A 51,364-nucleotide genomic window follows, 5' to 3' on the forward strand; every position below is an offset into this window, starting at 1 on the left:
CTCTGAGACGCTCCGCTCTGAGATGCTCCGCTCTGAGACGCTCCGCTCTGCTCTGAGACGCTCCGCTCTGAGACGCTCTGCTCTGAGACGCTCCGCTCTGAGACTAGTCCGCTCTGAGACGCTCCGCTCTGAGACGCTCCGTTCTGCTCTCAGACAGCTCTGCTCTGAGACGCTCTGCTCTGCTCTGAGACTGCTCTGCTCTGAGAAGCTCTGCTCTGAGACGCTCTGCTCTGAGACGCTCTGCTCTGAGACTGCTCTGCTCTGAGACGCTCTTCTCTGAGACGCTCTTCTCTGAGACTGCTCTGCTCTGAGACGCTCTGCTCTGAGACTGCTCTGCTCTGAGACTAATCCGCTCTGAGACTAATCCGCTCTGAGACGCTCCGCTCTGAGACGCTCCGCTCTGAGACTGCTCTGCTCTGAGACTAGACTGCTCTGCTCTGAGACGTTCCGCTCTGAGACGCTCCGCTCTGCTCTGAGACTGCTCTGCTCTGAGACTGCTCTTCTCTGAGACTGCTCTGCTCTGAGACGCTCTGCTCTGAGACGCTCTGCTCTGAGACGCTCTGCTCTGAGACGCTCCGCTCTGCTCTGAGACGCTCTGCTCTGAGACTGCTCCGCTCTGAGACGCTCCGCTCTGAGACGCTCTGCTCTGAGACGCTCTGCTCGGAGACTGCTCCGCTCTGAGACGCTCCGCTCTGAGTTGCTCCGCTCTGCTCTGAGACTGCTCCGCTCTGAGACGCTCCGCTCTGAGACGCTCCGCTCTGCTCTGAGACGCTCTGCTCTGAGACGCTCTGCTCTGAGACGCTCCGCTCTGAGACTAGTCCGCTCTGAGACTAGTCCGCTCTGAGACGCTCCGCTCTGAGACGCTCCACTCTGAGACGCTCTGCTCTGAGACGCTCCGCTCTGCTCTGAGACGCTCCGCTCTGCTCTGAGACGCTCTGCTCTGAGACGCTCTGCTCTGAGACTGCTCTGCTCTGAGACGCTCTGCTCTGAGACTGCTCTTCTCTGAGACTGATCTGAGACGCTCTGAGACTGCTCTGAGACTGCTCCGCTCTGAGACGCTCTGCTCTGAGACGCTCCGCTCTGCTCTGAGACGCTCTGCTCTGAGACGCTCCGCTCTGAGACTGCTCCGCTCTGAGAGGCTCCGCTCTGAGACGCTCTGCTCTGAGACGCTCCGCTCTGCTCTGAGACGCTCTGCTCTGAGACGCTCCGCTCTGAGACTGCTCCGCTCTGAGAGGCTCCGCTCTGAGACACTCTGCTCTGAGACGCTCCGCTCTGCTCTGAGACGCTCTGCTCTGAGACGCTCTGCTCTGAGACGCTTTGCTCTGAGACTGCTCTTCTCTGAGACGCTCCGCTCTGAGACGCTCCGTTCTGCTCTCAGACAGCTCTGCTCTGAGACGCTCTGCTCTGCTCTGAGACTGCTCTGCTCTGAGAAGCTCTGCTCTGAGACGCTCTGCTCTGAGACGCTCTGCTCTGAGACTGCTCTGCTCTGAGACGCTCTTCTCTGAGACGCTCTTCTCTGAGACTGCTCTGCTCTGAGACGCTCTGCTCTGAGACTGCTCTGCTCTGAGACTAATCCGCTCTGAGACTAATCCGCTCTGAGACGCTCCGCTCTGAGACGCTCCGCTCTGAGACTGCTCTGCTCTGAGACTAGACTGCTCTGCTCTGAGACGTTCCGCTCTGAGACGCTCCGCTCTGCTCTGAGACTGCTCTGCTCTGAGACTGCTCTTCTCTGAGACTGCTCTGCTCTGATACGCTCTGCTCTGAGACGCTCTGCTCTGAGACGCTCTGCTCTGAGACGCTCCGCTCTGCTCTGAGACGCTCTGCTCTGAGACTGCTCCGCTCTGAGACGCTCCGCTCTGAGACGCTCTGCTCTGAGACGCTCCGCTCTTCTCTGAGACGCTCTGCTCTGAGACACTCTGCTCTGAGACACTCTGCTCTGAGACTGCTCCGCTCTGAGACGCTCTGCTCTGAGACGCTCCGCTCTGCTCTGAGACGCTCCGCTCTGAGACGCTCCGCTCTGAGACGCTCCGCTCTGAGACTGCTCCGCTCTGAGACGCTCCGCTCTGAGACGCTCCGCTCTGCTCTGAGACGCTCTGCTCTGAGACACTCTGCTCTGAGACTGCTCTGCTCTGAGACGCTCTGCTCTGAGACTGCTCCGCTCTGAGACGCTCCGCTCTGAGACGCTCTGCTCTGAGACGCTCCGCTCTGCTCTGAGACTGCTCTGCTCTGAGACGCTCTGCTCTGAGACGCTCTGCTCTGAGACGCTCTGCTCTGAGACGCTCCGCTCTGAGACGCTCCGCTCTGCTCTGAGACGCTCTGCTCTGAGACGCTCTGCTCTGAGACTGCTCTGCTCTGAGACGCTCTGCTCTGAGACTGCTCTGCTCTGAGACGCTCCGCTCTGAGACTGCTCCGCTCTGAGACGCTCCGCTCTGAGACGCTCCGCTCTGAGACGCTCTGCTCTGAGACGCTCCGCTCTGCTCTGAGACTGCTCTGCTCTGAGACGCTCTGCTCTGAGACGCTCTGCTCTGAGACGCTCTGCTCTGAGACGCTCCGCTCTGAGACGCTCCGCTCTGCTCTGAGACGCTCTGCTCTGAGACGCTCTGCTCTGAGACTGCTCTGCTCTGAGACGCTCTGCTCTGAGACTGCTCTGCTCTGAGACGCTCCGCTCTGAGACTGCTCCGCTCTGAGACGCTCCGCTCTGAGACGCTCCGCTCTGCTCTGAGACTGCTCTGCTCTGAGACGCTCTGCTCTGAGACGCTCTGCTCTGAGACGCTCTGCTCTGAGACGCTCTTCTCTGAGACGCTCTTCTCTGAGACTGCTCTGCTCTGAGACGCTCTGCTCTGAGACTGCTCTGCTCTGACACTGCTCCGCTCTGAGACTAATCCGCTCTGAGACGCTCCGCTCTGAGACGCTCCGCTCTGAGACTGCTCTGCTCTGAGACTAGACTGCTCTGCTCTGAGACGCTCCGCTCTGAGATGCTCCGCTCTGAGACGCTCCGCTCTGCTCTGAGACGCTCCGCTCTGAGACGCTCTGCTCTGAGACGCTCCGCTCTGAGACTAGTCCGCTCTGAGACGCTCCGCTCTGAGACGCTCCCTCCGCTCTGAGACGCTCCGCTCTGAGACGCTCTGCTCTGAGACGCTCCGCTCTGAGACGCTCCGCTCTGCTCTGAGACGCTCTGCTCTGAGACTGCTCCGCTCTGAGACGCTCCGCTCTGAGACGCTCTGCTCTGAGACGCTCCGCTCTTCTCTGAGACGCTCTGCTCTGAGACACTCTGCTCTGAGACGCTCTGCTCTGAGACGCTCTGCTCTGAGACGCTCCGCTCTGCTCTGAGACGCTCCGCTCTGAGACGCTCCGTTCTGAGACGCTCCGCTCTGAGACTGCTCCGCTCTGAGACGCTCCGCTCTGCTCTGAGACGCTCTGCTCTGAGACGCTCTGCTCTGAGACTGCTCTGCTCTGAGACGCTCTGCTCTGAGATTGCTCTGCTCTGAGACGCTCCGCTCTGAGACTGCTCCGCTCTGAGACGCTCCGCTCTGAGACGCTCCGCTCTGAGACGCTCTGCTCTGAGACGCTCCGCTCTGCTCTGAGACTGCTCTGCTCTGAGACGCTCTGCTCTGAGACGCTCTGCTCTGAGACGCTCTGCTCTGAAACGCTCCGCTCTGAGACGCTCCGCTCTGCTCTGAGACGCTCTGCTCTGAGACGCTCTGCTCTGAGACTGCTCTGCTCTGAGACGCTCTGCTCTGAGACTGCTCTGCTCTGAGACGCTCCGCTCTGAGACTGCTCCGCTCTGAGACGCTCCGCTCTGAGACGCTCCGCTCTGCTCTGAGACTGCTCTGCTCTGAGACGCTCTGCTCTGAGACGCTCTGCTCTGAGACGCTCTGCTCTGAGACGCTCTTCTCTGAGACGCTCTTCTCTGAGACTGCTCTGCTCTGAGACGCTCTGCTCTGAGACTGCTCTGCTCTGACACTGCTCCGCTCTGAGACTAATCCGCTCTGAGACGCTCCGCTCTGAGACGCTCCGCTCTGAGACTGCTCTGCTCTGAGACTAGACTGCTCTGCTCTGAGACGCTCCGCTCTGAGATGCTCCGCTCTGAGACGCTCCGCTCTGCTCTGAGACGCTCCGCTCTGAGACGCTCTGCTCTGAGACGCTCCGCTCTGAGACTAGTCCGCTCTGAGACGCTCCGCTCTGAGACGCTCCCTCCGCTCTGAGACGCTCCGCTCTGAGACGCTCTGCTCTGAGACGCTCCGCTCTGAGACGCTCCGCTCTGCTCTGAGACGCTCTGCTCTGAGACTGCTCCGCTCTGAGACGCTCCGCTCTGAGACGCTCTGCTCTGAGACGCTCCGCTCTTCTCTGAGACGCTCTGCTCTGAGACACTCTGCTCTGAGACGCTCTGCTCTGAGACGCTCTGCTCTGAGACGCTCCGCTCTGCTCTGAGACGCTCCGCTCTGAGACGCTCCGTTCTGAGACGCTCCGCTCTGAGACTGCTCCGCTCTGAGACGCTCCGCTCTGCTCTGAGACGCTCTGCTCTGAGACGCTCTGCTCTGAGACTGCTCTGCTCTGAGACGCTCTGCTCTGAGATTGCTCTGCTCTGAGACGCTCTGCTCTGAGACTGCTCCGCTCTGAGACGCTCCGCTCTGAGACGCTCCGCTCTGAGACGCTCTGCTCTGAGACGCTCCGCTCTGCTCTGAGACTGCTCTGCTCTGAGACGCTCTGCTCTGAGACGCTCTGCTCTGAGACGCTCTGCTCTGAGACTGCTCTTCTCTGAGACTGCTCTGCTCTGCTCTGAGACTGCTCTGCTCTGAGACGCTCAGAGCAGAGCAGTCTCAGAGCAGAGCGTCTCAGAGCAGAGCGTCTCAGAGCGGAGCTTCTCAGAGCGGAGCATCTCAGAGCGGAGACGCTCTGCTCTGAGACGCTCTTCTCTGAGACGCTCCGCTCTGAGACTGCTCTGCTCTGAGATGCTCTGCTCTGAGACGCTCTGCTCTGAGACGCTCTGCTCTGATCTGAGACGCTCTGCTCTGAGACGCTCCCCTCTGAGACGCTCAGCTCTGCTCTGAGACGCTCTGCTCTGAGACTGCTCCGCTCTGAGACGCTCCGCTCTGAGACGCTCTGCTCTGAGATGCTCCGCTCTGAGACTGCTCTGCTCTGAGATGCTCTGCTCTGAGACGCTCTGCTCTGAGACGCTCTGCTCTGAGACGCTCCGCTCTGAGACGCTCCGCTCTGCTCTGCTCCGCTCTGCTCTGAGACTGCTCCGCTCTGAGACGCTCTGCTCTGAGACGCTCCGCTCTTCTCTGAGACGCTCTGCTCTGAGACACTCTGCTCTGAGACACTCTGCTCTGAGACTGCTCCGCTCTGAGACGCTCTGCTCTGAGACGCTCCGCTCTGCTCTGAGACGCTCCGCTCTGAGACGCTCCGCTCTGCTCTGAGACGCTCCGCTCTGAGACGCTCCGCTCTGAGACTGCTCCGCTCTGAGACGCTCCGCTCTGAGACGCTCCGCTCTGAGACGCTCTGCTCTGAGATGCTCCGCTCTGAGACTGCTCTGCTCTGAGATGCTCTGCTCTGAGACGCTCTGCTCTGAGACGCTCTGCTCTGAGACGCTCTGCTCTGAGACGCTCCGCTCTGAGACGCTCCGCTCTGCTCTGAGACGCTCTGCTCTGAGACGCTCTGCTCTGAGACTGCTCTGCTCTGAGACGCTTTGCTCTGAGACTGCTCTGCTCTGAGACGCTCCGCTCTGAGACTGCTCCGCTCTGAGACGCTCCGCTCTGAGACGCTCCGCTCTGAGACGCTCCGCTCTGCTCTGAGACTGCTCTGCTCTGAGACTGCTCTTCTCTGAGACTGCTCTGCTCTGAGACGCTCTGCTCTGAGACGCTCTGCTCTGAGACGCTCTGCTCTGAGACGCTCCGCTCTGCTCTGAGACGCTCTGCTCTGAGACTGCTCCGCTCTGAGACGCTCCGCTCTGAGACGCTCTGCTCTGAGACGCTCTGCTCGGAGACTGCTCCGCTCTGAGACGCTCCGCTCTGAGTTGCTCCGCTCTGAGTTGCTCCGCTGTGCTCTGAGACTGCTCCGCTCTGAGACGCTCCGCTCTGAGACGCTCCGCTCTGCTCTGAGACGCTCTGCTCTGAGACGCTCTGCTCTGAGACGCTCCGCTCTGAGACTAGTCCGCTCTGAGACTAGTCCGCTCTACGACGCTCCGCTCTGAGACGCTCCACTCTGAGACGCTCTGCTCTGAGACGCTCCGCTCTGCTCTGAGACGCTCCGCTCTGCTCTGAGACGCTCTGCTCTGAGACGCTCTGCTCTGAGACTGCTCTGCTCTGAGACGCTCTGCTCTGAGACTGCTCTTCTCTGAGACTGATCTGAGACGCTCTGAGACTGCTCTGAGACTGCTCCGCTCTGAGACGCTCTGCTCTGAGACGCTCCGCTCTGCTCTGAGACGCTCTGCTCTGAGACGCTCCGCTCTGAGACTGCTCCGCTCTGAGAGGCTCCGCTCTGAGACGCTCTGCTCTGAGACGCTCCGCTCTGCTCTGAGACGCTCTGCTCTGAGACGCTCCGCTCTGAGACTGCTCCGCTCTGAGAGGCTCCGCTCTGAGACACTCTGCTCTGAGACGCTCCGCTCTGCTCTGAGACGCTCTGCTCTGAGACGCTCTGCTCTGAGACGCTTTGCTCTGAGACTGCTCTTCTCTGAGACGCTCCGCTCTGAGACGCTCCGTTCTGCTCTCAGACAGCTCTGCTCTGAGACGCTCTGCTCTGCTCTGAGACTGCTCTGCTCTGAGAAGCTCTGCTCTGAGACGCTCTGCTCTGAGACGCTCTGCTCTGAGACTGCTCTGCTCTGAGACGCTCTTCTCTGAGACGCTCTTCTCTGAGACTGCTCTGCTCTGAGACGCTCTGCTCTGAGACGCTTTGCTCTGAGACTGCTCTTCTCTGAGACGCTCCGCTCTGAGACGCTCCGTTCTGCTCTCAGACAGCTCTGCTCTGAGACGCTCTGCTCTGCTCTGAGACTGCTCTGCTCTGAGAAGCTCTGCTCTGAGACGCTCTGCTCTGAGACGCTCTGCTCTGAGACTGCTCTGCTCTGAGACGCTCTTCTCTGAGACGCTCTTCTCTGAGACTGCTCTGCTCTGAGACGCTCTGCTCTGAGACTGCTCTGCTCTGAGACTAATCCGCTCTGAGACTAATCCGCTCTGAGACGCTCCGCTCTGAGACGCTCCGCTCTGAGACTGCTCTGCTCTGAGACTAGACTGCTCTGCTCTGAGACGTTCCGCTCTGAGACGCTCCGCTCTGCTCTGAGACTGCTCTGCTCTGAGACTGCTCTTCTCTGAGACTGCTCTGCTCTGAGACGCTCTGCTCTGAGACGCTCTGCTCTGAGACGCTCTGCTCTGAGACGCTCCGCTCTGCTCTGAGACGCTCTGCTCTGAGACTGCTCCGCTCTGAGACGCTCCGCTCTGAGACGCTCTGCTCTGAGACGCTCCGCTCTTCTCTGAGACGCTCTGCTCTGAGACACTCTGCTCTGAGACTGCTCCGCTCTGAGACGCTCTGCTCTGAGACGCTCCGCTCTGCTCTGAGACGCTCCGCTCTGAGACGCTCCGCTCTGAGACGCTCCGCTCTGAGACTGCTCCGCTCTGAGACGCTCCGCTCTGAGACGCTCCGCTCTGCTCTGAGACGCTCTGCTCTGAGACACTCTGCTCTGAGACTGCTCTGCTCTGAGACGCTCTGCTCTGAGACTGCTCTGCTCTGAGACGCTCCGCTCTGAGACTGCTCCGCTCTGAGACGCTCCGCTCTGAGACGCTCCGCTCTGAGACGCTCTGCTCTGAGACGCTCCGCTCTGCTCTGAGACTGCTCTGCTCTGAGACTGCTCTGCTCTGAGACGCTCTGCTCTGAGACGCTCTGCTCTGAGACGCTCCGCTCTGAGACGCTCCGCTCTGCTCTGAGACGCTCTGCTCTGAGACGCTCTGCTCTGAGACTGCTCTGCTCTGAGACGCTCTGCTCTGAGACTGCTCTGCTCTGAGACGCTCCGCTCTGAGACTGCTCCGCTCTGAGACGCTCCGCTCTGAGACGCTCCGCTCTGCTCTGAGACTGCTCTGCTCTGAGACGCTCTGCTCTGAGACGCTCTGCTCTGAGACGCTCTGCTCTGAGACGCTCTGCTCTGCTCTGAGACTGCTCTGCTCTGAGAAGCTCTGCTCTGAGACGCTCTGCTCTGAGACGCTCTGCTCTGAGACTGCTCTGCTCTGAGACGCTCTTCTCTGAGACGCTCTTCTCTGAGACTGCTCTGCTCTGAGACGCTCTGCTCTGAGACTGCTCTGCTCTGAGACTAATCCGCTCTGAGACTAATCCGCTCTGAGACGCTCCGCTCTGAGACGCTCCGCTCTGAGACTGCTCTGCTCTGAGACTAGACTGCTCTGCTCTGAGACGTTCCGCTCTGAGACGCTCCGCTCTGCTCTGAGACTGCTCTGCTCTGAGACTGCTCTTCTCTGAGACTGCTCTGCTCTGAGACGCTCTGCTCTGAGACGCTCTGCTCTGAGACGCTCCGCTCTGCTCTGAGACGCTCTGCTCTGAGACTGCTCCGCTCTGAGACGCTCCACTCTGAGACGCTCTGCTCTGAGACGCTCCGCTCTTCTCTGAGACGCTCTGCTCTGAGACACTCTGCTCTGAGACACTCTGCTCTGAGACTGCTCCGCTCTGAGACGCTCTGCTCTGAGACGCTCCGCTCTGCTCTGAGACGCTCCGCTCTGAGACGCTCCGCTCTGAGACGCTCCGCTCTGAGACGCTCCGCTCTGAGACTGCTCCGCTCTGAGACGCTCCGCTCTGAGACGCTCCGCTCTGAGACGCTCTGCTCTGAGACGCTCCGCTCTGCTCTGAGACTGCTCTGCTCTGAGACTGCTCTGCTCTGAGACGCTCTGCTCTGAGACGCTCTGCTCTGAGACGCTCCGCTCTGAGACGCTCCGCTCTGCTCTGAGACGCTCTGCTCTGAGACGCTCTGCTCTGAGACTGCTCTGCTCTGAGACGCTCTGCTCTGAGACTGCTCTGCTCTGAGACGCTCCGCTCTGAGACTGCTCCGCTCTGAGACGCTCCGCTCTGAGACGCTCCGCTCTGCTCTGAGACTGCTCTGCTCTGAGACGCTCTGCTCTGAGACGCTCTGCTCTGAGACGCTCTGCTCTGCTCTGAGACTGCTCTGCTCTGAGAAGCTCTGCTCTGAGACGCTCTGCTCTGAGACGCTCTGCTCTGAGACTGCTCTGCTCTGAGACGCTCTTCTCTGAGACGCTCTTCTCTGAGACTGCTCTGCTCTGAGACGCTCTGCTCTGAGACTGCTCTGCTCTGAGACTAATCCGCTCTGAGACTAATCCGCTCTGAGACGCTCCGCTCTGAGACGCTCCGCTCTGAGACTGCTCTGCTCTGAGACTAGACTGCTCTGCTCTGAGACGTTCCGCTCTGAGACGCTCCGCTCTGCTCTGAGACTGCTCTGCTCTGAGACTGCTCTTCTCTGAGACTGCTCTGCTCTGAGACGCTCTGCTCTGAGACGCTCTGCTCTGAGACGCTCCGCTCTGCTCTGAGACGCTCTGCTCTGAGACTGCTCCGCTCTGAGACGCTCCGCTCTGAGACGCTCTGCTCTGAGACGCTCCGCTCTTCTCTGAGACGCTCTGCTCTGAGACACTCTGCTCTGAGACACTCTGCTCTGAGACTGCTCCGCTCTGAGACGCTCTGCTCTGAGACGCTCCGCTCTGCTCTGAGACGCTCCGCTCTGAGACGCTCCGCTCTGAGACGCTCCGCTCTGAGACTGCTCCGCTCTGAGACGCTCCGCTCTGAGACGCTCCGCTCTGCTCTGAGACGCTCTGCTCTGAGACACTCTGCTCTGAGACTGCTCTGCTCTGAGACGCTCTGCTCTGAGACTGCTCTGCTCTGAGACGCTCCGCTCTGAGACTGCTCCGCTCTGAGACGCTCCGCTCTGAGACGCTCCGCTCTGAGACGCTCCGCTCTGAGACGCTCCGCTCTGCTCTGAGACTGCTCTGCTCTGAGACGCTCTGCTCTGAGACGCTCTGCTCTGAGACGCTCCGCTCTGAGACGCTCCGCTCTGAGACGCTCCGCTCTGCTCTGAGACGCTCTGCTCTGAGACGCTCTGCTCTGAGACTGCTCTGCTCTGAGACGCTCTGCTCTGAGACTGCTCTGCTCTGAGACGCTCCGCTCTGAGACTGCTCCGCTCTGAGACGCTCCGCTCTGAGACGCTCCGCTCTGCTCTGAGACTGCTCTGCTCTGAGACGCTCTGCTCTGAGACGCTCTGCTCTGAGACGCTCTGCTCTGAGACGCTCTTCTCTGAGACGCTCTTCTCTGAGACTGCTCTGCTCTGAGACGCTCTGCTCTGAGACTGCTCTGCTCTGACACTGCTCCGCTCTGAGACTAATCCGCTCTGAGACGCTCCGCTCTGAGACGCTCCGCTCTGAGACTGCTCCGCTCTGAGAGGCTCCGCTCTGAGACACTCTGCTCTGAGACGCTCCGCTCTGCTCTGAGACGCTCTGCTCTGAGACGCTCTGCTCTGAGACGCTTTGCTCTGAGACTGCTCTTCTCTGAGACGCTCCGCTCTGAGACGCTCCGTTCTGCTCTCAGACAGCTCTGCTCTGAGACGCTCTGCTCTGCTCTGAGACTGCTCTGCTCTGAGAAGCTCTGCTCTGAGACGCTCTGCTCTGAGACGCTCTGCTCTGAGACTGCTCTGCTCTGAGACGCTCTTCTCTGAGACGCTCTTCTCTGAGACTGCTCTGCTCTGAGACGCTCTGCTCTGAGACTGCTCTGCTCTGAGACTAATCCGCTCTGAGACTAATCCGCTCTGAGACGCTCCGCTCTGAGACGCTCCGCTCTGAGACTGCTCTGCTCTGAGACTAGACTGCTCTGCTCTGAGACGTTCCGCTCTGAGACGCTCCGCTCTGCTCTGAGACTGCTCTGCTCTGAGACTGCTCTTCTCTGAGACTGCTCTGCTCTGAGACGCTCTGCTCTGAGACGCTCTGCTCTGAGACGCTCTGCTCTGAGACGCTCCGCTCTGCTCTGAGACGCTCTGCTCTGAGACTGCTCCGCTCTGAGACGCTCCGCTCTGAGACGCTCTGCTCTGAGACGCTCTGCTCGGAGACTGCTCCGCTCTGAGACGCTCCGCTCTGAGTTGCTCCGCTCTGCTCTGAGACTGCTCCGCTCTGAGACGCTCCGCTCTGAGACGCTCCGCTCTGCTCTGAGACGCTCTGCTCTGAGACGCTCTGCTCTGAGACGCTCCGCTCTGAGACTAGTCCGCTCTGAGACTAGTCCGCTCTGAGACGCTCCGCTCTGAGACGCTCCACTCTGAGACGCTCTGCTCTGAGACGCTCCGCTCTGCTCTGAGACGCTCCGCTCTGCTCTGAGACGCTCTGCTCTGAGACGCTCTGCTCTGAGACTGCTCTGCTCTGAGACGCTCTGCTCTGAGACTGCTCTTCTCTGAGACTGATCTGAGACGCTCTGAGACTGCTCTGAGACTGCTCCGCTCTGAGACGCTCTGCTCTGAGACGCTCCGCTCTGCTCTGAGACGCTCTGCTCTGAGACGCTCCGCTCTGAGACTGCTCCGCTCTGAGAGGCTCCGCTCTGAGACGCTCTGCTCTGAGACGCTCCGCTCTGCTCTGAGACGCTCTGCTCTGAGACGCTCCGCTCTGAGACTGCTCCGCTCTGAGAGGCTCCGCTCTGAGACACTCTGCTCTGAGACGCTCCGCTCTGCTCTGAGACGCTCTGCTCTGAGACGCTCTGCTCTGAGACGCTTTGCTCTGAGACTGCTCTTCTCTGAGACGCTCCGCTCTGAGACGCTCCGTTCTGCTCTCAGACAGCTCTGCTCTGAGACGCTCTGCTCTGCTCTGAGACTGCTCTGCTCTGAGAAGCTCTGCTCTGAGACGCTCTGCTCTGAGACGCTCTGCTCTGAGACTGCTCTGCTCTGAGACGCTCTTCTCTGAGACGCTCTTCTCTGAGACTGCTCTGCTCTGAGACGCTCTGCTCTGAGACTGCTCTGCTCTGAGACTAATCCGCTCTGAGACTAATCCGCTCTGAGACGCTCCGCTCTGAGACGCTCCGCTCTGAGACTGCTCTGCTCTGAGACTAGACTGCTCTGCTCTGAGACGTTCCGCTCTGAGACGCTCCGCTCTGCTCTGAGACTGCTCTGCTCTGAGACTGCTCTTCTCTGAGACTGCTCTGCTCTGATACGCTCTGCTCTGAGACGCTCTGCTCTGAGACGCTCTGCTCTGAGACGCTCCGCTCTGCTCTGAGACGCTCTGCTCTGAGACTGCTCCGCTCTGAGACGCTCCGCTCTGAGACGCTCTGCTCTGAGACGCTCCGCTCTTCTCTGAGACGCTCTGCTCTGAGACACTCTGCTCTGAGACACTCTGCTCTGAGACTGCTCCGCTCTGAGACGCTCTGCTCTGAGACGCTCCGCTCTGCTCTGAGACGCTCCGCTCTGAGACGCTCCGCTCTGAGACGCTCCGCTCTGAGACTGCTCCGCTCTGAGACGCTCCGCTCTGAGACGCTCCGCTCTGCTCTGAGACGCTCTGCTCTGAGACACTCTGCTCTGAGACTGCTCTGCTCTGAGACGCTCTGCTCTGAGACTGCTCCGCTCTGAGACGCTCCGCTCTGAGACGCTCTGCTCTGAGACGCTCCGCTCTGCTCTGAGACTGCTCTGCTCTGAGACGCTCTGCTCTGAGACGCTCTGCTCTGAGACGCTCTGCTCTGAGACGCTCCGCTCTGAGACGCTCCGCTCTGCTCTGAGACGCTCTGCTCTGAGACGCTCTGCTCTGAGACTGCTCTGCTCTGAGACGCTCTGCTCTGAGACTGCTCTGCTCTGAGACGCTCCGCTCTGAGACTGCTCCGCTCTGAGACGCTCCGCTCTGAGACGCTCCGCTCTGCTCTGAGACTGCTCTGCTCTGAGACGCTCTGCTCTGAGACGCTCTGCTCTGCTCTGAGACTGCTCTGCTCTGAGAAGCTCTGCTCTGAGACGCTCTGCTCTGAGACGCTCTGCTCTGAGACTGCTCTGCTCTGAGACGCTCTTCTCTGAGACGCTCTTCTCTGAGACTGCTCTGCTCTGAGACGCTCTGCTCTGAGACTGCTCTGCTCTGAGACTAATCCGCTCTGAGACTAATCCGCTCTGAGACGCTCCGCTCTGAGACGCTCCGCTCTGAGACTGCTCTGCTCTGAGACTAGACTGCTCTGCTCTGAGACGTTCCGCTCTGAGACGCTCCGCTCTGCTCTGAGACTGCTCTGCTCTGAGACTGCTCTTCTCTGAGACTGCTCTGCTCTGAGACGCTCTGCTCTGAGACGCTCTGCTCTGAGACGCTCTGCTCTGAGACGCTCCGCTCTGCTCTGAGACGCTCTGCTCTGAGACTGCTCCGCTCTGAGACGCTCCGCTCTGAGACGCTCTGCTCTGAGACGCTCCGCTCTTCTCTGAGACGCTCTGCTCTGAGACACTCTGCTCTGAGACACTCTGCTCTGAGACTGCTCCGCTCTGAGACGCTCTGCTCTGAGACGCTCCGCTCTGCTCTGAGACGCTCCGCTCTGAGACGCTCCGCTCTGAGACGCTCCGCTCTGAGACGCTCCGCTCTGAGACTGCTCCGCTCTGAGACGCTCCGCTCTGAGACGCTCCGCTCTGCTCTGAGACGCTCTGCTCTGAGACACTCTGCTCTGAGACTGCTCTGCTCTGAGACGCTCTGCTCTGAGACTGCTCTGCTCTGAGACGCTCCGCTCTGAGACTGCTCCGCTCTGAGACGCTCCGCTCTGAGACGCTCCGCTCTGAGACGCTCTGCTCTGAGACGCTCCGCTCTGCTCTGAGACTGCTCTGCTCTGAGACGCTCTGCTCTGAGACGCTCTGCTCTGAGACGCTCTGCTCTGAGACGCTCCGCTCTGAGACGCTCCGCTCTGCTCTGAGACGCTCTGCTCTGAGACGCTCTGCTCTGAGACTGCTCTGCTCTGAGACGCTCTGCTCTGAGACTGCTCTGCTCTGAGACGCTCCGCTCTGAGACTGCTCCGCTCTGAGACGCTCCGCTCTGAGACGCTCCGCTCTGCTCTGAGACTGCTCTGCTCTGAGACGCTCTGCTCTGAGACGCTCTGCTCTGAGACGCTCTGCTCTGAGACGCTCTTCTCTGAGACGCTCTTCTCTGAGACTGCTCTGCTCTGAGACGCTCTGCTCTGAGACTGCTCTGCTCTGACACTGCTCCGCTCTGAGACTAATCCGCTCTGAGACGCTCCGCTCTGAGACGCTCCGCTCTGAGACTGCTCTGCTCTGAGACTAGACTGCTCTGCTCTGAGACGCTCCGCTCTGAGATGCTCCGCTCTGAGACGCTCCGCTCTGCTCTGAGACGCTCCGCTCTGAGACGCTCTGCTCTGAGACGCTCCGCTCTGAGACTAGTCCGCTCTGAGACGCTCCGCTCTGAGACGCTCCCTCCGCTCTGAGACGCTCCGCTCTGAGACGCTCTGCTCTGAGACGCTCCGCTCTGAGACGCTCCGCTCTGCTCTGAGACGCTCTGCTCTGAGACTGCTCCGCTCTGAGACGCTCCGCTCTGAGACGCTCTGCTCTGAGACGCTCCGCTCTTCTCTGAGACGCTCTGCTCTGAGACACTCTGCTCTGAGACGCTCTGCTCTGAGACGCTCTGCTCTGAGACGCTCCGCTCTGCTCTGAGACGCTCCGCTCTGAGACGCTCCGTTCTGAGACGCTCCGCTCTGAGACTGCTCCGCTCTGAGACGCTCCGCTCTGCTCTGAGACGCTCTGCTCTGAGACGCTCTGCTCTGAGACTGCTCTGCTCTGAGACGCTCTGCTCTGAGATTGCTCTGCTCTGAGACGCTCCGCTCTGAGACTGCTCCGCTCTGAGACGCTCCGCTCTGAGACGCTCCGCTCTGAGACGCTCTGCTCTGAGACGCTCCGCTCTGCTCTGAGACTGCTCTGCTCTGAGACGCTCTGCTCTGAGACGCTCTGCTCTGAGACGCTCTGCTCTGAAACGCTCCGCTCTGAGACGCTCCGCTCTGCTCTGAGACGCTCTGCTCTGAGACGCTCTGCTCTGAGACTGCTCTGCTCTGAGACGCTCTGCTCTGAGACTGCTCTGCTCTGAGACGCTCCGCTCTGAGACTGCTCCGCTCTGAGACGCTCCGCTCTGAGACGCTCCGCTCTGCTCTGAGACTGCTCTGCTCTGAGACGCTCTGCTCTGAGACGCTCTGCTCTGAGACGCTCTGCTCTGAGACGCTCTTCTCTGAGACGCTCTTCTCTGAGACTGCTCTGCTCTGAGACGCTCTGCTCTGAGACTGCTCTGCTCTGACACTGCTCCGCTCTGAGACTAATCCGCTCTGAGACGCTCCGCTCTGAGACGCTCCGCTCTGAGACTGCTCTGCTCTGAGACTAGACTGCTCTGCTCTGAGACGCTCCGCTCTGAGATGCTCCGCTCTGAGACGCTCCGCTCTGCTCTGAGACACTCCGCTCTGAGACGCTCTGCTCTGAGACGCTCCGCTCTGAGACTAGTCCGCTCTGAGACGCTCCGCTCTGAGACGCTCCCTCCGCTCTGAGACGCTCCGCTCTGAGACGCTCTGCTCTGAGACGCTCCGCTCTGAGACGCTCCGCTCTGCTCTGAGACGCTCTGCTCTGAGACTGCTCCGCTCTGAGACGCTCCGCTCTGAGACGCTCTGCTCTGAGACGCTCCGCTCTTCTCTGAGACGCTCTGCTCTGAGACACTCTGCTCTGAGACGCTCTGCTCTGAGACGCTCTGCTCTGAGACGCTCCGCTCTGCTCTGAGACGCTCCGCTCTGAGACGCTCCGTTCTGAGACGCTCCGCTCTGAGACTGCTCCGCTCTGAGACGCTCCGCTCTGCTCTGAGACGCTCTGCTCTGAGACGCTCTGCTCTGAGACTGCTCTGCTCTGAGACGCTCTGCTCTGAGATTGCTCTGCTCTGAGACGCTCTGCTCTGAGACTGCTCCGCTCTGAGACGCTCCGCTCTGAGACGCTCCGCTCTGAGACGCTCTGCTCTGAGACGCTCCGCTCTGCTCTGAGACTGCTCTGCTCTGAGACGCTCTGCTCTGAGACGCTCTGCTCTGAGACGCTCTGCTCTGAGACTGCTCTTCTCTGAGACTGCTCTGCTCTGCTCTGAGACTGCTCTGCTCTGAGACGCTCAGAGCAGAGCAGTCTCAGAGCAGAGCGTCTCAGAGCAGAGCGTCTCAGAGCGGAGCTTCTCAGAGCGGAGCATCTCAGAGCGGAGACGCTCTGCTCTGAGACGCTCTTCTCTGAGACGCTCCGCTCTGAGACTGCTCTGCTCTGAGATGCTCTGCTCTGAGACGCTCTGCTCTGAGACGCTCTGCTCTGATCTGAGACGCTCTGCTCTGAGACGCTCCCCTCTGAGACGCTCAGCTCTGCTCTGAGACGCTCTGCTCTGAGACTGCTCCGCTCTGAGACGCTCCGCTCTGAGACGCTCTGCTCTGAGATGCTCCGCTCTGAGACTGCTCTGCTCTGAGATGCTCTGCTCTGAGACGCTCTGCTCTGAGACGCTCTGCTCTGAGACGCTCCGCTCTGAGACGCTCCGCTCTGCTCTGCTCCGCTCTGCTCTGAGACTGCTCCGCTCTGAGACGCTCTGCTCTGAGACGCTCCGCTCTTCTCTGAGACGCTCTGCTCTGAGACACTCTGCTCTGAGACACTCTGCTCTGAGACTGCTCCGCTCTGAGACGCTCTGCTCTGAGACGCTCCGCTCTGCTCTGAGACGCTCCGCTCTGAGACGCTCCGCTCTGCTCTGAGACGCTCCGCTCTGAGACGCTCCGCTCTGAGACTGCTCCGCTCTGAGACGCTCCGCTCTGAGACGCTCCGCTCTGAGACGCTCTGCTCTGAGATGCTCCGCTCTGAGACTGCTCTGCTCTGAGATGCTCTGCTCTGAGACGCTCTGCTCTGAGACGCTCTGCTCTGAGACGCTCTGCTCTGAGACGCTCCGCTCTGAGACGCTCCGCTCTGCTCTGAGACGCTCTGCTCTGAGACGCTCTGCTCTGAGACTGCTCTGCTCTGAGACGCTTTGCTCTGAGACTGCTCTGCTCTGAGACGCTCCGCTCTGAGACTGCTCCGCTCTGAGACGCTCCGCTCTGAGACGCTCCGCTCTGAGACGCTCCGCTCTGCTCTGAGACTGCTCTGCTCTGAGACGCTCTGCTCTGAGACGCTCTGCTCTGAGACTGCTCAGCTCTGAGACTGCTCCGCTCTGAGACGCTCTGCTCTGAGACGCTCCGCTCTTCTCTGCTCCGCTCTGAGACGCTCCGCTCTGAGACGCTCCGCTCTGCTCTGAGACGCTCTGCTCTGAGACGCTCTGCTCTGAGACTGCTCTGCTCTGAGACTGCTCTGCTCTGAGACGCTCCGCTCTGAGACTGCTCCGCTCTGAGACGCTCCGCTCTGCTCTGAGACGCTCTGCTCTGAGACGCTCTTCTCTGAGACTGCTCTGCTCTGAGACGCTCTGATCTGAGACGCTCTGCTCTGAGACGCTCCGCTCTGAGACTGCTCCGCTCTGAGACGCTCCGCTCTGAGACGCTCCGCTCTGCTCTGAGACGCTCCGCTCTGCTCTGAGACTGCTCTGCTCTGAGACGCTCTGCTCTGAGACGCTCTGCTCTGAGACGCTCTGCTCTGAGACTGCTCCGCTCTGAGACGCTCCGCTCTGAGACTGCTCCGCTCTGAGACGCTCCGCTCTGAGACGCTCCGCTCTGAGACGCTCCGCTCTGAGACTGCTCCGCTCTGAGACGCTCCGCTCTGAGACTGCTCCGCTCTGAGACGCTCCGCTCTGCTCTGAGACGCTCTGCTGAGACTGCTCTGCTCTGAGACGCTCTGAGACTGCTCCGCTCTGAGACGCTCCGCTCTGAGACGCTCCGCTCTGAGACTGCTCCGCTCTGAGACGCTCTGCTCTGAGACTGCTCCATGTTAGCCGTGACAATAATATTGCTCTCGCCGTAACGCGCAGAACCCCATAACTTATTGATGAGCTGCCTTGAAGACGACCGGCCACGCGGGCTGTGATTTGTTACACTAATAAACGTGAAGACACATCATTGTGCTGCCCTTACAAAGAATTATTATTCTGTAATATTTCAATAGTTTATTATTAATAATTGCTGCTGTAAAACATATTGATAATTCTCACAGCTTTACAAGAGACCATGGGGCACATTAATATATCGTTGTTGGGTGATAACTTTTTTTTTTTTTAATGTTATGATCTTTTGAAAAATGACATTGAAATGGATGGGGATTCTGTAATATTTCAATATTTTATTATTAATAATTGCTACTGTAAAACATATTGGTAATCATCACAGGTGTACAAGAGACCATGGGGCACATTAATATATAGTTGTTGGGTGATAACTATGTTTTTAGATTTTTTTAAGGATTTTCCAAAAAATTACATGAAATTGTATGGGATTCTGTAATATTACAATATTCTATTATTAATAATTTGTGCAGTAAAACATTTTGGTAATAATCACAGACGAGAACATTAGACACAAACAATATTTTAAGTTTGTTTTATTACATTTTTACATGTATATATTGAAGTAACTGGGATTTACGATTTCATTGAACGCACCATCAGTTCGCCTAACCGTAAAAAGCCACGTAGCTGCGGAATCATTTTTGAAGCACGGCTAGTGCGACTGACTCTCTCTGAAGAGCGGCCAGCGTGACCGCAGTATTTAAATGCATTGGCAGAATCCGCTCTGCCTCTGATAGGTAGAATAAAAGTGCGGTGTGGCCGTGCCCTAAACAGAGTATTTCTACATTGATGCTTTTACTTAAGTAAAACATGTGAGAACTTTTTCTACCACTGCAAGTAGGTCAACTAAATGTCCTCACTGTTAATTGGCCATTATCCGCGCTGCGGCGCCAGGAGAGCATTACCGGCTCTCCTCCGTGGGATGAGGAGAGGAGCAGCGTTGCCATATTATGTGAGACAAATAAGCAACGAGGTCTAGGAAAACAAGCCCAAAAGAAGCAACTTAGGCCACATGAGCACTTTTAATTTAAACCTATTTGCCTCGGCTATTTGAAAATAGCCAATCTACAATAACTGTGAGCTTGGTATTTTCAAAAACTCTTGCAATAAAATGTGGAATATTTGGAACATTTTTGAAAAATTCAAATTGAAAAACAACACAAATGCTGCCCTGTGGGCTGTGGCACATTTCATGGAAATAATTGAGTCTTGAGAACCTCTAGTTTAAATAATAATTACTAAATTTGGAAGCAAGCCTAGCAAGTACACGTTTAGAAACAAGCCAAAAAAAACGCAACTCGCAAATCACCAATATTTACAAGAAACTTTACAGAAACATTTGCCCAAAGTCGCTTATAATAAGCCGACATGGCAACACTGGTGAGGAGCGGAGGAAGGACCCCATCCATCCACACCCATTCTTCGCTCATCCTCGCATCAAGCTCCGTTCCGTCAGCAGAAATTGGACTTCCGGTTTTCGACCTAGCAGAAATAAGGGTTCCGGTTGCCTTCAAAATAAGATCGTGATTTTTTTATGTTTTTTAAAAGACACAAATCTAATTTAAAAATACATTTATGATGTATGCCTTTTAAATGGCTCATACTAAAACACTTCTAAGTGGCAAGTTTAAAAAAAAAGACACAATTGTATTTAAAAAATACATTTATGATGTACAGTATGTCTTTTTAAATGGTTGTTCCAGTTTGAAATTGGCTATTGACCCCCATTAAATGTGCACTTAGCACTGTTTTGCACTTTAACTGGATATTGATTTGTGTGTGTTATATATATATGTATTGTTTTTGTATTGTTTGTCCATTGTTGTAATAATGCTGACTCTAGGCCAGGTCACTCTTGGAAAATGATGATGATATAATATTGTTTATTGCAGAAGCAAATAAACAATGATAAAAGAGACCACAAAATATGCTACAAATAATAATAGTAGATAGTGCAGGTGAGATTTAAAAAAAAGAAGAATTTGGGGTTTATAAAGTTGATCTCACCTATTTAAAAACTAAAATACAATACAAATACAAATGTAAATATAGCTGCAAGCAGCGATAATACGGGGCCAGTGAATAGAGAGAGAGAGAGACATGGAAACGGAATAGATTGAAGAGAGAGAGAGAGTGACATGGAAACAATAGATTGATGAGAGAGAGAGATGGAAACATAATGGTTTGATTGGACATCTCAACCTACTGCCATTAACAGGATTCGAACTCTCAACCTTCAGACTAATAGGCTGCAACACTACCTATAGTGCTATAGCTTTGTCCAGGCTGATATTGTCTGTTGAAGATCATAAACTCTTGCCTTCTTTCATGAACCAAGCCCCTGTTTCACTAACACTAAGATCACTCGTTCACAAACCATTTACCAATGAAGAAATTGTACATCTCCTCAGAACCAAAACTAGTGAGAGTAGCCGATCTACAAGCTCACAAACCATGAAAAGTTGTGAGATTGTAGATCAGCTATTTTCAGAATGAAGTATGTCATACGTTGAAAAAACGTACTCTCAAATAAGCATTTCAGGTTATCTTTACCATTTGCACATGTATTCATTGATACAGTCATGTTGTTTGCAATTCAACTTAAATTAAGTCTGCATCAAGTGAGGCTTGAACTGGCGACCTTGAGATTGTGAGGCATTCATTTAAGGGAGACGCCATTGGCCCAACAGACAAGTAACTGTGAAAAAGGAGATCACACAGATGATACAGTTTCACGCAAATAGCTGAAAAATCCTGGGTTTAAGTGTTTTTCAAACTGCTCAAAATTGCGGACAATCTAAGGGCGGAGCTTAATGGTCAAATCGATACGTGTGTTCCTCATGAGTCAAGGCACATGTGTAAGCAAGTTTCACGACTTTCGGCCAAACGAGGCATGACTTATGCCTGTTTAAAGTCTGCATTTTCAAAAAATTGCTATAGCGCCCCCTTTTGGCCAATTGGAGTGAGATTAGTTTCAGTGATATTTGGAATGACCCTGTACATTTCGGCAAAGTTTCAAAGAAATGTGAGTCTGCATGTATGTTTTAGGCACAGATGAATAATTTTCATAAAACTGTAATAGTTAAAATCTATCTCCTCCTGGGATTTTTGAGCAATCTGCACGAAACGTTTAACACTTGAACATTGGACCTCTGCCTACAAAAATTTCCAACGGATTTTCCATAAGTGAAAAAATGCAGAAGTTAGGAGCCAATGACTGTTTTTCATATAATTCAAAATGGTGGGAGATCTAAAGGTCAGAGGTCAAAAGTCAGAGGGTGAAAGTTGTTCAGCATGAGGAGACGCATATGTGTATCCAAGTTTCATGGCTCTAGGTCAAACAGGGCATGAGTTGTACCTGTTCAAAGTTGCCATTTTCAATTGAGTGCTATAGCGCCACCTTTGGACGAAAGATTGCAAGAATTATTTCTTGATCGTTTTTCATGACCATCTACCATATGGCCGAGTTTCGTAAAAAGCGACAGCACAGTTAAGCCAGAACTAAGATTAGCCTTGAATTGAGAGGGAGCGAAAAACAATTTGTAATATAGCTGCAAGCAGCGATAATACGGGGCCAGGAGAGAGAAAGAAAATTCCTTTAACAGGTCAGTTCATGAAAGTCCTTGCGGTCTTGTTTCCAATGAGGGCCTGTGAGCAATTAGGGGTTAAGAGTCTTGCTCAGGGACAAATTTCATTGACACATTTGCTGACCTGGCCTGGAATCGTACCTGGGGCAACCAGAGCCTCTGGCTCCCTAGGCGGGCTCACTAACCACTCAGCTATGGCCGACCCTCTGAGAGAGAGAGAGAGAGAGAGAGAGAGAGAGAGAGAGAGAGAGAGAGAGAGAGAGAGAGAGAGAGAGAGAGAGAGAGAGAGAGAGAGAGAGAGAGAGAGAGAGAGAGAGAGAGAGAGAGAGAGAGAGAGAGAGATAGATAGATAGATAGATAGATAGATAGATAGATAGATAGATAGAAAACGGAATAGATTGAAGATAGAAACGGAATAGATTGAAGAGAGAGAGCCATGGAAACGGAATAGAAACGGAATAGATTGAGTCATGTTTTTTGCAATTCAACTTAAATGAGTCTGCATCAAGTGAGGCTTGAACCGGCAACCTTGCGGTCGTGAGGCACTCTTAGGTAGCTGCAACACCACCTATAGTGCTATAGCTTTGTCCAGGCTGATATTGTCTGTTGAGGATCACAAACTCTTGCCTTCTGTCATGACCCAAGCCCCTGTTTCACTAACACTAAGATCACTCGTTCACAAACCATTTACCATTGAAGAAATTGTAAATCTCCTCAGAACCAAAACTAGTGAAAGTAGCCGATCTACAAGCTCACAAACCATTAAAAGTTGTCAGATTGTACATCGGCTATTTTCACAATGAAGTATGTTATACATTGAAAAAAAAAAATACTCTCATTGCTATCTGAAAAGTTGTGAGATTGTAGATCAGCTATTTTCACAATGTAATATGTAAAAAACACTCAATTAAGTATTTCATGTTATCTTTAACAATTGCAAATGTATTCATTGATAGTCATGTTGTGTGAAATGCAACTTAGATGAAGTCTGCACCAAGTGAGGCTTGAACCTGTGACCTTGAGGTTGTGAGACATACACTTAAGCGGGACGCTATCGGACCAACAGACAAACCTCTGAAAAAAGAGATCACGCTGATCATACAGTTTCACGCAAATAGCTGAAAAATCCTGGGTTTAAGTGTTTTTCAAACTGCTCAAGATTGCGGACAATCTAAGGGCGGTGCTTACTGGTCAACGTGATAGATGTGTTCCTCATTAGTCAAGGCACATGTGTAAGCAGGTCTAATGGCTGTCGGCCAAACGAGGCATGACTTTTGCCTGTTTAAAGTTTCAATTTTCAAAAAATTGCTATAGCGCCCCCGTTTGACCAATTGGAGTAAGATTGGTTTCAGTGATATTTGGAATGGCCCTTTACATTTCTGCAAAGTTTCAAAGAATGGTAAGTCTGCATGTATGTGTTAGGGGCAGATGAATAATTGTCATAAAACTGCAATATTCATTGGCTCATTAAAGCTTCATTTTTTCACTTATGGAAGATATTTTGCAAACGTTTTTTGGTATAGGTCCAAAGTTCATGTGTAAAAAGTTTCGTGCAGATTACTCAAAAATCCCAGGAGGAGATAGGTTTTAACTGTTTTTCATATAATTCGAAATGGTGGGAGATCTAAGGGTCAGAGGTCAAAAGTCAGAGCGTGAAAGTTGTTCATCATGAGGAGACGCATGTGTGTATTGAAGTTTTATGGCTGTAGGTAAAACAGGGCATGAGTTGTACCTGTTCAAAGTTGGCATTTTCAACTGAGTGCTATAGCGCCACCTTTTGACGAAAGATTGTGAGATTTATTTTTTGATCGTTTTTCATGACCATCTATCATATGGCCGAGTTTCATAAAAAGCGTATGCACGGTTCAGCCAGAACTGGCAAAAACGGCAGAAGAAGAAGAAGAAATGGAATAATGCGAATAACAATACGGGTCCATGCTGGAAGCCTGGCCCCGTAATCAGAAAAAAATCATTAAAAATGTATATTATTTAACAACATATATACAACATGGAAACACAGCATAAAAAAGATAGAGGACAGAAATATTAGTAAATTTGTAGTTTGTGTGTGTGTGTGTGTGTGTGTGTGTGTGTGTGTGTGTGTGTGTGTGTGTGTGTGTGTGTGTGTGTGTGTGTGTGTGTGTGTGTGTGTGTGTGTGTGTGTGTGTGTGTGTGTGTGTGTACTTCTCCATAACTGAGCGCCCATAAACTTGATAGAAAATGGATACAGACCAGTACAGAATGCTGGTGAACATTTGAGAGATAATTTGTAAAAAAAGGAAAGTGGCAGGCCGCCCAGTGCGGCCTGAGGTAAGAAAAGTGCCATTTTCAGACAATACTGGACACTGGACAGGAGACGGCTGTTGGCGCTAGCACTTTTGACATACGCACACGTTCAGGGAGACCCCCTCTACAACGCCACACTCGGCGCTAAGCGGAAGAGGTGTATTTGGAAAAGTGGCGGGCCGTCCAGTGAGGTCAGGGGTCAGAAAAGGTCAATTTTCAGTGCATATAGACTTCACAAATTGGGCGCTGGACACGAGATAGCTATTTGCGGGGGCACGTGTGACATACGCACGCGTTCAGGGAGACCCCCTCTACAACGCCACACTCTCCGCTAAGCGGGAGAGGTGTAAAAAAAGTGTGGCGGGTCGTCCAGTGAGGTCAGAGGTCAGAAAAGTGCCCTTTTCTGCCATTTTCAGGCAATAGTGGACACTGGACCGGAGACGGCTGCCGATGCCAGCACTTGTGACATACACACGCGTTCGGGGAGACCCCCTCTACACTGCCACACTCTCCGCTAAGCGGGAGAGGTGTAAAAAAAAGTGTGGCGGGCCGTCCAGTGAGGTCAGAGGTCAGAAAAGTGCCCTTTTCTGCCATTTTCAGACAATAGTGGACACTGGACCGGAGACGGCTGCCGATGCCAGCACTTGTGACATACACACGCGTTCGGGGAGACCCCCTCTACACTGCCACACTGTCCGCTAAGCGGGAGAGGTGTAAAAAAAAGTGTGGCGGGCCGTCCAGTGAGGTCAGAGGTCAGAAAAGTGCCCTTTTCTGCCATTTTCAGACAATAGTGGACACTGGACCGGAGCAAAAGGATTTTGTATTATGAGATTGTAGTCAGTTCATCCACTTCGTCCGCTTCAACTCCTGTAGCATTTATGATCAGTGAACAACATACCCAAACTGCTGTAGAGGAGCTCCTCACGGAATTGAGGTGCAAAGAGAAGGAGATATTTGGTTCCAACACAACACCCATGCAGATTAATAGTGATAGGTCCATCGTGCTTTTGAAAGCCAGTATGCGTATCTTCAATGGAGATAGCATGAAAATGTACTTGTTACGCTGCTGGAGAATAGTGAATGGAAAGGCAGATAGCAAAGATTTGAATTTTTGTACCATAAGAGCATGTAAGAGTCATCTGATGAAACAGGCAAGTGACATTTGCAGACATGAGTACCCTAGAAGAGATTATAGGTTTAAATTGGCTATGTTCATCTTCAGCGCTTTAGTTAATGCCAAAACACTGAACCAAGCAGGTGATATAGTATCTGCTGCTTGTATTGTACTTGGTAGCAAAAGGAACTCCAGCGAGGTGGAAGCTAGTCTTGGCCACATTAAGTATGAAACACAGAAGCTGCCAGGAATTGCAGGAATTATTGATAAAGAGCATGATCGAAAAGACAATTCAGATGACACTTCGGTTGAGGATATATTTGACTTGACTGCTGATGTTTGTGAAAGTACAACTCCCTTCAAAGACTATTTTGAACAACTAAGGGCTACAGCCAATAATACAATTAAAACCAGCAAGGACACAGGTAAAAATCAATACCATGGAGAAACTATTTTAAACAAACTGTTCTCAAACTTCCTCCCAACTATTCCAATATGGTCAGATCTACTCTCAGGTGATTTGCAGCGATTCTCTAGAGCCTATGATGCGCAAATAAACCAGGGTAAGAAAAGCACAGCTATTAGTGAGGCCATGTTCAAAAACACAAAAGTGTTGCTTCTACGAAATGAGAAACACAGACTTGACGAATGTATACAGCACATACGCAAACAATACAAGCAGTCAGCCATAGATTTCACTGCCAAAGTAGGCTACAGGACATCACAGGCATCACGGCGTCCACGCCCACCACCTGTAGAACTGTGGAACAAAAGTAAAACTGTGCCGCCCCAGCTGAGATCCTCTTATCAACATAGGCCACCAGCAAATTCAAAGATTTTCTCACGCAATTACAGCTCAGCAAGTGTGCCAGACAAAACAAAGGCACATATCAGAGGCACAAATGAGGAAATATGCAATAGTATATGCAGGTTTGCAAATAAAGAAAATAATTGTTGGCTAAATGCAACCCTACAATCGATACTGCATCTGCAAGTGGTACAAGATAAATTGAAACAGTTGACACCTACTTATATGGTTGAGATTTCGTCAATGCCAGGGAATTTAGCAACTCTCATCCAAGCGTTTTTTCAAAATCCAGGGCACACATTTGATGCTAAAACAATCCAAGGTGTCACTCAAGAATTAGTCAAGAGCATCCCAGCGTTGTCCTTGTCAATGCACAATGACCCACTAGATTTGATACACCAATTATTAACCTGGTTGCATGAGTGTAGTGTCCAAACAACTGCTATGGCAAAACATACAGACATCTGTAAAAAATGTGCATCGAAAGTTGAAAGCAATTCATGCGCGTCTGCTGTTTTTGCATTACCGCTGACACAGAAATGTGAGTCCCTCAATTCTCTTTTCGAACACACAATCATGGAAGGTGAAGGTCAACAGAGATGTACAGCATGTGGTTCAGCAACGAAGAGACAAATATGTTGGATTGATGCTCCTGATGTCATTACTCTTTCTGTATCCCGTGTTGATAATGGTGGGTGGGTGCACCACACGCCTGTAGTCCCATCTGATATAATCAAAATTCCCATTCGTGACAGCAGTAAAATTAAGTATAAGTCGGGCTCAATCATTTGTCATAGAGGCTCTGTGGCCAAAGCCGGACACTTCTGGGCACATTTGCTTTATGACAATGTTGTTATTAGAGCAGATGATAAAAATATAAAAACCCTCCAACCAGCAAATGCATTGAAATTGGCAAAACCACATGGGTACATTTATTTCTATGTGAAATGTAGTGATGCATCACTTAATGCTGGCATCACAATAGAGGACAATTTGGAAGATATTGGCCATGGTGTGGATGTGATTGTTTGCAATGAAAGACCAAATCACAATATGCGTGAAGCCATACCATTACCAATACTAACATTTCTAAAACAGACATCTGCTTTCCAAAAATGTCACACACGGCTTGCAGCAGCAGCAGCGCAGTCCCCGCAGTTTAACAAAGCGCTTGAGAATGTTGCCAACACAATGGTGTCATTCGTCTCTCAGCAATTTTCTATGACAGACGTGCACCAAATATTAAACAGCTTTGTGGCTGACACACTTGGGGCTCCTTTCCTTGGAAATGACCTGCTTTGCCTTAAAAGTCTTGGTTGCTATATTTGTACTCAATGTGGTGACCAGGCCGTACCATCTAGAAAGAACATGTCAGAACTCATAGTGCAGCCACTTGAAGTGTCACAAAAAGGCATCTTGGACGCAGTTGCAAAAACATTTCCTGCTCAACATGACCAATGTGAAACATGTAAGCAGGACTTAAGCTTATCAACCTATAAAGTAATTCACAGCCCACAGACTTTACTTCTCCTGCTAAGATCTGGTGCAGAAATTCCCAAAACGTTCACTCTCTCCTGTCTGTACCACCAAAATGATTATGCTGTATCCAGTATTTGTGCATTTTTTGACAAGTCACCATATGTGTCATTGTACACCTGTAAAGACCAGCAATGGCATATCATGAAAAATGCATCCAATGACACAGCAGGCTATACCTATACCTTTGAGCTGATGCAAAAAATACTGACCACAGCTAGTTTCTTTGTCGTGTCATACGAGAAAACTAATAGTGTGAAACTAATCAACTTTCAGCAGGTCGAACAAAAACATAAATGCACAGACAGATGCAAACAACACAAGCAGACAAGGGCTAGAAAAGTGAGATCCATTCCAAAGGCAGCTGTGAAGAATAACGAGTGGCTGAGTGATAAGATGATCGATGAGTACCATAAGCTCTTGCTTTCGAGTGTTAAAAAAAACCCATATATTTGTCCCAGCACTTTTGTAAGCCAACAGTTACAGAGTTTTTGGTGTGATGACATCAGTGTCCTCCCAGATGTACCACAAGCATCAGACAATTGGTGGAACTATGAGTTGGTGATATTGCCCGTCAACGCAAATAAGTCCCATTGGGGAGCCATCGTGGTAGATTTCACCAAAAAGACAGTGAAGAAGGGTAATGTAATAGTATTAGATGTTGTGATAATGGATTCACTACGTGTGTATGAGCAAGACCTGGTTAAGGTATTTTTTCCACTGCAAAAGTACTTAGCCTTACAGTACTTTGCATTGTATGGCAGAGGTATGAGTATCACATTTAGATATGAGTGTTATCACAGTTGTCCCAATTTCATAGCACAAAAAGACGGCAGCAGCTGTGGTATTTTCCGCCACACTTTTTTTTTACACCTGTGCCGCTTAGCGGAGAGTGTGGCGTTGTAGAGGGGGTCTCCCCGAACGCGTGAGTATGTCACAAGTGTTGGCACACGTGTCCGTCTCCGGTCCAGTGTCCAATTTGTATAGGCTACGCACTGTAAACGGCACTTTTCTGACCTCTGACCTCACTGGACGGTCCGCCACACTTTTTTTTACACCTGTGCCGCTTAGCGGAGAGTTTGGCGGTGTAGAGGGGGTCTCCCCGAACGCGTCAGTATGTCACAAGTGTTGGCACACGTGTCCGTCTCCGGTCCAGTGTCCAATTGGTATAGGCTACGCACTGTAAACGGCACTTTTCTGACCTCTGACCTCACTGGACGGTCCGCCACACTTTTTTTTACACCTGTGCCGCTTAGCGGAGAGTGTGGCGTTGTAGAGGGGGTCTCCCCGAACGCGTGAGTATGTCACAAGTGTTGGCACACGTGTCCGTCTCCGGTCCAGTGTCCAATTTGTATAGGCTACGCACTGTAAACGGCACTTTTCTGACCTCTGACCTCACTGGACGGTCCGCCACACTTTTTTTTACACCTGTGCCGCTTAGCGGAGAGTTTGGCGGTGTAGAGGGGGTCTCCCCGAACGCGTCAGTATGTCACAAGTGTTGGCACACGTGTCCGTCTCCGGTCCAGTGTCCAATTGGTATAGGCTACGCACTGTAAACGGCACTTTTCTGACCTCTGACCTCACTGGACGGTCCGCCACACTTTTTTTTACACCTGTGCCGCTTAGCGGAGAGTGTGGCGTTGTAGAGGGGGTCTCCCCGAACGCGTGAGTATGTCACAAGTGTTGGCACACGTGTCCGTCTCCGGTCCAGTGTCCAATTTGTATAGGCTACGCACTGTAAACGGCACTTTTCTGACCTCTGACCTCACTGGACGGTCCGCCACACTTTTTTTTACACCTGTGCCGCTTAGCGGAGAGTTTGGCGGTGTAGAGGGGGTCTCCCCGAACGCGTGTGTATGTCACAAGTGTTGGCACACGTGTCCGTCTCCGGTCCAGTGTCCAATTGGTATAGGCTACGCACTGTAAACGGCACTTTTCTGACCTCTGACCTCACTGGACGGTCCGCCACACTTTTTTTTACACCTGTGCCGCTTAGCGGAGAGTGTGGCGTTGTAGAGGGGGTCTCCCCGAACGCGTGAGTATGTCACAAGTGTTGGCACACGTGTCCGTCTCCGGTCCAGTGTCCAATTGGTATAGGCTACGCACTGTAAACGGCACTTTTCTGACCTCTGACCTCACTGGACGGTCCGCCACACTTTTTTTTACACCTGTGCCGCTTAGCGGAGCGTTTGGCGTTGTAGAGGGGGTCTCCCCGAACGCGTCAGTATGTCACAAGTGTTGGCACACGTGTCCGTCTCCGGTCCAGTGTCCAATTGGTATAGGCTACGCACTGTAAACGGCACTTTTCTGACCTCTGACCTCACTGGACGGTCCGCCACACTTTTTTTTACACCTGTGCCGCTTAGCGGAGAGTGTAGCGTTGTAGAGGGGGTCTCCCCGAACGCGTGAGTATGTCACAAGTGTTGGCACACGTGTCCGTCTCCGGTCCAGTGTCCAATTGGTATAGGCTACGCACTGTAAACGGCACTTTTCTGACCTCTGACCTCACTGGACGGTCCGCCACACTTTTTTTTACACCTGTGCCGCTTAGCGGAGAGTGTGCCGTTGTAGAGGGGGTCTCCCCGAACGCGTGAGTATGTCACAAGTGTTGGCACACGTGTCCGTCTCCGGTCCAGTGTCCAATTGGTATAGGCTACGCACTGTAAACGGCACTTTTCTGACCTCTGACCTCACTGGACGGTCCGCCACACTTTTTTTTACACCTGTGCCGCTTAGCGGAGAGTGTGGCGTTGTAGAGGGGGTCTCCCCGAACGCGTGAGTATGTCACAAGTGTTGGCACACGTGTCCGTCTCCGGTCCAGTGTCCAATTGGTATAGGCTACGCACTGTAAACGGCACTTTTCTGACCTCTGACCTCACTGGACGGTCCGCCACACTTTTTTTACACCTGTGCCGCTTAGCGGAGAGTTTGGCGTTGTAGAGGGGGTCTCCCCGAACGCGTGAGTATGTCACAAGTGTTGGCACACGTGTCCGTCTCCGGTCCAGTGTCCAATTGGTATAGGCTACGCACTGTAAACGGCACTTTTCTGACCTCTGACCTCACTGGACGGTCCGCCACACTTTTTTTTACACCTGTGCCGCTTAGCGGAGAGTGTGGCGTTGTAGAGGGGGTCTCCCCGAACGCGTGAGTATGTCACAAGTGTTGGCACACATGTCCGTCTCCGGTCCAGTGTCCAATTTGTATAGGCTATGTACTGTAAAAGGCACTTTTCTGACCTCTGACCTCACTGGACGGTCCGCCACACTTTTTTTTACACCTGTGCCGCTTAGCGGAGAGTTTGGCGTTGTAGAGGGGGTCTCCCCGAACGCGTCAGTATGTCACAAGTGTTGGCACACGTGTCCGTCTCCGGTCCAGTGTCCAATTTCTATAGGCTATGCACTCCATTGAACAACATTTATCCATTTAGATACATTTTTTATCTTTTAAAAAACGTTTTTGTTACACAGAAACATAATATGTGTTGTATAGCTTCGTTTAAATGCTTAATTTATAGTTTTAATGTGCAAATGAACCGTTTTTCAATGGTTTTCAATGGTTTCTTTTTACTCTAGAGGGTACTCTTATTCTGAAGGGATCGTCAACCGGAAGTCTTATTTCTGCTCCGTTATTTCTGCTGACGGAACACAGCTCTCGCATCACATCTCTCTCCCGGTGCGGTGCCGCTCTGTGCAGATCAGATCAGCTCGGCCATGGTGGATCAGGATGCGAACGCGACCAAGAAGACGTTCTCTGTGCCGGAGATCAAACCGCTGGATCAGTATGATTTCAACCGAGCCAAGATCTGCTCCAGCGTCCGATGGCTTCTGGGCAAATCTTACGGATCGGCAGGTAATGGGCGCCTCCTCTGAGCCTTAATACCGGTTATCTCTACGAGGAGACATAGCACTCTATAACGCACATAAAGGCAGAAGAAGTAGACGACTGCTTGGGCGGGGCACTTAATAATTGATCATAGCAGAGAATAAATGGCTCTCAGAGTTAAATTAGCCTTGGTCGTTGTTCTGTTTGGTGTGGGATGGGATGCTCCATCCAGCTGAGCATCCTGCTGCTGCCATGGGAAACCTACTGACAGTCTCAGACCATCATCCCTTCTTGATAATCCAGTGGCATAATTATTCCCAATGTAGAATTATTAAGAAGTTCATGATCATCACGTGCCAAAAAATAGGGGATTTTATGATGTCATATTTCAATGTAGCAAGCCACAGAACAGCCAATTGGAGGAAGTCATCCCTGCCTAGTGCCTTGCAGTTGCAACAAAGCCCTTTGTCAGTGTGGTTGGCTATCTGGCCTGTATTTTGATTTATGTTGAAACAACTGGCTAAACAATAGGCTTATAGGCTATAGCCATAGGAAACAATGTTGTGATGTAATGAAGTAGCCTATGTAGTAGAGACTATGTCAATGTGAAAAGGCTACAGCAGTGTCTTTGCAAAGTGGGCTGGGTGAAAATGGGCCAATAAACCGCATAAAATTTGTGTCAGTGTTACACACACACACACACACACACACACACACACACACACACACACACGCACCTTATCGCAGTCGCATGCTACTGTAACTGTACTAACGCATGTCTGTGTGAATATGACAGGACAGGATGTCAATACAATAGGTTTACATTGTCTTAGTCTTAATCAAATACAAGATGAGTCTATTATGGGCTTTGGAGAACTGGATGTAGGCTACTGCTGGGTCAATGATGAACATTTAGGCTTTGCTACGTTAAGGATGCAGTCATACCATAGTAACGTGATTGTTGTGGATTTATTCTTTCTTTATGTGCCAGCATCTCTTCTGTCTGGCCTCGCCTATACCTGTCAATGGATATGGGAGGAGGTGTGTGTGTGTGTGTGTGTGTGTGTGTGTGTGTGTGTGTGTGTGTGTGTGTGTGTGTGTGTGTGTGTGTGTGTGTGTGTGTGTGTGTGTGTGTGTGTGTGTGTGTGTGTGTGTGTGTGTGTGCGCTTGGGGAGGGGGGCTCATTTTTGGCTGTCAACTGGGAAGGGGGGGTCTCATTGTTGGCTGTCAACTGGGAAGGGCCCACCAGGTTGCCTACCCTATTGAATTTTAATGAAGATTGGTGCCGGAGGCCCACAGACAAATAATTGGCTTTGCAGACCCTGTTTTAGCTGAGGTTTGGTTTTATTTCACCTGAGATTAAAATAGATAGATAGATTGTGTGTGTGTGTGTGTGTGTGTGTGTGTGTGTGTGTGTGTGTGTGTGTGTGTGTGTGTGTGTGTGTGTGTGTGTGTGTGTGTGTGTGTGTGTGTGTGTGTGTGTGTGTGTGTGTGTGTGTGCGCGTGCGCGCGCGAGAGTTTGAGAGAGAGATAGATCGAGAGAGAGTGTGTGAGTGTGTGTTTTTTATTGTCTCTCCCTTCAGATTTCGTTAGCCACTCTGTATTCAAATTCTGTCTCCTCTTACTGAATAGTGTAAGCTCCTAAGCAGCATGTATTCTGTCACTGTGTGTGTGTGTGTGTGTGTGTGTGTGTGTGTGTGTGTGTGTGTGTGTGTGTGTGTGTGTGTGTGTGTGTGTGTGTGTGTGTGTGTGTGTGTGTGTGTGCGTGCGTGCGTGCGTGCGTGCGTGCGTGCGTGCGTGCGTGCGTGCGTGCGTGCGTGCGTGAGTGTGAGAGAGTGCGTGTGGGTGGGTGAGTGAGTGAGCGAGTGAGTGAGTGTGTGTTTATGTGGGTGGTGTATGACAAGGCAGTTACTTGGCATGTTCCATAGTGTCAATACATAACCTGCTTTTTCTTGTCATTGTGTCATTCTGTACTGCCATTCATTCTAATGTTACTGCTGCTTATTATGTAGTACCTGAGTTAAGGTGAACATAATGTCAAGTCTGCACAGACAATGTTACAACACCCCACCAACAGTCTCTGGCATTGTTTGTTACTGAACTACAGGCATTGTTTAGGCCTTGTTTCTGCCGTATTAGATTAGCATTAAGCTAACTGGGTTAGCTGGCCCTTACTCTGCAGTCCAGTCCCACAGCCTCTTCATTTACTGGGGCAAAATGACCACTTCTCTTCCACCGTTTCCATAGTGATGGCAGCTCTATTGCTCCTCCAGCGCTGTGGAGTGTGAAAGGACAGGGAAGAACACAGCTCTATTTGTGTGTCACTGCATCACTTTACATAACTTGATGCATGCTCCATAATTTCTACATCCCATAGTTACAGGATGACTTGATTTGAAGAAAAGGTATCACATTAACAGTTCTCACACAATAAGTGATGATCACATGCCCATTTCCTCTCCTCTCCTCCACTATACTCATCTCTCCTCTTTCTGAACGGCAAAATAGTGTGAAACAAAGCTACATAAGGAGGGGAGATAGCTAAGAACAACAGCATTACATTTGCTTCCTTACTGTGAGTTAGTGTGAAGAGGATGAATGGAGGAGGAGTGAAGTGCTGTGGGGAGAAAGAAACAGAGTGCAGGAAGAGAGATTGTAGATAAGAGCAGTGTTTCTCAAACATTTTCAAGTCAAGGATCCCCAAATTAATATATTTTTGGCTGCGGACCCCATCACAAAATATGTTGTGCCAGGGACCCCCCTTCAAGACTTGTGTTGTTAAAATGTTTAAAACATATTCAACATTTGTCAAATTTGTTCAAGGTTTTATGAAAAAAGCTGATCTGCAAGCTCACAATGCATCGCGTCGCATTGTGAGCTTGTAGATTCAGGCTATTTTCAAATAGCCAATGTATATGGGTTTAAAGTAGTTAAACTGATTGTGAAGCTATATTAACTCTTTTTGCTGGGGACCTCGTGGAACCCCCTCAAGGACACCTGAGGGTCCCCAGACTCCACTTTGAGAACCACTGGATTAGAGAGGAGAGAAGAGGAATCTTTCCCCTCGGTCCCTGTGGGAATGGAAGAGTCCGTTCCAATCTTAAAGATTATCCTGACTCCTTGAGCAGCCATTCACTGAGTCCAAATATGGGTCAGCAAAGATGAGGGGTGTGTGTGTGTGTGTGTGTGTGTGTGTGTGTGTGTGTGTGTGTGTGTGTGTGTGTGTGTGTGTGTGTGTGTGTGTGTGTGTGTGTGTGTGTGTGTGTGTGTGTGTGTGTGTGTGTGTGTGTGTGTGTGTGTGTGTGTGTGTGTGGGTGGGTGGGATGCAACTGACCTGTTCAAGGAGAGTCTTTGGTATTTGAATGTGAACGGTCTAAGCTACAGTACATGAACACACGTACGCACGCACGCACGCACGCACGCACGCACGCACGCACGCACGCACGCACGCACGCACGCACGCACGCACGCACGCACGCACGCGCACACACACACACACACACACACACACACACACACACACACACAGTTTCTTGGTTAAACTAGCTGAGCTGCTCATGCAGATGATTACATTATCTGTGGAGCAGTTCGTTCATCGTATCCCCCTGCAGAGGCTGTCATTTATTGTCACCCAGTTTCCGTTATGGAAAAACTTCCCTTGTTTTCAGTCCAGCAGAGTTGTCCCTCATTTCTCTGCAGAGCAGAGATTACAAAGATGCAGGAAGCTGTTTGCAGGTCTGAAGGTCCCATATGAGACACGGTTTGCTAATGCTATGCAGTTGACTCAGAGTTAATAGGAATGCTGACTCTGCTGTTCTGTGGTTGCCTGGTATTGCATGCACAGTAAGATCCTGAGTGTTAATTTTACTCTGAGAGTGCACAAATGTATCCAAATTGATACGTAAAGGTTCGTGTTAAGGGTCCATTTTGTTACATTTGTACACTCTCAGGGTTACAAATGGATAAATCCACACTGAGGATTTTACTGTGTAGTGTTTGCATCTCTCATCCTCTCAAGACTCAATCTACCCTTTACATATATTTCTCCTTTCACAAACCACATGTGGTGCACAGAATGTCATCTTGCAGTCGTGTCAGTGTGTCCCCCTGTGGACAACATTCCATGGGACCGAGTCAGTTTGTATTTATCGGCAATTTCCTTAGGCTCAGTGTGTCCCGCCTTATTAGAAAAATGTCATGATATCCTCCCGTCTCTGCCCATACAGAGAATGTTCCGGTAGAGCTGCGTGAGCCACTTTATAAGGACCAGTATGACCAGGAGCATCTCAAGCCCGGCGTCGCCAAGCTGCTTCTCTCCCCAGAGTTCTACTGTCGAGTGCAGGCCTTGCTAGCCCACGGGGTCTCCCAGCAAGCATCGCAGGATTCCCCTACCAGCAACTCATCCCTGCTGCAGCTCCTCACCAAGAAGGGTTTCACCCCCAAAGACCAGAATGTTGACATCACAGAGGAAGACCTCTGTCATGTCCCCATCAGGACGGTGCGTGTGCATGTTTGTTTGTGTCTCTGTGCACGTGTGTTTAAGCATATAGCTGTGCTTTTAGCCTCGCCAGTGGCAGGGCTCTAAGGATGGCAGTGTCGCTTCGTCTGTCCATTCGTCCGTCCTCAAAACAAGATATCTGGAAGACTACTGGCTGAATTGCCATGGCATTTGCTGTGCACCTTTATGATGTGATGTTGGTGCCTCAATGGCTTTTCCTGTAGTGCCACCTTAAAACCAAAATGTCTCGTTAAGCAAGATATCTCAAAATGTAATGGAGGATTCATGTGGGACCTGGAATTTGTGGTCATGGCCCCTAAAGAATGAACCGTACTGATTTGTTAGGGGGGCTTTTATACTCTAGATGCCTTAATATCGTTACTTGTGGATTCTGGCTTTTTTTTTACAGGAGTTTTCATATAAGAAATTGGTGTTACTGTACATTGGATATCTAAGGTGTCACTACTGCCTGCCTCTTCATACTCCATATTTGACTGAGAGTTGTATTTCATTTCCACCTCCTACCATTGGTGCAGAGGGCACACCTGGCCCTGATTGATGCCTTGATGTTGCTGGCTGCCAAGGAGACGGTGGAAAAGGTGAAGATGGCTGAGGAGGCGGAGCAGATGGGCGCTGGTGCTCCGTGGGAGAACGCCCTACTTTTCTGGGTCAACAGGGTGAGTAAAATAATCTACACCACTGTTATACTAAAACACTGCAACAGCCTTTCATCATTGAGGAATATAGATCCTGTATAGTGATCGTATATGTCTGAGCCAAGTACTGAGCTAAGTGGCTGAGCCAAACAAATATTGTTTTAGGGTCATGGTGTGGCTCAAAACAAACCTAAACAAAGCAGTCAAGTAATACAAACAGTGGATAAGATACAACGGTATAACAATATTAACATAATGTGGCAGCTCCAGATCTAATACTTGAGTAGAGTAGAAGAGGATACAAAGTTAAATGGTGGTTGTGTATGCACGCAGCTGAACCAGACATTGAGAGAGAGCACAGAGGATGAAGAGCTTCCCCAATCACAGACATGTACAGACCTGCAATCAGCTCAGGATTCGGTGAATACACACACACACACACACACACACACACACACACACACACACACACACACACACACACACACACACACACACACACTTTGAAACAAAATGTCTCACTACAGACTAGATCGTACTGTGTTTCACTAAAGCATCTAACATCTACCTTGCTCTGCTCTTCCTCTGTGTTCTGTGTTTTTTCATTCCTTGCTTCTGTGTGCCAGTGTGCCTCCACCCGCTGGTACTGGAAACTAGTCCCAGTAAGTGTCCTATTGTATCTCTCTCTTCTCTCTTATTTCTCTCTCTATCTCTCTGTCTGTCTCTTTCCCTCTCTCTCTCTCTGTCTCTGTCTCTGTCTGTCTCTCTCTCTCTCTCTCTCTCTCTCTCTCTCTCTCTCTCTCTCTCTCTCTCTCTCTCTCTCTCTCTCTCTCTCTCTCTCTCTCTCTCTCTCTCTCTCTCTCTCTCTCTCTCTCTCTCTCTCTCTCTCTCTCTCTCTCTCTGTCTTCCATGGCTGAAATGACCCCCTCCCTCAGAAATGCCAGTACATGTCTCTTGCCTGTCCCATTCTATAGAGCCGTGGCTTATGACGACAACAATGTGGGAACGTGGTTCTTCTCCACTTTTTACAAAGTAGAGATGTACCGACCAATGAGATGTTGCTGGTGTGTAGCGGGCCGGCATGTTGTTAACACAGATGTAGTTTATGAGACTCCGTTCCTTTACCATGGGCCATTATTGCATTCAGCTAACTACCCGGTTATTAGAGCTGACGGCTTCCTTCCTGAGCAGTTTCTTTATGTCATGTCTCACGACTCTGGTGTGGCAGTTCCCGTGATGTCATTTACGCTTGTCTCCCTCTCTCTACCCCCTCCATCCAGCATGCTATCGCTTTTTGTTTGAAGGAGTCGGGAAATAAGCCTCCTGTGGTAAAGTATAACACGCCACTCTACTCTCACCCTCCTCCTCGTCCTGCATAGTAGTATACTTGACTGACTGACTTGACTGATGGGCAGACAAACTAATAGCCACTCCAACCTCGTCGTTGGATGGTCCTGTATGACTAACCTAAATCCTAATTTATACTCATAGAACATAATAGATTTTCAAGAGAAAAAATCAACAACACTGAACTTCAGATCTTTCACTTAAAAAACTGTTATTTTCTACGACACCGTCATATGAGGAAGTATGCATTTGGCTTTAATTTGAGAACACTTTCATGTTGACTTTTCTTTAAGATATGTGTGTTATCAAGCCATATTGTGGGAGGCATCGTACAGCTGAACATTACTCTTCAATATAGATTTGGTTGTTGTAATCACCCATACCTTGATCCCTCCTGCAATAGGGTTTCGTAACATGTTGCAGTATCACGTTCCAGCTCATGCACACGGACATGCAGCAGTTGTTGTGTCGAATGTATTATGGCACTTGTTTTGTTGATCGTGAACAGGGAACACAACGTCAAAGTATTCTTGACCCGATAGAATTCACTTGCTCTGTGTATGGGCTGGTGGGCCACCTTTATGTGAAGCAAAAACGTATTTTTGCTTCATAGTTTTGCTTCACATGATTATTCTCAATATTTGGGGTCACCAAAGTGCCTTTAATGCCAGAGTCTGCTGCATGGACACCACAGAGCAATGTCCCTCATTTCTTTATGAAACACGTTTTCACGTTTTCATGTCTTTTCTGCAATGCCTTTTTAATGTATGTTTTTCTGTTTGTATGAATGTCTGAGTGTGTGTGTATGTGTGTGTGTGTGTGTGTGTGTGTGTGTGTGTGTGTGTGTGTGTGTGTGTGTGTGTGTGTGTGTGTGTGTGTGTGTGTGTGTGTGTGTGCGTGTGCGTGCGTGTGCGGGCACCGTTAATCTTGTGCTTGTTTTCTGTGCATTTTATTCACTCTGTAACTTTATGGGATGTTGGATGGCTTCACAGTTTGTGTGGATCGTCCCATGTTTTTGCTCTGTAGTTCTGTCTGCTAGAAGGACGATCCTACCTCATTTGATCTTTCATTTGCCGCCTGTCGACCACCTGCTTTAGCTCAGTGTTCTGTTTTCATTAATACATTTTTTCTTCATCTTTTGTTTTTGTCTGTGCTCCCCCTCAGTGTCTCTGCTCTCTACTGCTTCTTGCACCCCAATACTACTTTATAGTTCTTCTTCTTCTTCTTCTTCCTCTTTCCCCTGTTCTCTCACCCTCAGATCCGCTATAGGAAGGACAAGGTGCAGTCAAAGTTGACACCAACTTTTCCTCTGGTTTCTGGGGTCAAAGATCTGTCGAATGGCTGCGCTATAGCCGCTGTATTCCACTACTACTGCCCCAGCTTGCTGCCACTTGAGGGTACACACACACACACACACACACACACACACACTTGCACACTCACGCACGCACGCACGCACGCACGCACGCACGCACGCACGCACGCACGCACGCACGCACGCACGCACGCACGCACGCACACACACACACACACACACACACACACACACACACACACACACTGCAGACACCACCCCTGTCCACCCTAACCCTATCCCTACTCCTCTGCCTCCCCAGATGTGTGTCTGAAAGACACAATGTCCGTGGCTGACAGCCTGTACAACCTGCAGTTGATCAAAGAATTCTGTGAGAACAGCCTACAGAGCTGCTGCCATCTGGCTGTGGAGGACCTGCTCTATGCCCCACCAGCTCTGCACGTAAGACCCACCACACTTCCGCCCTTTGTCAATCAATCAATCAATCAATCAAACTTTATTTAAATAGCACACGTCATACATCAGATGCAACTCCCAAGTGGAAATAAATGCAGGTCCAGAATGTAAAAATACAATACAATACAAAGCTAATAATAAAGTAAGAAATGAGTGCACAACCATACACATAAAAGCCAGGCTTTATTAAAACCCTCACATCACAGACACACTCTGGTAATATATTTTAAGTGGTGAAACAAGAGACAATAATGACATCTACGTTTTTAGTGTAGGTACTGTGACTTGTGACTTGTGACTTGACCTGTCACTTTCTCCCTCTGCACCTCTGCCTACAATAATGGATACTGTACCTCTGTTTTGTCCTGCTTGAGCCAAAGGAAGTAATGACTAAAATACACATCAGTAGGACTTATCATCAGGAGACACAGCAGTATTTAGAGTTGGGTGTCATCAGCATAACTGTGGAAATTGATGCTTTGTCTCCTGATGACACTGCACTATAATTCTCAGAAGAGTGTTCATCAAGGGTCTCTCTACCTTTGAGTGTGTGAGGTAAGACTTGAACCAGTTAAGGACAGTTCCAGACTTTAGTGAGTCTGGTGTATGGGTGAGGAGAGAGAGAGAGAGAGAGAGAGAGAGAGAGAGAGAGAGAGAGAGACGAATGGAAAGAGAATCTCTATACACACTAATGACAGAATGAGAGATGACTCTGATCTTTTAGAAATACCAGTATTATTGGTCATCGTCGTCTCCTAAGTCTGCTGATAGGAAACACATTGAGAGGAGGATAACAAGAGAACTGTGTGCGTGCGTGTGAAAAAAGATGGTGTGTGTGTGTGTGTGTGTGTGTGTGTGTGTGTGTGTGTGTGTGTGTGTGTGTGTGTGTGTGTGTGTGTGTGTGTGTGTGTGTGTGTGTGTGTGTGTGTGTGTGTGTATTGTGCAGTTCATTAACCCACTGGATGGAGGCTACAAGGCCAAAGGCCAATGTGCACAAATTCAATGCAATTAACATTTTGCAATTTAAGCATTTATCCAGCTCTTATCCAGAGCGACATACAAATGTGAAATCGGAATAAGCAGAGTAATGATCTCTAGGCAATAAAGGTAAATAGTCACATAAATAGATTGAGAGACTGTCTAAACATCTAAATCCCATTCTTAACATTTGTGTTCAAGAAAAACAAATCTAAGGTGCAAATCGTGAGAGCAAGTAACCAAAATATATCCGCATAGTAAACTTGCATCAGGAAGGCATTCGAGGACAGGTAAATGCTAGGGGGTGAAGTGGAGTCTGAAGAGGTGAATCGAGAGTTCAGACTCTGGTGGAAAACTGAGTCTGTAGTTCTGACTGTAATGGGGAGTTTATGCCACTGTTAGGGTTACAGTTAGGGAGCCAGGAGGAAAAATAGTCTAGGACAAATTAATGTACTGAATGCCTGTAGGCAGACTACATTACAAGGCTTACAAATGTCACAGAGCAGCCCTGCGTGAAGCCCAGGAGCCTACAGTAATTACCCTCTTGGCTGAGGGGGATTCTTTTGACAGAATGGTAGATGTTTGGATTCCCACGTGGGAGACCATGGTTCGAATACATGTGCTTACAGCGACAATACATTTTAGTATATACGGTGGAACATAAACTTATCATCACCAAGATAAATACCTGCACAGTTATTGTACTTGGAAACTGTTCTTTTCCTCAGGTGAATATCATGAGCTTCATGGCTGAGCTGCTGGAGTGCTTTGAGGTTCAGAAGCCGGACTTTGTCCAGCCCATACAGCCAGTCGACCTCACAGGTCTCTAGCTTCCATTGCATCCAATGTTTTGGTACCAATACACGCAATATGTTGAGTGATTGATCCTTCACCTTGATGACCTGACAGTGAAATGACTGTGATTTTGTCTGTTTTAGATGCCACAGGGTTGCTGGACTGCACCAGTCCAGTCAGTGGGAATAGCAACAGGTATCATATCACCACCACCACCATCACCATAATGCCAAATTTCAGTAACTTACCACTTACCAGCAAATGTGTTGCGGGTGTCCATGGTATAACTGTGTTGTCTTTTTACAGCGGTTCGCCTGCCTTCATCTTCAAGCAGCCCTTTGTGCCCATCTCCTCCCCTATGTCACCTGGTAAGAAACGAGTGGGATCTTGGGAAATAAGTCTTATTTCTGGCTTGGCATTTTCAGATACTTTCAGATATTGTTCTTTTATTTGTCATTTCAGAGAACAAAATATGGACCAAGAAGCAAATCAGGTACACTTTAGAGTTTGACACTAGTTTTTGTAGGGGATGTTTTATTACTTTTATATTATAGCTGTATTTAACAAACACATTCTCTCTCTCTCTCTCTCTCCTCTCCCTCTTCTCATTTACTTGTTTCCCATTCATCTATCCTCCTCTCTCCAGTCGTCCTCTCTCGGCTGTGACTTTCAGCATTCCCTTTGGCCTGGACAGTGATGTCGACATCGTCATGGGCAACCCCATAAACACTGTCCTACGCTCGGGCAGCACTGACAGCTTGACCACGGGTGTCCCCGCTATGACATCCCCTGTGAAATCATCGGGGATGACCTGCATCCCCTACTGTCCCCCAGAGGACCTCAGTCACTTGTTCAGCGCCTCTGCCCCTTCGCATCGCTCCTCACGGGGAGCGCACACACCTCCCCTGGGAGAGCTCCCCACCATCGAGGAGGGACCGCAGATTATCCACACGTCTGGGAAGGGGGGGAAGGACGGAGGAAAGGGAAAGCCAGAAGTGAATGTCGAAAGAGGGGGAAGAGGAGGGGTGGGGGGAAGGCCAGAGCCCAGGTTACGTCCAGAGGGAGCCCCTGCTGGATTCTTTCTCCACTGCCCTGAAGAGAACTCGGCCCAGCTCAGTAGCTCCGCCCCCAGCCGCTCCGGAATGTTCTACCGACCCGTAGGTGGAGAGGTGGGGGACACAGGAAGGCGAGGGAGGAGGGAGAGGCCCAACCGATCCTCTGATATGTCACGTGATGATGACTCTGTGCTACGGGATGGCAGCATAGACTCTTCCGAAGCATCAGACGACCTCCCAAGAAGCGCCCCAGGCAACATTCGCCCCAGTAATGGCCACAGCAACGGCAACAACCTGCGAATGACCAGCTTTGCAGAGCGGCGGGACAGTAGAAGGAGACAACCGGCTGCTCCAGGGGAGGAGTCAGTCTCCACCCCGACTACACCAGGGACCCCACATACACCCTCCACCCCAGCAGGGGGTCCTGGCCATCAGGACAGCCCAGGCCACAGAGGCCCCGAGCCAGGCTCTGAGGCCTGGGAGCTGGGGGCCCGACTGGAGGAGAAACGCAGGAGCATCGAAGCCCAGAAGAGACGGATTGAGGCCATCTTTGCCAAGCACAGGCAGAGACTGGGGAAAACGGCATTCCTTCAGCTGAAGAGAGAGCAAGGAGAGGGGGGAGGGGAGGCAGCAGAGGCGGACAACCTCACCCTGGAGGAGCACCTTACTCACATGGAGGAGCACCTGAATAAGGAGGAAGAGAAGGAGACAGAAGAAAAGGAGAAAGAGAAAGGAAAGGAGAGACCCGTTGAGGGAAATAGCCAACCTCCGCCTCGCCTGGAGAAGCAAGTCACGTTCTCTGTGGAAACGAGGAAGGAGAATGAAAAAGAGAAGGGAGGAGAAAAAGTAAAGGGACCAGAGAAAGTAGGGGAGTCTGCCATAGCAGCAGATTACAATGAAGTGGTGCACAAATTGACTGAAGCTCTGCAGTCACTGCAGAAGGACATGCAGAAACTGACGGAACAACAGCAGCAGCTTATGGGTAAACCGAGAACTACAGGCAAAAACAACCCAAGATCAGCCCCTAATAACAACCTCGGGACACCACCGAAAACCCCTCCCCGCACCCCAACCAAAACTCCACCTCGCACCCCGACTAAGATTACACCTAGGGTGTCCAGTAAGGCTTGGCTCATCCCTGCTGGTCATAGCCCTTCCTCTGTCTCATCGCCCTCTCGGCGTTCTCATCTCTCCTCAGCTTCCCCCAACATCCCCTTGTCGTCTTCCTGCCCTGCCCCCCGCACTAAGATCCACTCATCCTCTACCCCTCGCAGCCCAAAGCACCAACCACGCCCGCGTCCCTCTGAGCTAAAGTTCCCCCCGCTCGCCCGTGTCTTAACACCCCCACAGAACGTGGATACCCTCCCGCACCTGCGACGTGTGTCCCCGAGCAAGTGTAAGGTTCAGACCTCCTCTTCTTTCCGCATCGGAGGACCCCGCACACCGCAGGAGCCTCCCCAGGCCACCCGGGAGCCACAGCAGCCTGAGGAGAGCGCCTCGGAAACGGGGAGCTCCAGCGAGACGCCCACCCAGTTCAGCTTGGAGCTGGAGGAGGGGGAGGCGGCAGCTGCGGGGGGGAGCCTGGCAGCTCTTCCCCAGATCAGGAGAGCAGGCGGAAGCATCGGCGGAAGCATTGCCGGAAGCATCGCCGGAAGCATGGGCGGAGGCAGCAGCTCTGGCGCTCCCTCTGAGTGTTCATTTGAGAGTGAGACTCTTTCGATCTCTGTTGCGTACAGTGCAGGCGGCGAGGTGGGAGGAGGGAGAGGAGTAACAGCGGGGAAGCAATGCAGCATCATGGAGGTGTCGCTGTCGTCCCCGGGAGAGCCAGGGGGCGGCAGCGACGAGCCCACAGATGAGGGGCAGGAGTTTTCATCAGATTCTATGAGCGACCATGCGGAATCCACCGCAGAATCCACTGCGGAATCCACCACGGAACCAACCGGTGAACGGGCTGTGGAACCTACAGGTTCCACAGAGGAAGGGCCCGTGGCAATGGAATCTATGCGGGCGTCAGAACAGCAAACAGAAGTGGAAGGACAACAGACAAGACAGATGGATGCTTTGGAACTGAGTGAATCAGCAACACGAGGAGGAATAGGTCTTTTCTTTAGGGTGAGTGTGTGCATTTGAGGAGGAAAGGGAAAGAAGAGCTTCATTTTTGCAGCTTGTTGTGACAGTAATACAAAAATAAGAAGCTGCCCACCACCACGGAGGTTGTGGGTTTCATATCCACCGTGGTGTATCCGGCGTCTACACACAAACACAATTGGCTCGTGTTCGGGGGAGGGAAGCCAGGCAGGGCGGGTGATAATTGGCACTGCACGTAATCCTACGGGCTGGGGCAGCACCTGTCAGCGGGTAGTGTTGGGCGGGAGGACGAACACTCTACGTTCTCCTGGTGGGGGCAGCAGTGACAACACAGAAATGTGTGTGGGGAGAAGAATTACTAAATTGGGGAGAAAAATGTGGTAATTTTTTTTTTTTTAAATACAAAAATAAGAACACTATACACACACACACTAACACTATAATAACCATTTTAAAATTGATATGTATGATATGACATGACATATACTGTAGGTGATACATATATACAGTGGTGAGCTGTGGATTTTTGAACTATGGGTACTCTATTTTATGACGTCACGTGCGCGCGCACGTGCACGCGCGCGGGCACGTGCGTGCGCAAGCATGTGCACATAGCCACTCAGCTCAGTGCTAGTTGAAATACTGTATTCAACATGTGATTATTAATGTATTTATATTTCTTATTATTTTGTTGCATTGTTAATTTGTTGTTTTTATTTTTGTTTCAATTAATTCATTATTTTATTTTCCTTTTGTTTTATATAAAAGCCCTTTACATAGATTCACCCACACATAAGTACTTAAAATAATCAGTCAACTTGTCTTTACTTTAATTACTTTTTTTAAGACTTACATTGCTTTCAAAACAGTGTTTTTTAAAAACACAAGTAAAAAAAAAAAATACCCTTTTGCTACTCACCAAAACAAAGACGGTTTTATGGAGTTCAAAGCCTACTTTACTAAATGGGAACACTGTGAGGCCCCACGGTGGGGGCTCACAGTGTTCCCATTTAGTAAAGTAGGCTAGGCCCCACCTCATGTCTAAAATACACTTTTTGGCCAGAAAAGAAAATATTTCACCGGAATTAAAACCTGTTTTTGGTTGCTCCACGTGCCCTCTACAGATCTGGTCAATGGAATTTTCCTACTGACCAGATTCTTCCTTCAGGTGAAATATTTTCTTTTCTGGCCAAAAAGTGTATTTTATACGTGAGGTGGGGGCTCAGAGTGTTCCCACTTAATAGAATAGGCTTTCAACTCCATTAAACCGTCTTTGTTTTGGTGAGTACCAAAAGCGTTTTTATTTTATTTTACTACAGACGAGAGGCTGCGCTACCGCGGTGCGAGGGGAAAGAATCTAAAGTACCATAGCGTTAAGGAGAACTCCTTCTAACGCTATGGACCAGAGCTAGATAAGGATACCTTTGTGAGTGTCTGGTAGGCTACCAGCTCTTGTTATGCAAAGCAGCCAGGTCGTTGAGTCCATTGTTTAAGGTGTTAAAAACGGCTCGCCCCTGAAGGTGCGTTGTTGTATTAATGATTGACTTCTCGCGGGCGGCTGACGTGTGTGCTCGCGAGTGCATGTGGAGATGCTCGTGCATGTGCACGCGCGAGTCCCCAGCCCCCACAGTGTCAGAACTAAGGGTACGCCGTACCCCCCCGTACCCCCTACAGCTCAACCCTGGATATATATGATGTTTTGTGTGTAGGGGGAGGCGCATAGTGAGGATGAGATGGCCCAGCGTAGAGCGTTGCTGTTGGAGAGACAGCAGAGGAGAGCTGAGGAGATGAAGAGTAGGAGACAGCTGTATGAACAAGAAAGGGAAAACAGGTAACACACAAGTGTATAAAAACACACACACACGCACGCACGCACGCACGCACGCACGCACGCACGCACGCACGCACGCACGCACGCACACACCCACCCACCCACACACACACACACACACACACACACACACACACACACACATACACACACATACACTCACATGCACATCAGATAAGGGCTTGAATCTGACATACCCAGGCTTGAATTTGTATGTCTGTTAATATAAACGTCAGAATATAAAGTGAGCTTAATAATGTACACCAAAGAGCATCAAATCAAAAAAAGGTTTCCCGATTTCCAGACCGGTCTCCTCGGAGGAGAAGAGGGGGTCTCCATGCCCTACCCCTCCTGCTGGCACCTCCCCCTCCCCCACCCCCCCAGCCACACCGGCTCGCTGGGGCGATTTCACGCGGAAGGAGTACGCACACCGTCAGCAGCTCAGGATCATGTCTGACCTGGACAAAGTGCTGAAACAAAAACCAGCCTCTCAAGGACGGGCTGCCATGAAGAAGGCTCGCTCACGGCCCCGCAGCATGACCAGAGAGGGGAGCCAGTTGTCTCGGAGCCCAGCCAAGGGGACTCCGGGTAATGTAGACCAGTGCTACTCAAACGTTTTCATGTCAAGGACCCCCAAAATGATATGTATTTGGTCGCGGGACCCCCAGAAGAGAAGATTTATGTTAAAATAATTCTAAATTCTAAATTTAGTTCCTAACATTTTCAATATATTTCAAAAATTGACTTGCTGTGAGCTTGTAGATCTGCTGTTTTTGAATAGCCAACTTATAAATGGATTAGGTGGTTAATGATTGTGATGCTATATTAACTACTTTTGCTGGGGACCTCCTCGTACCCCCCCAAGGACCCCTGGGGGTCCCCGGACCCCACTTTGAGAACCAATGATGTAGACTATGGACCAGTTCATACTCTACTGTAGATCATAGTGTTTGGTATCAAAAGATTACACTCCCTTTAATCTCTCTCCCTTCCTCTCTTTCTTTCTCTTTCTCTCTCTCCAGTCTCTAAGTTGACTAAGGTGTACTCTCACTCTTCCCTCAACCTGGCAGCCACGTCTGATGAGCCTGACAACAATACTAGTGACCCCACTAAGAAACCCTCCAGGTAGACAACATAACATGTACAACACTTGACCTTGTCTCAACCCTGTGGGATTCTCATCATTCTGTTAGTCTGTAAATCGCTCTACTTGTCTTATGTCTCATATTGAATGTCTCCTATTGTCAGCTAGTTTTTTTTCTGTCCCGCCATTTGCAATCTATTGTCTAATTGAATTTGATCACATATGCTTCACTTATTAGCCATGGTAAAATTGTGTTCTAGTTCAACTCACAAATGATTAAATTAAGCTATCATTTTACAGACCTGTCTGATTCTTTACCTCTTTCCCAACAGCCGTCCTGCTTCGCCTGCACGATGTATGTCACCAAGCCAGCTGACCAATCGGAATGGAGACAAGGACTGGGAGACTGGGTCCGAGCCTGGCACCTCACCTGCTCCTGAGTACACTGGTAGGACACATATCTGTCAGTTTGTGTGTACTAGTTTGCTTTTGCATGCATAAATAATGTCTTTGCCAAAATGTATTTGTGACTGGGTGTGTGTGCATTTTTATTTGCAGGACCAAAGCTGTTCAAAGAGCCAAGCTTCAAGTCCAACAAATTCATCATTCACAGTGCTCTCTCTCGCTGCTGTCTGGCTGGCAAAGTCAACGAGACACAGAAAAACAAGATAGTTGAGGTATAGATTTACAGTTCTGCATACCCTTCCTGTATACTACCAGCTACTTTGATCATTTGTATTATGTTCATGATATTGGTCAAACCATGTAATGGTTAATGTAGTGCTTTATTGAGCATTGAGCTATAGTTACCCTTCAACATGACCACGATACAAGCAATCGCATATCAAACTCTATTATTTTACTTTCTCTGACTCTCTTATTCTCTATTCTTCTATTCCATCCTCAGGAGATGGAGAAGAGTCCTGCGAACCACTTCCTCGTCCTGTTCCGTGATGCCAGCTGCCAGTTCCGCGGCGTGTACACTTCAAACCCTGAAACGGAGGAGCTGGTACGACTGACCGGCGTGGGTCCGCGGATGATAAGCTCCTCCCAGGTGGAGTCCATGTACAAGTACAGCTCAGACAGGAAGCAGTTCAGCACCATCCCTTCCAAGACCTTGGGCATGAGTGTGGACGGTTTCACTATCCCAGGTCACCTGTGGCACGGAGGAGGAGGCGGAGGAACCAGGAGAGCAAGCGTTACTAAGAAGGCTGCCGTGTCCAAATGAGCACATGACAAAACACAACATACAGTAGAGATACATATCAAATGTATCAACATGCGTCTAGCTATTTTTACACACACAAAGATGTATGCAAATTCAGTCATACACAGACACACACACGCGCGCGTGCGCGCACACACGCACGCATGCAAGCACACGTGCACACACAACATACACACATCCTTAACTCCTCTCTTTGCTCCTGAATTTGATTTAAAGTGCTTAATATAGGATATTTCTGTGCATGAAAAAAGTCCACCTTCCTCCTTAACGAAGAGCCCAGAGACTCACCCCCCCTATAAAGAAGAATTGTTGTTTCATATGTTTCATAATATTAAAAGAAAGACAAACAAAACAGCCAAAAATGTATACTTTGGACCTTCGTGAATGGGATGAAAAATATATGTGAACATGTATTTTTCAAATACATTTATTGTCATACATATTTTGGCTGATTATCACGCATCATTTTGAAACACATGAAAATATATTATTTTCTATAGGTCCGTAGGAGATCTTTTTTTTTCCTTCTTTGTTTTGAGCATTTAACGGTTATCATACCCATGGCAAATCCTTTTATTTATACAATTATTTATAATTTCATTGTTTGAAATATATAATGAAACAATGTCATTTTTCTTTCAGTAGAAAAGAAAGATTTCCACCATAAATTGTGTTTATTTAGAAACACTGACTCTTACAAAGGTGGAAGAATACTGTGTGATCTTCACTTGGCAAGAGTGGACTGTAGTCTTTTGTTGGATACCAGGGTATCTGTTTTCTATTGACTTTTAGCCAAACAACAGACACAACAAACTTTTAAACACATTATTGTGTCAGAGGGACTTGCAGGACTTTTTATTTTGTACAGTTTCTAAGTTTGATTTGTCATTGCAAGGATCAAAGCACATTTTCTTTTAATTTCTTTTGTAAAACAAGGGCGAGCCATAACTGATATGAAGCAGTGTATTCTAAAGAATACTAGAATGGACCTTGTTAGCAGTAAGGCAAATATCTGTAAATATATCTGTGGTTGTCAGGGGAGAATGACTATTAAGGGTTATATTGTAAAACCTTATACAGTATCATGATGATAGCACATTGAAAGAAAATTGGTTTAAGGTCAATATGGACAAGCCTATCTATTAGCATCAGATGCCAATTAAGTGGCTTGAAATAGTGAAATGGGGAGGTATGTAATGGTAAATATAAAAGTGTCATACATTGCTGCTAATGTTGCGAGGTTACACTTGGGTTGTGGCCCTTATGATATGATAGGCTTAATAAAACAATTGTGTCTCACACATGGCTGGTTGTGTGTTCATGCATATGCCCACTACCACTGGTGGTACTGTATATCAAAGGTTCAGAATTGCTCAATCACCAGTGTATTCTCAGTCTGCAATGATTCTCAATGCACAATAAATTGATACAGAATTAAAAGCTGCCATCCGTAACTTATTTTAATGAATAAACATGTTAGTATGTTAATACAGTCTACAGTAACTAGCACATCTGCAGAGGTTGAAGAGGTGGTCTATACTCTTCCACTGAGAAATGTAGAACCTGGTGTCGAGTAGAACACCTACTAATTGACAAGTAGTACTGCATCAAGCTCATAAGCACAATATCACCCCATGCCAAGCAGGGATTCTGTCTCGAATGAGCGGTAGATGTTTGGTCGTACTGGGTTTTAATCTCAGGTAGGACATGAAATGTAGGCCTACGGATTGTAGTTTGAAATGTGTGTTAAGGACAAAAAGGTCACAAGAGGCTTACAGTACTTACATGGTGATTGCATCTGTATTACAAGTCGACATTCAGTCTGCAGACCTTCTTTAAGCCACATTATGAAGAGGATTGAATACGAGCGGGATATTTTATCACGATTACTTGAACTTGCACAAATGATCTAATTATAGCAGGGAAGGACACACTTCAATTACAGATATTATTATTTTAATTAAAGATACCTTTATACCTTATATTTATGGTACTGATTGTACCGGTGTCATTTCAGATAATTTGTATTTGGCCTGACGTTCACTCTTCTACCCTGGAGGTTAAATAATCACATTCCTTTTAATATACACTTTGCTCAGTTTATTTCCCTCCAAATAGACTGTTAATCTGTTGTTAGCATCGACACTGTTAGGTACCCACAGCACTCTCTGGGTATCATAAAGCCTGAGAGGACAGGTTAAAGCTTACTCACCATTTTAGAGGAAAAAGTGCACACCTGCCTTAACATATTTGACAAATAGTATCTCTCAAATTGACAGTCAATATGCCAGTCAAAAAAAGATGGTGCAAAGTTTAAAGCACTTTCATAAATTCACAAATTGATTTCAATTTCTCCCAGTGTTTATTCCCAAATCCCTTTTTTCAAAACGCATGATGGCCTCCTTTCCTAATTTATATGGAGCCATAAACCTGTCTGAATTCAGAAGATCCTTCTACAACGTCCCAAAGCTGTAGGCGGTTATGGCTTTGTCAAATTTGTAATGGTACCACTGGGCCTCTGTTTGACCCATTATATGCACTGGCTCTATGAATTCCCTTCACGGCTCTCCATTGGATGGATCTGCCTCATGCACATAATGTTGGGCATGCTACTTTAAAATGTAGAAGCACACTAAAAGCTCTCTTTCAAAATAAGTTGCTACAGTAGCAACACTACAAGTTAATAAACGTATCTACACTGAAGCCACTTTGCCCTAATGCACTTGGTAATGTAGCTGAGGTCATGTTACGCCATTGAATGACTGAATAAAACATGACTGTAAAAGCTACAAATGGATGGAGATGAAGAATGCTCTCTGATGTGATGGACAAACTGCACTCAAAACTCATCTGTTGTGCTATTTTATGTCAATGTGCCACTGAAAATGTGGTGATGTTGCTTTTGTCAATCTCCCAG

At 50.2% G+C, this 51,364-nt stretch overlaps 1 protein-coding gene across 1 annotated transcript; it reads left to right on the forward strand.

The window, feature by feature from the left end:
- Positions 1 to 31,004: 31,004 nt before the first annotated feature.
- Positions 31,005 to 49,789, forward strand: LOC311063887 (calmodulin-regulated spectrin-associated protein 3-like; the record flags this gene model as incomplete). Its single annotated transcript, XM_084083515.1, has 19 exons — positions 31,005 to 31,143; positions 35,343 to 35,614; positions 36,151 to 36,291; positions 36,604 to 36,690; positions 36,897 to 36,932; positions 37,551 to 37,598; positions 38,876 to 39,014; positions 39,234 to 39,373; positions 41,095 to 41,188; positions 41,305 to 41,356; positions 41,468 to 41,529; positions 41,624 to 41,654; positions 41,808 to 44,328; positions 46,014 to 46,135; positions 46,440 to 46,723; positions 47,158 to 47,260; positions 47,552 to 47,667; positions 47,778 to 47,896; positions 48,127 to 49,789. 19 exons carry the CDS (start codon positions 31,005 to 31,007, stop codon positions 48,445 to 48,447), a joined length of 4,827 nt encoding a protein of 1,608 aa, XP_083939641.1. The 3' UTR covers positions 48,448 to 49,789.
- Between the last annotated feature and the right edge of the window lie 1,575 nt (positions 49,790 to 51,364).

This window comes from Gymnoscopelus microlampas, assembly GCF_963454915.1.
Source record: "Gymnoscopelus microlampas genome assembly, chromosome: 2".
Classification (NCBI taxonomy): domain Eukaryota; kingdom Metazoa; phylum Chordata; class Actinopteri; order Myctophiformes; family Myctophidae; genus Gymnoscopelus; species Gymnoscopelus microlampas.